The sequence below is a fragment of the Muntiacus reevesi genome, chromosome 1 (assembly GCF_963930625.1).
Source record: "Muntiacus reevesi chromosome 1, mMunRee1.1, whole genome shotgun sequence".
Classification (NCBI taxonomy): domain Eukaryota; kingdom Metazoa; phylum Chordata; class Mammalia; order Artiodactyla; family Cervidae; genus Muntiacus; species Muntiacus reevesi.
In genome coordinates this window covers 74237578-74309666 of record NC_089249.1, presented here as the reverse complement: position 1 = coordinate 74309666, position 72089 = coordinate 74237578, and the positions used below count along the sequence as shown (strand labels likewise).

The 72089-nt window shown below is 38.3% G+C and overlaps 2 protein-coding genes and 1 pseudogene across 2 annotated transcripts; 1 reads left to right on the top strand and 2 right to left on the bottom strand.

Moving 5' to 3' along the window:
- Positions 1–13788: 13788 nt before the first annotated feature.
- LOC136156774 (U6 spliceosomal RNA) lies at positions 13789–13889 on the bottom strand (annotated as a pseudogene).
- Positions 13890–46633: 32744 nt separating this feature from the next.
- Positions 46634–52967, top strand: LOC136161192 (olfactory receptor 10R2). The gene is made up of 2 exons (XM_065925810.1): positions 46634–46660; positions 52020–52967. Exons 1-2 carry the CDS (start codon positions 46634–46636, stop codon positions 52965–52967), a joined length of 975 nt encoding a protein of 324 aa, XP_065781882.1.
- Positions 52968–70891: 17924 nt separating this feature from the next.
- LOC136174100 (olfactory receptor 10K2) lies at positions 70892–71830 on the bottom strand. The gene has a single exon (XM_065943975.1). The coding sequence runs from the start codon at positions 71828–71830 to the stop codon at positions 70892–70894; it is 939 nt and encodes a 312-aa protein (XP_065800047.1).
- Positions 71831–72089: the final 259 nt, after the last annotated feature.

Genomic DNA, 72089 nt, shown 5'->3' with positions numbered 1-72089 from the left:
ATCTCTAATCATTACAGAAAGGCAAATCAAAACCCACGAGATATCACCTTACAACTCTTAGAATGGCTATTATTAAAAAGACAAAATCCAAACTAAAATAAAGCAAGTGTTGATAAGGATGTAGAGGAAAAAATCCATTCTCTGTTGATAAGAATGTAAATCTGTGCAGCCACTATGGAAAGCAGTATGGAAGTTGTTCAAAAATAGAACTACCATAGAATCCAGGAACCCACTTCTTGGTACTTACCTGAAGAAAATGAAAACAGTAATGTGAAAAGATATATTTACACCAACGTTTATTACAGCATTACTTACACAAGCCAAGATATGAAAGTGAAAGTTGATCAGTCATGGCTGACTTATTGCAGCTGCATATACTATACAGTCCATGGAATTATGCAGGCCAGAATACTAGAGTGGGTAGCCATTAGCCATTCCCTTCTCCAGGGGATCTTCCCAACTCAGGGATCGAACCCAGGTCTCCCACATTGTAGGCAGATTCTTTACCAACTGAGTCACTAGGGAAGCCATTGATTTAACTTTCACTGGTGGGTGAATGGATAAAGTCATTGGGGGTATAATACACAGAATAGGGAATATAATCAATAATATTGTAATAACTTCAGATGGTGATGAATGGGAACTAGATTTACTATGATGATCATTTCATAATGTGTAAAAACGTCAAATCACTGAATTCTACACTTTAAAGTAATAAAACTTTATATGTCAACTATACTTCCATAAAACAAAGAATGGAAAATAAAAGATAAAAATCTTTGGAGAGAAAAAGTTGCCTACAAATAGTAATAAATAGAATGATAGTTGTTTCCTCAACAATTGAATTTATTGTTTCATTGAAAGTTTCTCAGTTATGTCCAACTATTTGTGCTCTATGGAATTCTCCAGGCCAGACTATTAGAGTGGGTAGCCTTTCCCTTTTCCAGGGGTTCTTCCCAACCCACGGAAAGAACCTAGGTATCCTCCATTGCATGCAGATTCTTTACCAGCTGAGCCACAAGGGAAGCCGAAGAATACTGAAGTGGGTAGCTTATTCTTTCTCCAGCAGATCTTCCTGTCTCAGGAATCAAACTGGGTTCTCCTGCATTGCAGGCAGATTGTTTACCAACTGAGCTATCAGGGAAGCCCTCAACAATGGATGCAAGAAAACAATAAAATATAACTTGGCTCTTAGAGTTTGAAATCCAGATATTTCTGGACATACATCTGCTATATTCAGATACAAGAATTAGATGAATCTTATTATATAACTCTTAAAAGATATGGGGAGTATGGAATTAACAGATCTATACTAATACATATAGGATGAATAGATAAAAATTTCTTTCTGCATAATACAGAGAACTCTATTGAATACCTTGTGGTAAACCATAATGGAAAAGAATATATACATATGTATAGCTGAGTCACTTTGTTGTAGAGCAGAAATTAAACACAACACTGTAAATCAGCTCTACTGCAAAATCTAGTTTTAAAAAAAGATGGGATGTGTGTGTTCAGCCCATTCATGTGTGTGTGCTAAGTTGCTTTAGTCATGTCTGACTCTGTGTGGCCCTGTGGACTGTAGCCTACCAGACTCCTCTGTTCATGTGATTTTTCAGATGAGAATACTGGAGTAGGTTGCCATTTCCTCCTCCAGGGGATCTCCCAATCCGAGGACTGAACCTGTATCTCCGGGATCTCTTGCACTGGCAGTTGGGTTCCTTACCACAGGAGCCACCTAAAAATAGACAACAGCAAAAAAGCAGTAAATCTATAAAAATAACATCAGAAAAAGTGAAATCCAAAAACATGTGATGTGGATGGAAGGGCCAATAAGGCAAAAATACAATGGGTTTGCCAATCAGTCTATTTCAGAAGCTTGTCTTTCTGTGTCCAAATGACTGGAGAGGCAGGTAAATTTTTGCTGGAAAAATGTTTCTTACAAATCAACTTTAAGATTCTTTACAACTTTAAGAATCCATGAATCCTAAACAAAATTAAGCCAATCAGGTTTCTGAGCCAAAATGATCCACAAACTTATTTCCAGGTTTTGGATAAGATTGGATAGGCGACGACAATTTCATTGGTGAAAAGACAGTAAAGGACTGTTATGGGTGCAAGCAGAAGGCTTGCTCAATAAATGAGCAAATGCATAAGCAAGTAAATCAAAGTATTCTTGTCTTTTTTAGATGCACTGTTAACGTTCATTGTTTGGTTAATATTAAAGCATTAAAAAAAAAAAAAGAAAAAACAGTAATATCATGGCCTACTCGTTTGCTTCAGGTTCCTCTGCCTGGTTTAGCATCCTCAGGTATCGTGACCACCACTCAGACTGTATAAGATTGCACACGGGAGCAGCCCTCAGGCAGCAATTAGATAACAGCTCATTGAACAGCTGACCTGTATTTCGGTGGACGGACGTTTGTTGCCCTCAGGTCTGCAGAAATCTTACCTCTAGATTCAAGGTGTGTGTTTTCTATGCTTTAGGGGTATAATTTTAGGATATGTGTTGTTAAATACAGGAAACTATTATTAGGAACTTGGAGCAATAGGACGCAAAATTTCACCTTTTCATTCCTACCTTCTTATTCTACTTTTCACCAGTAAAGGCAGGGCCTTGTCTTGGAGGCATGAGCCATTTGAAAGGAGTCTTTACAGTATTCATGTGGAATGGCTTGTGGAGAATAGTGGAAAAATAGTGGTAAAACTGGTGAAGTCTGAGCAAATTTGTACTTTAATGATAATGTACAAATGTTAATTTATTAGTTTTGGCAAATTTACCAGAGTTATGTAGGGTGTTAATATTATGGGAAATGGTAGAATTTTCCAAACTATCTCACACCTTTTCTTTAAACCTAAAATTATTATGGAAAAAAAAATTTAAAATCCTACTAAAGTGAGTGAGTGAGTGAGTGAGTGAAGTCGGTCAGTCATGTCCAACTCTTTGTGAACCCATGGACTGCCACCTACCAGGTTCTTACATCCATGGGATTTTCCAAGCAATAGTACTGGAGTGGGTTGCCATTTCCAAATTTATATGAACTGTTAAGAAGGCCTACACAAGTGTGTGCCACATGAACTAAGACTTACTCTGTGGGTCTACATATTATGGTATAAACTAAGAAGAGCAAAAAAGAAATTCCATGGGGTAGAAGTGAAAGAAAAATTTAAATTAGAAATACATGGAAGAGCTGAATTAATATGAATTTAAAAAAAGTATTAAATATTCTATTCAAATATTTTCCCTCAAAAACCTCCATGAGCCTGTTAAGAAGATTCAGCTATCCTGTCTGGAGATTCTCAGAGAAAGGGTACGCAGGCTAATGAGAAGTCAGCCTATGCAATGGCCACTTCACCTTCTGCTGTACTTTGAAGCAGTGCAAAGAATTAGGAAATAGTAACATTTAGCCATAGAATAAAGCTATCATGGACTGGGTAGTTAGGTAAAGAAGCGTAGGGTGCTGTGATGGAGATTTCAGACTCTTTAAATGAATCATTGTAGGCAGCATGTAAATGTGTTCAGCCTGGGCTCAACAATGTCTACAGGATTCAGACATGAGGGAAAAGTTCAGCTTATCTGTGAGCTGGACAAATTTAAAACACAAAAAGCCATAGGGATGTGGATAGAACTGAAAAGCTATTATTTTCAGTTTAAACACTAGGATTGTTCTTTCCAAAATTAAACTAAACTAAACATTGTGCCATTAAATCACAGAATAGAATATTTCCATCATGCAGATAATTTTCTTATATAACACTATTCTAAAATGTAGTTAGCATAACTCAAAACCTTAAGATACATCACAAGTAAGGAAAAAAATATGAATTTTCATTTGGAATTAGCACTTTGAAGGCCTCAGAGCATACTGTATACTACTTTTGAGCATGTGGACTCATTTCAGGTCAGTTTAGCTATGACTATAAGGGCCCAGGACACTCAATGACTGAGGCCACAGAAGCTATTGCCAGGAAACTTGTTCACAGGTATTTTCAAAAAGTAGGTGCTAAATGTACTCACTGGTAAGATCATGGAAGCATCACAAAGGTGCTCTTAGAAATAATTGTTTAAGATTTTGGAGATTCTGAAGATAATCTGACAATATGTAAGGGAGATGATAAGAAAAACCTGGATTAGAACAGAAGGAGACCTTTCTGCACCCTGGTACTGTGGCTACCTGGAGCAACATTGGCTTCATAAATTCACATGAGTGGAATTGTTATCTAAATGGAAATCTCCTTGAAAAAGAATGAGATCTCAGAGAAAATGCCACTGAGTTTTAGAAATAGATTTGGAAGGAAAAGAGTTGAAATATATAAACCTCCTTAAAATCAGCTACAGGAAAGAGTTGGCTGTGTGGGTGGACTTGGAAGATTAAAGAACTGCTAAAAAGGTGAATAAAGTTAGAAACAGTCCAACCGTGTGATCATATCGGACAGCCTGGATGCCTTCTCTCCTTTTTCCTGCACTTTTGAGGAAAGAACAACATGTTCACATTGAAAGATGAGTTTCTGTTGGTTGACTATTGAATGTTTGTAGTTATAATAGGAATTGATGTTACTTTATACCTTCGGTTAACATTTTATTAAATTGGCACTGCTTAATTTAATATCATTAAATTGTAACTAGACTTCTTTGGAGGAAATACAGGAAGGTCATCTGATGATTACAGAGTTTTCAATAGTAGCAAATTGAACACTTCTCTGTATTTATACAAATGTTTTCAAAAATCAGTTCTAGGTGATTTCCCCCCACCATACTTAGGATGATTACATTGTCTAAAGCTACACTTTCTTGTAACATGTTTCCAGTTAATTTTCAGTTATGGCAAGAAGGTTAACAAAATAGGGATCTGTGACTGTAATTGTGGGACAGCCCCAGAGTGCAACAGAGGAGGGGGGATTTCTTCTTACAAGAGACTGGTCACAAACAGTAAGTACTTTTGGTCTAAATTAATGTGTGCATACTAAGTTGCTTCAGTCGTGTCCAACTCTGTGTGACCCTACGGACTGTAGCCTGCCAGGTGCCTCTGCTCGAGGGATTCTCCAGACAAGAATATTGGAGTGGTTTACCATGCCCTCTGCTAGGGGATCTTCCTGATCCAGAGATTGAACCCACATCTCTAGAGTCACCTGCATTGGCAGGTGAGTTCTTTACCACTAAAGCTACCTGGGAAGCCCCTTAGTCAAAACTGGTTAGGCTCAAACGAAATTTTGTGGAGCAAGGAGGAAGTAGTCATATCATACTATGTTTCAAAAAATTAAAACTACAGTTAGGTATTTTTCCTTTAGAATTTATCTTCTGCATGGTTTGAATTTACAGTAAGTCTTTTACGATTTTGTTAATTATTTTGGGGTTGCTATCAGAAATTTCTTTCTGCCTTGCTCAGTTATTTCATTACTGAGACTTGCAGTTTCAGTAACCTCAAAATTGAAAACTGATGCTTGGTTATTTTCACCTATGCAACAGTGTTTCTTGTGTAATAATCAAATTATTTTCCTCTCTAACTTTTTTTTTTGCTTAATTTTATTTATAAATGATTTTAAAATTCTTCAAGGTAGTAAACTTACTTGTTGTATGTTTTTAATCTTTTGACTATATATTTTTTGTGGGGTAGTATGTATTCTTTGCAATATCTATCCTTGTCTATAATCCATATTGGTGTTATGAAACCAAGTAGAATTATAATCATTTTATAGCTTAAAATGTATTTGTAGAGAAAAAGAAATACTGAAAATATGTAACTTAGACATACACTCAGGAAACAAGTAAAAGAACCATAAAATGAATCAAAATATGAGGAAGAAAGGAAATAAGTATAAAGACTGTATCATTAAAATAGAAACTAAAACATGCTATGATAGAAACTACAAACTTAGAAACAGACAGCTTTTCTGAAAAAAATAAAATAAAAAAGTAAACTAGAAGGAATGATAAAAAAAGATACTGCACGAATAAAGAACACTGGGGTTTAATAAGTGGGTGCTAATGGATATAATTAAGAATAAAAATAAGAGAAAACTATATACAACCTCATTTAGGTCATTTGAAATAAAAGTGAGATGGAAAGTTTTATTGAAAATTATAAATGAGTCAAATAAGACTCAGAAGAAAAATAAATTTTAAGGATATCAGTTGCCATAAAAATCGAAACTGATGGTAAACTTGCTCACTAATCCAAAAGACTTTAGGCACTTAATGATGCCCGATTTCAAGTTATACAAAATAATGGAAAACAACTAAAGTCATTGTATGAGGCTAGAATATCACAACATGAAAAATTCAGCAACCCAACAAGAACACTTAAAGACAAAGTAAACAGATAAACTGAACACCCAGTAGCTATCACTCAATTTCACTTAGGAATTGAAGAAAATTTAGATATACCAATAGCATTTTTACCAAGAGTACAAGAGCAACTTAAAATTAGAAAATCCATTTATGTGCTCATCTATATTAACAGATTAAAGAGGCAAAAATGAAACATTTGATCATTTCACTACATGCCAAATAAAACTCTCAATAAAATTAAACATTCATTGATGAAAAAAAAAAATCTTACTTATTTTGGAATTAAAGAAAACTTCCTTTGTATTATTTAGTTTGTCTATAACCAACCTATGATAGTTATTCATAGTAGCAAAAAAATGAAGATTTATCATTACAATTCACGCAGGAGAGTGAGCCAATCTTTACTGTGCTCTTAGCAAAGCCTTCAGGCACATCTTCCTCCTCAGTTTACACTGCAAAATTTTCTCAGGGATATTTAAACAAAAGAGGAGGAGACATGGAAGAGAAAAGAGAGAGAAATGCAAACACACCTTTCAGATTTCCATGATGAGCCTGTGGCAATTTGCCATCCCTTAGTTTATCTGAGGTGTGTTGTTGCAGAGATCAGAGAACCTCGTTCCTTTTATTCATCTTGTATATACATGCATTGCTGTCCATTGTCAGGAGAGTTAAACAGCTGAGGGTGCATCTGAAAAGATTTACTGAAGTCACCTTTGCTTTCCTAGTAGCTCAGCTGATAAAGCAACCGCCTGCAATGCAGGAGACCCGGGTTCAAGCCTGGGTCGAGAAGATTCTCTGGAACACGAACTGGCAACCCACTCCAGTATTCTTGCCTGGAGAATTTCATGGACAGAGGAGCCTGGCCGGCTACAGACCACGGGGTCGCAAAGAGTTGGGCACAATCGAGCGACTAACACACACACGCACCATTGCAATTAGAGAAAAGACAGTGGTCTCTGCTATTGCCTTTGCTATTCAAAGTGGTACTAAAGTGACACATTCCTGTCCAGTGAGTAAATATTAAAAAAAGACATAAAAGACTTTATTTTCATGAGATATGATTTTCTCTACAGGAAAATTAAACAATAGAGACATTATCTTAAAAGGAACATAATTCAGCAATATATCTGAACAAAATATCAACATACTAAATCAGTATAATGCTAAAATAAAATTTTCCATTGAGTCCCATTTATCCAAAATGATATTCAGCAAAAACAGAACAATATCAACAGAAGAATGCTTTATTGGCAGGGAAAACAAGAAGAGCTATTTATGACATATGTATTGGGTTGGCCAAAAAGTTCATGTGAGCTTTTCCAATACAATGCTATGGAAGAATCCAAACAAAATTTTTGACCAATATAACAGAGGCAAAATGAATACGGATGTTACATTTTTGTTAATTTTGTTTCTTTTTATCATTATTTTTTGATTCTACTGTGAATGTATGAAATGTTTCCCCGTTTATTAATATTTAGGTTATGAATTTCAACAATCTCGTTTAGTTTTCAGTGTACATATCTTGCATTTCCTTTGGTAAACTTTTTCTTATAGATTGTATTGCTTTTAAGACTTTCATGAATGAAATTGCTTTCCCAATTTCATTTTTGATTATTTGTTGTTGAGACATATAAATAAAGTTGATTTTATAAATATATATGAAATTGATATATTTATCTTGTGTCTTATCAGGAATTTATTTTACTTTTAATTCGAGAATTTCCACTTAGTTTTTTTTCCCGATATTTTCCATTTCTTTAAAGATACTTTCTAGTTGATGCATCATTATTGTCATACTTTAATTTTTAAAAATGAGCATTGTTAATCAAACATTTTTAATGTTCATTACTTTCCAGCTTTGAGGATTTCTGTTTATGTCAGTTATATCTAACCCTTGAGCAACATCAAAGGCAGTTTGTATTCATTTCCTTTTTCCCTGTGGATAATCACAGTTCCCTCTTTCTTTTTATACCTGTTTTTTTGTTGTTGAAAAAATGGATATTATAGATGACATGTTGATTCTGATCTCCTTATGTTACTGCTGTTGTTGTTTCCTTCTTTGTATGTTGCTTTAGTGACTTGGCTGGTCTAACCTGTCAGTCTGACTCTTCTTCCATAGTATGCAGCCACAGGAGTCTCTGCTAATTTTTTTTTTTTTTTTGTAGTTTTTTTCTTTTTCAGCCTGATTTCTTAGGGATCACTCCTGTGTGAGCATAGTTTAATAGAGTAGTGCTCAAACACTTTGAGTCAATTAAGCTTCTATCCTTTGCCAATAGATCTTTGTTTGAGTTGGGGAGAGTATTCAAATTTCAGAAAGTTTGCAAATCAGCCTTAGTTTTCACTTTCCCATCCACTTCCTGTTTCTCTTACAGCATGTGCACAAACCTCATCTTCGTCCACGGACCTGCAGAAAGCTAGGGCTGCTTCTTTCTGGTTTCCTGTGAGTGTTCATGCAGCTTTGCTCCTGTGTGTATCCTTCCAGACAAGAAGGGATATGTGGCAGATTATCCACAACCACTATGGTTGTCCTTTTTATAAGATCGTCCTCAAATGTTCTGGTTGGTCTGCTGGTCTGCTTCTCTATCCAGTGTTAAACCTTCAGGAAAACTGGGAAGTTCACCTTTTTCATTTGTTTACCTTTGAGTTTGTATTATTTTCAATGATGCCCTTGGGTTTGGCTGTTTTCCCTGCTTCTCTCTAAATCAAATTAGCCACTTCCGCAGGGAAGCTTCTGATTTTCATGGCTTTTCCTTCCCTAGTAGAACAACACTGAAGGTACTCCACATGGAAAGAAGATGGGAGAAGCTCAGGTTAGACTCGCCACTGCGCGTACCCCACTTCTTAATTTGTGATATGCTCTTGCTTCATTTCCAGAGTCTCAATATGGTTGTTTATCGATGTGGTTGTTTTACTGTCTTGAACTTACTTCATTCAGTATGACAGTCTCTATGCCCATCCATGTGTGTCGCTGCAAATGGCATCATTTTTTTTTTCTTCCTTAGTAATATTCCACTGTATATATGTACCACATCTTCTTTATCCATCCCTCTACTGATGGATAGTTAGGTTGCTTCTATGTCCTGGCTACTGTGCATAGTGTTGCAATAAGCACTAAGATGCATGTGTCTTTTTGAATTTAGGTTTTCTCCAGATATATGCCCAAGGATTGCTGGATCGTATGGTAGCTCTATTTTTAGTTTCTTTTAAGGGAACTTCATACTCTTCTCCAGCGTGGCTGTACCAATGTACATTACTACCAACACTGTAGGAGGGTTACCTTTTCTCCACACCTCATCAGTACTTATTTTTTGTAGATTTTTTTTGATGGTGATCATTCTGATTGGCATGAGGTGATACCTCATTTTAGTTTGGATTTGAATTTGTCTAATTAGTGATGTTGGGTATTTTTTCATGAATTTTTGGCCATTTGTATGTCTTCTTTGGAGAAATATTTCTTTAGATATTCTGCCCATCTTTTGATGGGTTGCTTTTATTTTTTTTTAATGTTGAACTGCATGAGATGTTTGTATATTTTGGAGATTAATCCCTTGTCAGTTACTTCATTTGCAACTATTTTCTCACATTCTGTAACTTATCTTTTCATTTTGTTTATGACTGCCTTTACTGTATAAAAGCTTTTGAGTTTAATTAGGTCTCTTTTGCTTCGTTTGTTTTTATTTTCATCATTCTAAGAGGTGACTGAAAAAAGATCTTGCTGTGATTTGTGTCAGAGAGTACCCTGCCTATGTTTTACTCTAAGATTTTATAGTATATGGGCTTACATTTAGGCCTTTAACCCATTTTGAGTTTATTTTTGTTTATGATTTTAAGAAGTGTTCTAACTTCATTCTTTAACATATGACTGTCCAATTTTTTTCATCACCACTTACTGAGGAGATTGCCTTATTTTGCTTACATTAGGTAACCATAGGTAGGTGGGTTTTTCTTTGGGTTTTCCATTGATCTATGTTTCTGTTTTCTGTGCCAGCATCATACTGTTTTGATTATTATAGTTTTGTAGTATAGTCTGAAGAGAGGTAATCCGTTTCCTCCAGCTTTATTTTTCTTTGTCAAGATTGTTTTGCATATTTTGGGTCTTTTGTGTATCCATATTAAATTTTAAGATTTTTTGCTCTAGTTCTGTGAACATTCAGTGCCATTGGTATTTTGATAGAGATTGCACTGAATCTGTAGATTACTTTGGGTAGTATAGTCATTTTGACAATATTAATTTCTCCAATTCAATAACTTTGATGTATTTCTCCATTTGTTATCTTTGATTTATTTTATCTGTATCTTATAGTTTTCTGATTATAGGTCTTTTGCCTCATTAGATAGGCTTATTCCTAGGCATTTTATTCTTTTTGATGAGATGGTTTAAACTGTTTTCTTAATTTCAATTTCTGATCTTTTTATTGTTAGTGTATAGGAATGCAAGAGATCTCCGTGTACGAATTTTGTAACCTGAAACATTTTCAGATCCATTGTTGGGCTCTAGTAGTCTTCTGGCAGCATCTTTAGGATTTTCCATATACAGTGTCATGTCATCTGCTGTGATGGTTTTACTTTTTTTCCAGTTTGGATTCCCTTTTCTTACTTTTTCTTATTTCTGTCACTAGGATTTCCAAAATTATGTTGAATAAAAATGGCAAGAGTGGATATCCTTGCTTTATTCCTGATCTTAGAGGAAATGTTTTCAGTTTTTCATGTTGAGAATGATGTCTGCTGTCAACTTTTCATATATGACCTTTATTATGCTGATGTGTGTTCCCACTATGCCTACTTTCTCTAGAGTTTTAATGTAAATGGGTGATTGAATTTTGTCAAAAGCTTCTTTTGCATCTATTGAGATGATGGAAAGAAAGACTAGAAATCTCTTCAAGAAAATTAGAGATACCAAAGGAACATTTCCTGCAAAGATGGGCTTAATAAAGGACAGAAATGGTATAGACCTAACAGAAGCAGAAGAGATTAAGAAGAGGTGGCAAGAATACACAGAAGAACTCTACAAAAGAGATCTTCATGACCCAAGTAACCCCAATGGTGTGATCACTCACCTTGAGCCAGACGTCCTGGAATGTGAAGTCAAGTGGGCCTTAGGAAGCATCACTACGAACAAAGCTAGTGGAGGTGATGGAATTCCAGTTGAAATTTCAAATCCTAAAAGATGACGCTGTGAAAATGCTGCACTCAATAAGCCAGCAAATTTGGTAAACTCAGCAGTGACCACAGAACTGGAAAATATCAGTTTTTATTCCAATCTCAAAGAAAGGCAATGCCAAAGAATGCTCAAACTACCTTACATTTGCATTCATCTCACACTCTAACAAAGTAATGCTCAAAATTCTCCAAACCAGCCTTCAACAGTATGTGAACTGTGAACTTTCATATGTTCAAGTTGGATGTATAAAAGGCAGAGGAAGCAGAGATCAAACTGCCAACATCCATTGGATCATCAAAAAAGCAAGAGAGTTCCAGAAAAACACCTACTTCTGCTTTCTTGACTATGCCAAAGCCTTTGACTTGTGGATCACAACAAACTGGAAAATTCTTCAAGAGATGGGAATACCAGACCACGTGACTTGCCTCTTGAGAAATATGAATGCAGGTCAAGGAGCAACAGTTAGAACTGGGCATGGAACAATAGACTGGTTCCAAATCGGGAAAGGGGTATGTCAAGGCTGTATATTGTCACCCTGCTTATTTAACTTCTATACAGAGTACATAATGCAAAATGCCGGGCTGAATGAAGCATAAGCTGGAATCAAGATTGCCAGGAGAATGATCAATAACCTCAGATATGCAGATGACACCACCCTTATGGCAGAAAAGCAAAGAAGAACTAAAGAACCTCTTGATGATAGTGAAAGAGGAGAGTGGAAAAAGTAGGCTTAAAACTCAGCATTCAAAAAATGAAGATCATTGCATCTGGTCCCATCACTTCATGGCAAATAGATGGGGAAAGAGTGGAAACAGTGAAAGACTATATTTTGGGGCTCCAAAATTACTGCAGATGGTGGCTGCAGCCATGAAATTAAAAGGTGCTTGTTCCTTAGAAGAAAAGTTATGGCTAACATAGACAGCATATTAAAAAGCAGAGACATTACTTGACCAACAAAGGTCCATCTAGTCAAAGCTATGGTTTTTCCAGTAGTCATGTATGGATGTGAGAGTTGGACTATAAAGAAAGCTGAACACCAAAGAAATGATGCTTTTGAACTGTGGTGTTGGAGAAGATTCTTGAGAGTCCCTTGGACTGCAAGGAGATCAAACCAGTCAATCTTAAAGGATATCAGTCCTGAATATTCATTGGGAGGACTGATACTGAAGCTGAAACTCCAAAACTTTGGCTACTCTATGTGAATATCTGACTCATTGGCAAAGACCCTGATGCTGGGAAAGATTGAGGGCTGGAAGAGAAGGGGACAACAAGAGATGAGATGGTTTGATGGCATCACTGACTCGATGGACTTGAGATTGAGCAAGCTTCAGAAGTTGGTGATGGACAGGGAAGCCTGGCGTGCTGCAGTCCAGGGGGTCACAAAGAGTTGAACATGACAGCAGCTGAAGTGAACTGATTGAGATGATCATATGGTTTTCATTCTTCAGTTTGCTAATATGATGTATCACATTGATTGATTTGCATATGTTGAAAAAATCCTTGGACCCCTGATTAAATCCCATTTGATTAGAGTGTGCAATCCTTTTAACGTGTTGTTGGAGTCAGTCTGTAGTATTTTGTTGAGGATTTTTTCTTCTATGTTTATCTATGATATTGGCATGTCCTTTTCTTTTGCTGATATCTTTGTCTGGTTTTGGTATCAGAGTTATAGTGGCCTCATAGAATGAGCTTGGGAGTGTTCCTTTCTCTGCAATTTTTGGAAAGATTTGAAAAGATAGTGTTAACTCTTTTCTAAATGTTTGATAGAATTCAACTGTGATACTCTCTTATCTTGGAGTTTTGTTTGTTGGGAGTTTACGTTCATAGTTTCAGTTTTAGTACTCATTACTGAATTGTTCATATTTTCTATTTTTTACCAGTTCTGTCTTGGAAGGTTGTACTTTTCAAATAATTCGTTCATTTCTTCTATATTTTCTGGTTTATTGACATGTAGTTGCTTGTAGTAGTCTCTTATGATCTTTTGCATTTCTGTGGTGTCCATTGTCACTTCTTTTTCATTTCTAATTTTATTGATTTGACCTCACTTCCTCCTCTTCCCCACCCCCAATACCCCTTGGTGAGTCTCACTAAAGGTTTATCATCAGTTTTGTTTATCTTCTCAAAGAATCAGCTTTTAAGTTTCATTGATCTTCACTATTGTTTTCTGGAACTCTATTTTGCTCTACTTTCAACTTTCGATTTCTCTCCTTCTACTAATTTTAAGTTTTATTGTTCTTCTTTCTCTAGTTGCTTTAGGTTTAAGGGTAAGTTGCTTGAAATTTTTCTTGTTTCTTGAGGTAAGATTGTATTTCTGTAAGCTTCCCTCTTTAGTTTAAAAATATGAAACTTCATGAATATGCATGTCATTCTTGCACAGGGTTCATGATAGTCTTCTCTGTATTGTTCCAGTTTTGAAGCAAGTAGAAATTTTACAAGCTCATTTTAAACAACTGTTTAGAGTTAACAATTTATTTTTCAAATAATTTTATTCCAAAATGGTTTGCAACATTTCTTGGAGTCTTTATTCAGGCTAATTTTTGGTTTTATTCAGATAATTTGTTTCATAAAGGGTGTTACATGGTACATTCTTTTAGTTTCTAGATGTTCAAATACGGATTACTTTGCCTTCATTGGATAATAAAATTTGCCTAGGATGATGTCAGTACCTCAAAAGCCTGACTATTTCTCAACAACATTGCACTAGAGGTATTTGAAGCGTCTTCTCATCAAGAACCCAGAATTTTTTCTAAAATTTTTAGGGGTTTTGTTTTTTCATTATTTATTTATTTGTTCATGGAATTCAGAAATAATACCAAGATGAAACGGAATGAAGAACTTTTTAAATACTTCTGATAATTAATTTTTGAGTTCCATATGTAGAGTAAGTTGAACTTTTAGGTTAGATTTTGTTTTGTTTTCTCCAAAGAAACTCTGTCTCTGAAATCTTAGTGTCTGGCAAATTTCTCAGCACCAAGTAGGCCGTAACTAATGTCAATTGAATGAATAGATGTAAGCCAAACTATGGAATGATGTTTCAACTGCCTTCAGGTTGTCATAGAAAGCATCAATAAAAGAAACAAAAGTAAAGACTTGACTCAACAATTAATTCTCCTGTGCACACTCTAAGAGACTGGAAAGCAAGCAGGATAAGTGAAAGAGTGGAAAAGTAATGAGTCAGTAGAGAAAGACAGGGAAGACCAAGAAGAAGGGAAAAGGGAGCCAGGAGGCACACAAGAGGAGGAGACCACAGAGGTATAAGGGGTGGGGAAGCTGCAGGAAAGGCCACTGGGCATCATTGATCACCTTTCATCACTTCTCACAGATGAGGACATTGAGAAACCAAGTGTGGACATGATTTCTCTAAGGCCAAAAGACACTAAGTATTCCAACCAGGGCACAAGCTACAGACGTTATCATAAGCCAGGACTGGGTGCAATAGAGGGCTTCCCTGGTGGCTTAGATGGTAAAGCTTCTGCCTGCAACGCAGGAGACCTGGGTTCAATCCCTGGGTCAGGAAGATCCCCCGGAGAAGGAAATGGCAACCCACTCCAGTAATCTTGCCTGGAGAATTCCATGGACAGAAGAGGCTGGTGGGCTATGGTCCATGGGATCACAAAGAATTGGGCACAACTGAGTGACTAACACCTCAGTGCAATAGGGATCAGGAGGTTTCAGACAGGAGCAGAAGAAAATTTGGAAACCAGATAGTGAAAGAAATGGAGAGCAAGTGAGAGATCATGTGGGAGGCCTATGACTGTTAGAATCTATAGGGTTTCTCTGGCAGGGAAGTGGGCAGAGGGAGAGGTTTGTGTGTTGGTGTGCCTAGGGAAGTCAGAAGAGAGGGCGAGAGGGTTGAGAGAGGAACCATGTCTGAGTCCTGAGGGGAGCTTGCCTGTGGAGGCATCCTTCACCTAACAGAGCTTCAGTGCTGCTCCTGTTGTCTCTGTTTGTCAAGGGACTTCTCTGCCATGGGGCAAGAACACTGGGTAAGCTGATCCCAGGTGGAAAGGCACCTGTGGCTGGGCACTGCAGGGTGGAGAGGTTCTGGGGAGGACCTGGGAGAAGGGAGTAATGCACCTATAGGAGGCCCTTGGAATCTGCACACCAGACTAGTTCCAGGCAAAGTAGCCTCGGTGTAATCTCAGTTAAGCTCTCTATTTTGGGGAGAGGATTCTGGCCCAGGGGGAGGGGGTTTGGGAATATGTGTAACCTGTGTAACCATCTCTATAATTCCTCTCTTACGTGGGGCCATGTTCATCCAGTTATATGTTGCTGTTTCTCCTTAGTCGCTTTAGTTTTGTCCAACTCTGTGCGGCCCTATGGACCGTAGCCTGCCAGGCTCTTTTGTTCATGGAATTCTCCAGGCAAGAGTACTTGAGTGGGTTGCCATGCCCTCCTCCAGAGGAATTTCCCAACCCAGGGACTGAAGCCAAGTTTCCAGCATTGCTGGCAGATTTTTTTTACTACTGAGCCAACAGGAAAGCCCCTCCTCCAGTTATGCCTTCTCTCAACTCGCTAGGTTCTAGGATCCCATCATCTGACTGCAGAAGAGCTCCTCTCCTCCCATCTACTCCAGATCTCCAACTTTGCCAACCAAAGCTGGATGCACACCCAGGGCTCAGGCTGGCTGCGAGTTGCAGAATAACTGCTGGGATGGTGTCTTGGGCATCATTCAGTTTCTGTGGCCTTGGTACATGTGATTATATAATGGTCCAGTCTTCCATGTGATGCAAGTTTTGCCTGCCTTGACTCCCTTTACTTATTAGGTTATTTACTTTCCTTCCCTGTAACTTTTTTCTTATTGATTCTCTCTTCCTTGTCTATTCACAGACCCCTTCAAGCTCCAGGTATCATTCAGCTGTTTGATGCACTTCAAGGAGGCCTCAGAACGTTTTTTAAATGGAGCATATCAAAGACCAGACTTTTGAGTTTCCAAGAAAATTCCTGCAGGAGTAAGGAGTTGAGTCCAAAGTGTGTGTAGGGCACTCAGCGGTTACTTAATTATTAAAGAACTCTTGAAAAACCTTCTCAGTGACATTTGCCTTCAGTTTCTGGCATGCCTCCTTGAAACAAGGAAGTCAGACCTGGAATGACAAGATGAACCCAACTCTCCTCTCCTATTCTGAGTGCTTTACTTTTGCATTTAATTCTTCCACTCTTTATCATTCTTTTGAAACACATAATAAAAAAGCTAGAGAATGAGATTTGTGGGTTTGTTTCCAAGGAAAAAGAAAGAAATGACTATTCAAACTGCTAAGAGACCCAAAGCCACTGAGTTATAACCTATCGTTGTGTGTGTGCTCAGTCGCTCAGTGGTGTCCATCTCTTTGGAACCACATGGTTTGTAGCCCAATAAGCTCCTCTGTCCATGGAATTTTCTATGGACTAGAAATACTGGAGTGGGTTGTCATTCCTACTTCAGGGCATCTTCCTGACCCAGGGATCAAAACTGCATCTCTTATCTCTCCTGCATTGGAGAGTCCTTTACCACTAGTGTCACCTGGGAAGTCCATGGCCTAGGGTATCCTTCTAACCTCCACTTCTCATCCTTGTCTCCTCTCTGGTGAAGTCAAAGGCTTGGGTGTCCAACGACCCTAGTCCTGGGCCTGGCTGTCTTCTGATATTCCAAGTCTCAGGATTCTACCCAACAGCTGTGTGGGTGATGTAGATGAGGGGTGAGCAGAGGCAACCTAGTGCTCAGGAAAGTGACATTGTGCCCAGTGCTGACAAGATATCGTACCTCTGAGTAACCCTGGATATGGTGGCTTGGGAGACAGATGTCCTGGGTTGTGGAGTGAAACACAGCAGCCTAGAAGCCCATGACACTGGGCTTCCCAGGTGGCGCTAGTGGCAAAGAACCCACCTGCCAATGTAGGAGACCTTAGAGACTCAGATTTGATCTCTGGGTTGGGAGGATTCCCTGGAGTAGGGAACCACAACCCACTCCAGTATATCTACATGGAGAATCCCATGGATAGAGGAGTCTGGCAGTATACAGCCACTAGAGTCACAAAGAGTCAGACACGACTGAAGCGACTTCACAGCTTTCACGGGTTGAGAAAGAACTGGGACTCAGCTGGGAGGTGATAGTCTTCTCATGGCCCAAGAACTAATGAATAAGGAGTTTAAGTAAAGAAGGGTGGAGCATCAGTTCAGTTCAGTCGCTCAGTCGTGTCCGACTCTTTGTGACCCCAGGGACGGCAGCACGACAGGCTTCCCTGTCCATCACCAACTCCTGGAGCCTGTTAAATCTCATGTCCATCAAGTAGGTGATGTCATCCACTCATCTCATCTTCTGTCATCCCCTTCTACCGCCTTCAATCTTTCCCAGAATCAAGGTCTTTTCAAATGAGTCAGTTCTTCGCATCTGGTGGCCAAAGTATTAGATCTTCGGCTTTGGTATCAGTTCTTCCAATGAACATTGAAGACTGATTTCCTTTAGGATTGACTGATTTGATCTCCTTTCAGTCCAAGGGGCTCTCAAGAGTCTTCTGCAACACCACAGTTCAAAAGCATTGATTATTCCATGCTCAGTTTTCTCTGTAGTGCAACTATCACATCCATACATGATGTGTATCTTGTGTATTGTGAATCTTGATTCTACTACTGGAAAAACCATAGCTTTGACTAGATGAAACTTTGCTGGCAAAGTAATGTCTCTGCTTTTTAATATGCTGTCTAAGTTGGTCATAGTTTTTCTTCTAAGGAGCAAACATCTTTTAATTTCATGGCTGAAGCCACCATCTGCAGTGATTTTGGAGCCCCAAAAATAAAATCTCTCACTGTTTCCACTGTTTCCCCATCTATTTGCCATGAAGTGATGAGACCAGATGCCATGATCTTCATTTTTTGAATGCTGAGTTTTAAGCCTACTTTTTCACTCTCCTCTTTCACTATCATCAAGGAGCTCTTTAGTTCTTATTTGCTTTTCTGCCATAAGGGTGGTGTCATCTGTGTATCTGAGGTTATTGATATTTCTCCCAGGAATCTTGATTCCAGCTCATACTTCATCCAGCCTGGCATTTTGCAGGATGTACTCTGTATAGAAGTTAAATAAGCAGGGTGACAATATACAGCCTTGACATATTCCTTTCTTGATTTGCAACCAGTCTGTTGTTCCATGTCCAGTTCTAACTGTTGCCTCTTGACCTGCATTCAGATTTCTCAGGAGGCAGGTCAGGTGGTCTGGTATTCCCATCTCTTGAATAATTTTCCAGTTTGTTGTGATCCACACAATCAGAGTCTTTGGCATAGTCAATAAGGTGAAGTAGATGCTTTTCTGGAACTCTCTTGCTTTTCTGATGATCCAACAGATGCTGGCAATATGAGGGTGGAGGATTACAGCAGTTAAATTTCAAAAAATGCAAGTGGGGATTGGAAGTACTAGAGAGAAAAGAAAGAAAGACCTAGTGATTTGGTGAAAAAGAGAAGAATGGGGCAGACCAGAGACGTAGACTCAGGAGCAATTGAAATGAAGGCTCTAGAAAAGACATGAAAATCCTAAGGTCCCACCACTGTGAAATGAGAAGCATTAACTGTGGTAGAAGAAAGAGCACTTTATAGATTGATTGACTCACTTGTTTAATTTCCAACTAGGTGGATATTCCTTCCTTCTGATACTAAGCTATGTGACTATAATAATTACTTTAGTCATATTGGTTGTAGTTGACTCATGGTTTAAAAAGCAGAGGTGAATCTTATTTTGTCTCTTCAATGCCCATTTCCCTTTCCATGGTCCTGTTTCAATTCTCAGCACTACTTTCAAAACTAATGAAAATCAATGATCCCACTATCTGTAATATGATGGCCACATATTGAGCATCAGTTTAGTTATTATAGCCAATTAGAGAAATACCGATTTATGATTAAAGCTGATTGAATAGTAAACAACATTTAAATGAAGCCTTGTGTAGTTCACACATACTTTACTGACTTTATGTGAATTAAGTAATGTGGTTTTTATAACAGTTCTGAGGTAGATATGGTCATTCCCATATTATAAGAAGAGACATAGGTCACACAACTAGTAGTATTGGGGAAGTTTTGCTTCCAAATCCAAGCTTTCCGCACTAGGTTACACACTGAACAAATATTACGGGACATCTACCATGTGATAGATGCTATGATGGGTAGTGATATACAGCAGAGACACAAGAATATAATACCCTTACACATAGCACTTGCATGTTAGTAGAGGGCAGGGAAGACAGACAACAAATCAATAAAAAGTATCATATATAAGGTAATGACACATGTTATAATTAAGAACTGAATCAGGAGAAGTGGATCAAGGAGAAAGGCGAGATATTGTTTAAGAGATGGTGAACAGAATGAACCATTCTGAGAGGATGATTTTTGAGAAGAGATCTAAAACAAGAACAAGAACATATTGTGCAGTATCTGGGAGAAGAGTATTCCAAGCAAAGCAACTGAAAATAAAAGGTTAATAGCATTATACTGACTGTGTTCTAAAATCTGTAAGAACTTCAGCAGAACTAGATTGGGGTAAGTGGTGGGGAGTGAAAGGTTATTGATGAGCCACGAAAGATGCCAGGATTCTTGGCCTCCGGAGGAGAGGAATTCAATCTGGGACCAGTGACAAGGCTTGATTGCTCAGAGCTTTTGTGTAATATAGTTTTATTAAAGTATAAAAGAGATAAAGCTTCTGGTATAGACATCAGAAAGGGGCAGAAAGAGTGCCCCCCTGCTAGTCTTTAGCAGGATGTTATAAACCTATCAACAAGCTGTTAATTAGAGAAAGGAGGTGTCCCAAAACTCAGAGTGGCACCAGGCCCCTCAAAATTGGCACTAGCTGAGTCATCCCGGACAATAAAACTATTGACATGAATCTTGAAGAGAGCCAGGTTTCCAAGTAAATATGTAGTTTCATTAACATAGATTAGGAGAACAATGTATGAGTAAAATATACGATTTGCTAAGCCCTTATCAGTTCTGAGTCTTAAGGGGTACCGACTTGAAGAAAGACAGAGTCTAGGGTAAAAACATACATAGCTTAAGACAAACATTTCCATAAGAAAAATGCTTTGGTTAGCTCAAGATTTGAGAAAAGTTAAGTTCAATTGGAGCCAGGTGTCATCATCACAACACAGAATTTTAAGAGAAACCACTTTTTAAATTTGTATAGAGAAGGGGAAATGTAACATTTGTAGTTTGTTTCCTCCTGCCACTTAAGAGAGAGAGAAAAAAGTGTCTGACACTTGCAGCCTATTTCCTCTGTTTGGAGACCCCTGGGTTTTCTGCCTGCTACCCTCTCAGAAACATAATAGGTGATGAGGCATTGAGTTTGAATTGGACCATACAGGTGACTTACAGGCCGTTGCACAGGCATTGAAATTCACTGAGGAATTTTGAATTAGTGTATAGTGCTCGTTAGGTAAAAGAAGAGTTCTAAAATACAGCTGATACGTGGTGTCACCACTGAATGACTGTAAAATTCGGCACAATTGAATCTATACCCAAATTGCATTGACACTGATCTGTTTATTGGGTACAAATTTAGCCTTACTAAATTATGCCTCACCTATTTTCACAAACCAGATTTTCATCATCAGTTACCACATGACATCTAATTTGTTTTTTTACTCCAGTTTTTGCTTCCACTTGCCAACTGTCTGCTGCTCACAAGGTTGCTTCAAGTAGCTTCATAGCTTCCACTGCTCCTGGTACACAATGTGAGATGATATACTCTTACCTGTTTCTCTTAAATGCGTTTAACAAGCCTCAAGTGTCTTTTGGCGGGATACTCCAAAAAGGCATGAGATATGTTTCACTTTTCAGTTCTGAATCTCATTTGATATCCAATTCCAGAAGCTGCTTTACTTATGTTTAATCTCCCAAAGCCTGTTAGAGTTCTGGCTCTTATGCTTCTGAAAGGTTGTTGCTGAACCACGAAAAGACACCAGGATTCTTGGCCTCTGGAGGAGAAGAATTCAATCTGGGGCCAGAGACAAGGCTTGATTGCTCAGAGCTTTTGTGCAATAGAGTTTTATTAAAGTGTAAAAGGGACAGAGAAAGCTTCTGACATAGGCATCAGAAGGGGGCAGAAAGAGTACCCCCTCGCTAGTGTTAGCAATGGAGCTATATACTCTCCAATTAGTTATTACAATGAATCAAAAGAATGTCTGGAGGTTGTAAAGACCTCACTAAACCTATTCCCATAATTTGCATTTTAAGATAACAGGATTCGCCAGAAGGTTTTTTCCAGAGACTGTCCTCAAGCAGGATACATTATCGTTATATAATCCTAAGGAATGTAGACAGAAAAAAAGTTTGTCCTTTCTTCCTCCTTGAGAATTCCAGACCCCTCTCTCCTTGGGGACCCCTGGACTTCTTATCAATCTGCCTAGGAAATGACTGTCTCATTCCCCCCACTTTTCTTTTAGGAGAATTATGTTGCCAAGGGAAAGGGGCATCATTTTCATTCCATAGCTACTTCCTGCTGTTGAGGGGCATGGGCCCCTAAATTGTTGAGCCAACATATTCTCCTAACTATCATATTGAGGGTCTCTGATCCAGGGGCCCCAAGTAATGGTTGGAAGAGGATGTGGCACTTGTAGGAGCTTGGACAACCATTTGTAACTTAAAAGCTTTCAGGCGGTTAGGAAAAAACCCTGTTTTACAGTTACAAATGTAAAGCCAAAATAGTCATTAAAACAAGTTAAAATCAAAATTAAAATTTATATTATGTCCATAGTTACATCAGTCCATCTTAGGATTGTTAGATGTTATCAGTTTAAGAGGCATCACATGTGATTGTTGTTGAAGGTATTTGCAGACTTGGAGGAAGTCTTCTCCTTGAAGTGGAGATGTCCACCATGGAAAGCCTTCCACTGATGAAGAGGGGAGCACTCCGCAGACCCAGCAGTTAGACTGATTGTGCAATGCAATATAGGAGTGAGCCCAGGACAGGAAGGCATTGTCTTGAGGATCAAACGAAAGACTCAGGATTTTTGGAGTCAGCAGAAGTAGGCTCACATAGATTATCAGGCCCATCTGAAAAGTACAAAGTCAGAGCATAGAAAGTAAAGATATAAAATGATGTCACTTAGTTCTGGTCAGGGTGCCACCTCTTAACTCGAGTGTGATGTACCCATGAATCAATTTCTGAAACTCTGACTGCTGTGGGAGAAGAAACAATAACCTGATAAGGGACTTCCCAGAAGGGCTCGAGGGATAGGCCCCCGGATTCCAATGTTTTTATGAGGACCTCGGTTCCTGGCTCAAAGAGAGGCTTGCTTGACTCAGAGGCTGGGTCAGGAGTCATCTCCTGGAGTTCCATTAATGCCTGTAGAAAAGCCGAGCTGAGTTACATAATTAGTTAATTCCAAGGCTTCAGGGTCTATTACAATGTCTGTGCATAAGAAAGGCCTTCCATAAATACATTCAAAGGGGGACAGCCCCTCCTTTTTGGGGACAGTTCGAGCCCTCATTAAAGCTATGGGTAGAACTTTAATCCAATTGTCCTGCGTCTCTTGAGTTAATTTGCACAGATGTCTTTTGATAGTGTCATTAGCCTTTTCAACCTTTCTTGAGGATTGGGGTCTCCAGGAACAGTGTAAGTGATACTCTACTCCTAGAGCTTTAGACACCCCCTGAGTTACAGCAGCTTTAAAGGCGGAGCCATTGTCACTCTGAAGCCTCCGTGGCAGCCCAAACCTGGGGATAATTTCATGGATTAAAATATTTATAACTTCCTTAGCCTGTTCACTATGACAGGGAAAAGCCTCAATCCATCCAGTAAAAGTATCCACCCAAACTTGTAAGCAAGAATATCCATTAGCTTTTGGCATATGAGTAAAATCAATCTCCCAGTCCTCTCCAGGATATTTTCCACTTCGTTGTAATCCAGATTTTGCTAGTTTTCCAGTCTTTGGGTTATTTTTCTGACAAGCCTCACACCTTTTGATAATATTCTTTAAAGTTTTCATTACATTTTTACCTTCAACAAATGAGAAGCCATCTGGTAAGTACTGTCTGCATCCAAATGAAAACTCTAGTGTAAACCCTAAAGAATTTTCCATTGAGCATTTTCAGGAATTATTAATCATCCATCTTCAGACTGTTACCATCCTTTATCAGTAATCTTTACTCCTCTTTTCTCACATCTTTCTAATTCTTCCTCAGCATATTGTGTTTTTCCTGATCCACAGGACCTGTACAGATCAAAGGTGTCTGTAGTGAAGGGGTTTCATAAAATGCCGCTTTTGTGGCTTGACAGTCAGCCAGCTGATTCCTTTGGCCACTTTACTCCCATCCCTGTTGTGTCCTTTGCAATGCATAACAGCAACTTCTTTAGGACAATAGATAGCAGTTAAAAGTCTCTCAATCTCTCTGAAATGTTTAATAGGTTCTCCTGTTGCTGTTTTAAACTGCCTTTCTTTCCATATTGCAGCATGAGCATGTAAAGTCAAATAATCACACTTAGAATCGGGGTAGATATTTACCCGCTGCCCTTTGCTTAACTCTAGAGCTCGGGTCAGAGCCACAAGCTCCATTAACTGAGCAATGGTTCCCTGGGGGAAAGATTTTGCTCCTAAAACCTGTTCAGCAGTCACCACAGCATAACCTGCTTTCCATCCCAAACAAAAGAACTGTAAATATTTCCATGTCAGGATTGTCTAATGGGGCATCCATTAGATCTTCCCGATCTGCATAGTTTAAAGTTAGAAATTGATAACAATCATGATCAGGTATTTAATTTTCCTTCTCAGGAAGGAAAGTGGCAGGATTTAAATTCCACAAACTTTAAGCTTTGTTATGGGTCCTTCTAACAACAATGATATTTAAGAAGTCTACTGTCTGTCACCCAAGTATTAACCTTAGAATTTAAGATTCCAGTCACATCATGAGATGTCAGTGCAGTAAGATTTCGTCCATTATTTATTTTTAAAGCTTCAGGTGTTAATAAAGCCATTGCCCCAATTACTCTTAGATAATGGAGCCACCCGAATGAAATTACATCTAATTCTCTGCTTAGATAAGCAATAGGTTGCTGGTGAGGCCCTCGGGGTTGGGCCAAACTCCCAAGGCCATACCCTTTCTTTCAGTGACAAACAAATTAAATTCTGACCCTATGGGCAAGCTCAAAGTGGAAACTTGCAGGAGAGCAATCTGAAGAACCTTAAAAGCCTTTTGAGTATCTAGAGACCAAACTACTTTGTCGGTTTGGGCCTGCTGAGTCTCAGCTATAAGTTTAAATAAAGGACGGGTAAGTCCCCCATAACCCAGAATCCAAATGTAACAGTAGCCCATGATTCCCCCATATCCCCTCAATGGCCTTAAAGTCAAAGATAGGGGATGATTTAGTATAGGTTTAATCCTCTGGGGGCCTATGGCCCTAGTCCCTTCTGATATGATTAGGCTCAAATATCTAACAGATTGTTGACAAAGCTGAGACTTTTCTCTTGATGCCTTGTAACCGCAGCCTGCCAGAAAGTTTAAGAAATCTTCTGAGGCTTGTGAACAAGCTTCCTGTGTCTCAGCACAGAGCAAAACATCATTTACATATTGTAACACCACGGCTTCAGAGCTATTAAAGTTTTGTAGATCCTGTAACAAACTTTGTCCAAATAAATGAGGACTGTCACAAGATCCCTGGGGCAAAAAAAAAAAAGATCCCTGGGGCAAAACTGTCCAGGTTAACTGAGAAGCTGGCTGTGTGGGGTCTTCAAAGGCAAATTGAAATTGACTTTCCTCCGCCAAAGGCACTGAATAGAAAACATATTTTAAATCAGTTATTTAGAAATATTTGGCTCGTTCAGGAATTTCAGACAATAGAGTATAAGGATTAGGTACCACGGAGTGTAAAGGAACTACAGCCTCATTTATTATTTGTAAATCTTTTACTAGTCTCCATTTACCATTTGATTTTCTTATACCCAAAATAGGAGTGTTGCATGGACTATCACAGGGAGGTAATAGTGCCTGCTCCTTTAAGTTCTCAATGATGGGTTTTAACCCTTCCTTAACCTCAGGTTTCAGTGGATACTGCTTCTCACGTGGAAATAAGTGTGGGTCTTTGAGCTTGACAACTACAGGAATAGCATTTTGTGCTCGACCCACAGATTTTCCATCAGCCCATACTCTAGGATTCACATTTTGTTCAATTAAAGGGAGAGAAAGAGAGGGCTCCGTATTCATGGAAACAGAGGTATGGACCTCGTTCAGTATATCCCTCCCCAAAAGGAGTGAGGGAGACTCTGGCACAATCAGAAACTCATGGGAAAATATCAGAGCCCCAGTTACAACTTATAGAATAACCTTTTGGCTCATCCAGACAGCCCCACTATGGAAGCGGATCCAGAAGAAAGTGGGCCAGGGGCTTCAGTAAGCACTGAGAAAGTTGCCCCAGTATCTAAAAGGAAATTGACGTATTGGCCCCCCACAGTTATTAATACCCGGGGTTTCTCAGGTGTAATTAGGATGGGAGCTTGTTGGGGGACCCTTGAGCACTTTCAGTCCTGATTGTCTTGAGAGTCTGACCCCTAAAACCTACGCCTCTGGGGCAGTCTCTCTTCCAGTGTGGTCCTTTGCAGACCGGATATGGAGCTGGGGGCGGCTTAGATGCCTGAGGGCAATCCTGCTTGAGGTGTGCCTCCTTTCCACAGTAACAGCAAGTCCATCCCTTTTCACCTGGGTCACTCTGGCATTTTTCTCAGGCTGTTTAAAGAATGGTTTTCATAGTTATTGCGAGGGTTTCCGTCTGTTCCTTTGTCCTTTTCTGCCTTTCTTTCTTTTCCTCATATTCCCTACCATAATAGACTGTCTGAGCCAATTGTAGCAGAGTACCTAAAGACTGATTTGGTCCATACGCCCATTTTAATAGCTTACAGCGGATATCTGTAGCTGACTGAGTGAGAAATCTATATTTTAAAATCACTGCTCCCTCTTCACTTTCAGTATCAATCTCAGTGAATCTGTGAAGGGCTTCTCTCAGTCTAGCTAGGAATTTACCAGGAGCTTCCTTCTCTTCCTGTTCTATGTATGCCAATTTGGTATAATTTAAAGGCTTAATGCGTGCTTGCCTGAGTCCTTTAAGAATACATCTGACACAATGACTCTGATCCCATCTTCCTTTAGCTGTGTTATAGTCCCAATCTGGTTCTGTAATTGGGACCGCCTAATTCCCAGTAGGGAGGGCGGCTATCTCATTCTCCCTCTTCCCTACTGATTCATTACCAAGCCATTCATCTCCATAAGCAGCCACTTTTCCCAAAACTCGACTTTTTGAGTCTGGAGTCAGCTTTTGTCCCAAGATACACATCACATCTTTCCAAGTAAGGTCATTAAGCAGAGTAACACCTTTAAAAGCTCTAATATATTTTTCTGGGTCTTCTAAATAGTCTCCCAGATACTCCTTGATTCTTTGTATTTCTTGATAGGAAAAGGACTTATTAACTCTCATAGACTGATTATTTCTCCTGGTACATTCTTCATGAAGAGGCAATCGCTTGTTGGCTGTTCCTCAGTCTCTCTGGTTGCTCTGCACATATGATCCCAGTGATATATTGGAGAAACCTGCTTTATTTTATCTCTTTGTCTCCTGTCCTCCATCTCATCTCTTACTTTGATGATCTGAGTTTCTTTTGAAACCAGAGTAGTCTGAGGTCGTACTGAGACAGGAGTTGTTTGGACCTCTACTTGGGCAGTTTGAATCTCAGTTTGGGTTTTTACTGAGACCAAGACAACCTTTTTTTTGGGGGGGGGGGAGGGGTGTTCTCTGACTTCCAGTTTGCCCAGTTTGGAGTTCCGGGTATGGGGGCAAAGTAGGAGGACAGGAGGGAGCTGAAGGTTTCACACCCAAATCTATAACCTTAGGACATAAGTCTGGCATATTTCGCAGAGAGGAAAAGGGCAACACTTATGCTACTTCTACCCATTTCCCTTGTTTTCTACAGAACCGTTCTAATTGTAAAACAGTATTATGCTTAAGAGACCTTCCAACTGGCCACCACTCACCGTCCTCCAGTGGGTACTGTGGCCATGCAGTATCACATAGGAAGACCAGGTATGTCTTCTTTAAGCCCTGGGGATCAAATCTATCCCAGTTTTTCAGGTTACAGTTCAAAGGAGTGAGGCTGGAATTATTAGCCCCCATCTGTAAGAGAGAGAGAAAAAAAAAAAAAAAAAAAAAAGACTAGCGCTGTTTTTCTATCAGAGGCATCCCTGCCTGCTCTATCTAGATGGGGGTGTAGTCTGTCCCTTACCAGAGCAGGAGCCATACTCATCCCTCCGTGTTCTACCACTGAGACAGGGTGGGGATGTACCAGGGGTAGACCTGATAGCATCCTCGACTGATGGCCAATTCCTCACCGTTAAAACCTTGCTTGCCTCTGATGACACCCGGGGTGCAATCAGAGTAACCTTCTGGAATGCCTCCCAAGCTAAGACCGCTGGGGGAAACATTGGTCACCTGAGTGCCTGTGCACGACCCTGAGAATATTCCTGACCACAATTAAGACCAGTACGAACATAAAACTGAAATGTTCCTTCCAAGTGTCACCACACCAGTATAAGAGCCTCCTCTGGTCCACTAAGAGCCACCATTACCAAAGGAAAAAAAAAAAAAAACCATTGCAAGTTGCAATCTGAGAAACCTTTAACCTCAGAGATGCTCTTGTAGCTAGAGCTCCATCTAACTTCCTTACTTTCGATTCCTAGCAAGGCTAAGTGCTTCCTGACTACCAATCCAAGTTTGAGATCTAAGTAACAGTATCCAGCAACAGCATAGATCACAAGTCCCTTGAAAGTCTATATGACCCAACAGATTACATTAGTACTTCTAATTCCCAAGGAGTTATGAAATGGTCAAAGAGACCAAAAAGTTTGACTGAGAAAGGAGAGTTCTGTCCGCAAGCTTTGCCCATTTCTGGTCGGTCCCCAAAGGAGACGTTGGGTGCCTCTTGGCATTGGCAGGTAGGTATAAACCCCTGAAAGGTTTCTTCCACAAGTTGTATGAGGTCACTGTGGAACCACAGAGCAGGTCTCCTCACTTGCTTCACACAGGGCATGTCATTCATTCACACAAGCACACCATAGAGTTAGTAAAGTACAGCAGAAAATGTGTTCGCTAGGAGAACAAAGAACTAGAGCTCCCAGCATCCTTACCTTGTCCTGAAATCGCGATGAGACCCCAAGATGAAAGGTTGTTGCTGAACCACCAAAAGACGCCAGGATTCTTGGCCTCCAGAGGAGAAGAATTCAATCCAGGGCCAGTGACGAGGCTTGATTGCTCAGAGCTTTTGTGCAATAGAGTTTTATTAAAGTAAAAAAGGGACAGAGAAAGCTTCTGACATAGACATCAGAAGCGGGCAGAAAGAGTATCCCCTTGCTAGTGTTAGCAATGGAGTTATATACTCTCCACTTAGTTATTACAATAACTCAAAGGGATGTCTGGAGGTTGTAAAGACATCACTAGACCTACTCTCATAATTTACATTTTAAGATAACAGGATTTGCCAGAAGATTTTTTCCAGAGCCTGTCCTCAAGCAGGATACACTATCGTTATATAATCCTAAGAAATGTAGAGGGGAAAAACAGTTTGTCCTTTCTTTCTCCTTGAGAATTCCAGATGCTTCCTCCTTGGGGACCCCTGGACTTCTTATCAACCTGCCTAGGAAATAACTCTCTCACTTCTCTTGAGATTTCATAAAGAATCTCTTAATGGCTTTCCCTTTAATTTCATTTGACCAGCCAAATTAGCTATTTACATAATAGTAGCAAATGAAATCCTATACATTTTAGAGGATTCACATAAACTTAAATAGAACTCAACCAGTTAAAAGACCTAAAATGTATTCTCAAACTCGGTCATTATTAAAAGTGCCCCCAAGCACTAGTAGCAGCACCTTTACCTCCACTAAAATATTATATTGTCCCAGAACCCAGATTCTACATTTAAAGAAAAAAAGGAAAATTCCTTTAGGAGAGGTAGTTGCTTTCATTTCATGTCAAGAAGAATCTAGGCTACCAATACTCTTCAGTTGAAGAACAACAATGATTCCCCCAAAATTAAATAAAAGTTTTCCATTACAAAGCAAAAGATGTATAAATATTCAATTTTTACTGATTTTAATAGGTGCTACATATATACACACTTTCTATTAAACACTGTTTCATTTTGTGTGCATGGCTCTTTGTGCAAGCAGATAAAACTAAACAGAGAAGATAATAAGTTATGTAATCACAGATTAAGTACACATTGAATCAAATACAGGAAGCATTGCTTACCTGCAGTAATCATCTACACAGTAAACAGGTGGAAAAGGAGTCTTAGCAATTAATCATTACAGGTGAGCACACACAATAACCAACCACAAATAAAGTTCAGAAATATATTCCAACATGATGAATTACTCAAATATTTTAAAAAAGAGAACTAGCTAAGCAAATTAAGATTTATATCCTAAGAGACATATATTTTAGATGTCTCTGCTAACTGTATTAAATACTAAGGTCTTTTGTTTAATAACTGTAAGAAACCCCACAATATATAAATTTTACTAATGCTTACCTGGTGGCTTGGTGGTGCAGATGGAAAGAATCTTCCTGCCATGTTGGAGACTAGGGTTAGATCCCTGGGTTGGGAAGATCCCATGAAGAGAATGGCAACCCACTCCAGTATTCTTTCCTAGAGAATCCCATGGGCAGAGAAACCTGGCAGGCTATAGTCCATGGGATCACAAAGGGTCAGACACGACTGTACAACTGACACTTGCACTTTTTATTTACCTACTAAGTAAATATATTGCAATGATAGTATAATAGTTCAGGTAATTAAGTTCTTCACAAATTATAAAAATATACATATAATTTCTGGGAAGACATGATATTTAAAAAAAATTAAAAAGATAAAGCCTACAAATTTTGGGGTAAAATGATCAGAATTTTATTTTTAAATATACTCGGCTTAATCTTCATTACTTTAATTCTTACCCTTATTCATATTTTTAGCTTTAACCATTTTTTAGCTCTATTTTTATTTTGGAAGATATATAAATAAAAATAAAAATACTACCATTTTTTAAAAAGAGAAATACACAAATAAATATAATTTTTATAAAGTCCCATTAAATTTTCCACTAAGGCTTGTCTTCCTAGTACTTCATCAGTTTTTTTCAACTTCACATATTCTAGGCTTTGCAATTAGTTGCTTATTTAATGCCTACATATAGAAGAATTGTGAGGGTTTGATATTTGAATGTGTTCATGTTATTATTGAAATGGCTTTAAGTCAGTAAAAATTTTAATGAGTTTTCTCATCCACACACAAAGGCCTCATTGGACTTCAAACTGAGGAAGTGAAGGCACAGACAATATTTCAGTTTTGAATGTTGTGGGAATTCTAAATATTGTGAAACAGGAGGGAAGAGGGCAGGGCATGATCTTTAAAATAGTGACATAACCCAAGGACACGACATAAACTGATGAAAATCAAATAGGACCAAGACTATATATTGTCACTCTACTTGTTTAACTTACATGCAGAACATCATGCAGTATGTTGAACTTGATGAATCACAAGCTGAAGTCAAGATTGTTGGGAGAAATAGCAAACTCAGATATGCAGATGATACCACTGTAGTGGCAGAAAGTGAAGAGGAACTAAACAGCCTCTTTACAAGGGTGAAAGAGGAGAGTGAAAAAGTTGGCTTGGAACTCAACATTCAAAAAGGTAACATAATGGCATCTGGTCCAATCACTTTATGGCAAATAGAAGGGGAAAAAGTGGAAGCAGTGGGCTGCAAGGAGATCAAAAAGGTCAATCCTAAAGGAAATCAACCCAGTATATTCACTAGAAGGGCTGATGCTGAGGCTGAAACTCCAGTACTTTGGCCACCTGATTTGAAGAGCTGACTCATTGGAAAAGATCCTCCTTCTGGGAAAGACTGAAGGCAAAAGGGGAAGGGGACAACAGAGGATGGGATAGTTTGTGTCACCAACTCAATGGACATGGATTTGAGCAAACTCTGGGAGTTAGTGGAGGACAGAGGAGCCTGGGCTGTTGCAGTCTATGAGGTTGTAAAGAGTTGGATATGACTTAGCAACTGAACAAGGTCCAAGATGGCAGATAGTCAACTTTCTCTGTCTTTAGCCTCAATATAAGATCACTGTAACACATCAACATGCTAAATAATACATTAGTTGCCATGAGAGTTTCAAGGTCAACTATAAAGATCAAAAAGTGTGTAGTGGTCCAATTTATAGAAATTCACACCCCTTCCCCAAAATAGCTGGAATACTCCTCCCACTCATTGGGCTATGAAATTACTCGCCCCTATTAAAACTGACAACCCCATACTCTGCGGTTACTTTCACCCTCTGAGATGGCCCACACTCTATGCAGTCTGTTTCTGTCTAAATAAATCCACCTCTTATCTATCATGTTGTTCCTCACTGAATTCTTTCTTCAGTGAGACGCCAAGAACCTGAGTTGTTACTGAGTCTAAGCTCTCTCTGTTTCTGCACACTAGGTCAATAGATTGGAGACAAAGAATACTTTATTCAGAAAGCAGGCTGACTGAGAAGATGGCAGACAAATTTCTCATAAAAAACCATCTCCTTGGGCTCTGGCTGCCAGATTCTTTCATAGAAAAAAATAGGGGAGGGGCTGAAGGAGTAAAGTAAAAAAGTCGTTATCTTGCAAATCTCTCCTAGATTGGCCAATCTCAGGGAGGGGATGTGTTAATCTCTTCTTTCTTGCAGCTGGTCACAGGTGGGCAGAGTCAAGTTACCTCCCTGTGAGTTGAACAAAGGCACTTAGTTTAACAATCAGGCAGAAGGGCAGGGTTCCCTATTATGTTCCCTGGTGGCTCAGAGGTTAAAGCTTCTGCCTGCAATGCCGGATACCAGGGTTCGATCCCTGAGTCGGGAAGATCCCCTGGAGAAGGAAATGGCAACCCATTCCAGTATTCTTACCTGGAGAATCCCATGGACGGAGGAGTCTGGTAGGCTACAGTCCCAAGGGATCGCAAAGAGTCAGACACAACTCTGAGCGACTTCACTTTCACTTTCATAAAAACAAAAGCAATGACAAGCAAAAGTTAAAATCAAAGAAACTGACTGAAGTGTGATAAATGGAGTGATAAATGGCTCTTCCCTGCAACAGAGCTTCATTAAGACCTGAGACCAAGTGTGATCTCAGTTAAAAGATCATGGGTTCAAGTTCCAATCTGAGTTATGCATTTTCATTTGGAATTATCTGAAACACAGAGCAATGCCAAAGAACGGAAGGAGACTAGGGAATATTTGTCATGTGTCTGCAGCAAAATAAGTATGAAAACGGAGAAAAAATATTTAGAAACTTTTATTTCACACTTCAACAGCAATTTCATGTACATTAATATAATTATAAAGCAAGAAAAGTTCTTGTATTTCTTTTTTATTTTGAGTTTGAAGTTACTCACTTCCATTATATTTTCCAAAATCTTTGGTACATAATAAATTTGGGGGGAAATTGATCTTTTACCTCAGAAAGATTGAGAACAAGAGACATAGATTATATAGATTATAAGGAGGTGGGCATGGTCATATAAAAGACTGGAAATAAGGAGTGGAACGTGTAGGACTTTGCATGTCATGTTGCATTATTTACATGTGATCTCATAAGAAATCTCATAAGAAATTGTGTATTTTAAAATATGCTATATATTTTAGAAAAAACAAAAAAAACAAAACTGAAGCATGTGTTAAAATTTACCACTGTGCAAGCAAGTAAATCAGCAATGTGATGAAATCATTAAAAAGTGCAAGTTTAAGAGACTGTGAAGAATTTGATAAATTTCATTTCACGAAATTTCATCCCACAGTTTCATAGAAACATCATGCCCAAGTCCTTTTTTGACACAAGACGTCTGTACGAGGATGATCTGGGATGCCAGTTATACGTTAGATCAGAATTTAAAAAATAAAAATGAAGCAAATGATAGAGATATAACTTTGTCTAAAGTTGAAATAACATGTTTTCACTTCCTCCCCAACAACAAACATGAAAGCATAAAGTTGTGTAAAACAGAGATCTGAAAGGACACTAGTTCTGATTTTAATCATTGCCAGGGGATGTCCCTCCAGTCAAGCTGTAAAAAAAGCTGATGACCCAGTTATTCCATTTCTCTCTCTCTTTTTTTAAGTTAAAGTAAAAAATTATTTATTTATTTTCCAAAAAAAGGGTTTTTATTTTAAATTTGGCTGTGTGTCCATGTCAATCCCAAACTTCCAATCTATTCCTCCCTCCAACCTTTGCCCCCTGGTAATCATAAGTTCATCATCTAAGTCTGTGAGTCTGTTTCTGCTTTGTAAATAAGTTCATGGGTACCATTTTTAATAGATTCTGCATATAAATGATATCATATGATATTTACCTTTCTTTCTTACTTCACTTAGTATCATATGTCCCATCCATGTTGCTACAGATGGCATTTTCATTCTTATTAATGGATGAGCAATATTCCATTGTATATATGTACCACATCTTCTTTATGCTTTCATCTGTTGATGGACATTTAAGTTGCTTCCACGTCTTGGCTACTGTAAACAGTGCTGCAGTGAACGTTGGAGTGTGCACATTCTTCTGAACTATGGTTTTCTTTGTACATATGCCCAAAAGTGGGATTTCTGGGCCATATGAAACTCTATTTTTAGTTGTTTAAGAAACTTTCATACTGTTTTCCATAGTGGCTGTACCACCAACAGTGTAGGAGGGTTCCCTTTTCTCCACACTCTGTCCACCATTTACCCTTTTCAGATATTTTGATGTTGATCATTCTAACTGGTGTGAGGTGATATTTCATTGCAGTTTTGATCTGCACTTCTCTAATAATCAGTGATGCTGAACACCTTTTCATATGCCTCTTGCCCCTCTGCATGTCTTCTTTGGAGAAATGTCTCTTTGGTCTTCCTATTTTAAAATATTAATTTAATTTATTTTTTATATTGTAAATCAGCTAACCCCTTGTCAGTCACATTGCTTGCAAATATTTTCTCCAAATCTGTATGCTGTCTTTTCATTTTTGTTTATAGTTTGCTTTGTTGTGCAAAAGCTTTTGAATTTCATTAGGTCCCATTTGTTTATTTTTGTTTTTATTTCCATTACTCTATGAGATGGCTTGAAAAAAATATTGCTGTGATTTTGTCAAAGAGTGTTTTGCTTATTGTTTTCCTCTTAGAGTTTTAAGAACCCAGTCTTATATTTAGCCTAAATATTATATGTATAGTATGGTATACAAATAAATGTAAGACCCATTCATTCATCTCTTACATTGGGGATATTTTATTTATTTATTTTTTTTGACACTGAGGAGAGTTTTTGGTAATGATGAAATATAATGTTTTCATTTTGGAAAGTTAACTGGGTCTGATGTAGAGAATGAATTTAAGGGGTCAATAAAGAGATATTTTCAGTGATTACTGTGTACACTGAGAAAGGACTGAACTAGAGGAAGGAAAGAAAATTAACCCTGGCTGCACAATGTAATCTAAGAACTTACACAAGGCATCACTGAAACAAAAAAGAAGCCAGTATGTATCAAGACAAACAAGAGTTACTTTCCATGGATTTTACCTTCACACTTTTTGAAACTTGCCTGCAATTTTGTCAATAGCTGCATTATCTGTGATGGAATTAAAGGGATGTCAGTAACTGGGTCTGCTGCTGCTGCTAAGTCGCTTCAGTCGTGTCCGACTCTGTGCGACCCCATAGACGGCAGCCCACCAGGCTCCTCAGTCCCTGGGATTCTCCAGGCAAGAACACTGGAGTGGGTTGCCATTTCCTTCTCCCAAGTGTGTCTCAGGGAATGAATTTTAGAGTCTGAATTAAACTTTCAATTGCAAGCAGCAGTCTTCAAATTAATTGCAAGTTCATGAGAAATTTTCTATCAACCTGAAGCTGAAAACATAATAGTTACCTCTTTAAATTAGTCTGCCTTAAATTATTAAGTGTCTGAAGTAACCTACTCCAGAAATGTGGACCTATATATAGAATGTGCTTACTTTGAAAACATTGTGGGGGGATGTTTAATGTCGAATTTTGGAGGGGAGAGACTCCAAATTACATTATGCTAAAAGTAAACACCTGCAATAAAAGAAACACTCATTGTCTTCATCTTGCTTTTGTTTTAGAAATATAGCTCTCTGACACACTTTACTTATTTAAAAAATAAGGCCATCTGGTATAGTAGCTTTATATTACCAAGACAAACACATAAAAATCAAAACTCAAAAGTCCTTTCTGAGAGTATAAATAGGATCCATGAGTACGTGATATTTCTGTGGTGGTGAAGAAACCATATACTTCTCTTTAGTGACAAGATACTGGGTTAAGCTCAGATAATTTAGCTGTTGCTTATAACTGGGTGCCAAATGTTCTTATAAGATGCAAGAGGATTACAGAAAGGAGATAAGAAGAGACTGTGAGGTCTGAAAGATTTAACCACACTATCAACTATCAACCTGGTTGGCATATACATTCCATCCAGCAATAGCAGAAAGCATATTCTTTTCAAGAGCACAAGGAACACTCACCAAGAAAAACCAAATTCTGGACCATTAAACAAATTTTTGTATATTTACAATGATTGAAAATCATATGAAAAATGTTCTGTGATTACAGTTCAATTAAACAAGTGTTTTGCCAAAAGTTTTAGCTTTTGTTTCAAGTTCAAAGGATTCATTAACAAAAGAAATTACTTATTATACACAAATAAGCAATTTTGATATTTACTGAAGAATTATCTAACTTGCTTTCAATATACGATCGTTAAACAAAAAGAGAAAAAGAAACCGTAAAGAGTTACAGTACATATTACTTATTATTTAAGGATGTTAGTCACTCAGTCCTGTCTGATGCTTTGCGACTCCATGGATAATAGCCTGCCAGACTTTTCTGTTCATGAATTTACAGGATCCCCCCCGCAAGAATACTGGAGTGGGTTCTCATTTTCTTCTCCAGGTTGTTTGCCTGACCCAGGGATCAAATCCAGGTTTCCTGCATTACAGGCAGATTCTTTACTGTCTGATCCATCCGGGAAGTCCGACAGTACATATTAACACATCACCAAATTGGGTAGACGACATCCAGACTCAAACAGCACTGGGAAGTCCCCATGTAATAGCAATCTGGAGCCCCAGTTGGGAAAAAGTCCCAGGTAGTGCATCACTCCTAGGGCTTCCTAGGAGTGATTGGTTTTAAGTTATTTTTATTTTATTTTTTTAACATTGCTGTTTGTTTTGTCTTCGTCAACTACAAATTGGCACTTACCAAGAGCATTGCCAGTTTGTAGAACAACAAAGGCATTTGTCATCTGTCTCTATGGAGATTAAACCCCATGCTAATATAGCTGTTGACCTTCAACAACCCCTGAGGGAGTTCAGGGTGGAGTGAGGCACTCTGCTCCAGGGCATCTCGTGGGATGGGTCTTTAGATAGCTGGATGTTTTTAGTAACAGATTTTATGATCTCTGTCCTTGCATCTCCTCATATCTAGAGAAGCACTAAATCCTTTCATGGTAATATCAGGCCTCATGACTAACAAAAATCCTTTTGTAAAATGAGTGCTTCTTGGTATTGAACTCCCCCTTCACCAAAACCGCATACATTGTCTTTCCCCCATTGCCTCTTTGGAGCAGTCTCTCAGAGCTATGTGAGATGCTGCCTCCCAGGCTGCAGTCCTCATTGTGCTCCAAATAAAACTTAATCACAACCCTCGAGTGGTACATATTTTTTTAGTTAACATCGTGAAAATCTTGAAATGTTGTTAAGCCCCAGGTGTGGTTGGACCAACCCCCTCCTGGGGCTCAACAATTCCAAGACCCATCCCTTGTCTTATCTACGGGGCCACTCTGCTTTCACTCTCAGCGGGCATATAGTCAGGACAGGCAGGCCATAAGCAAGGTCAGACATGCTTTGCTCTCTTGCCTCTGAAGCCTGAACAAGACAATTTCCGTTTAAGTTCCCTAACAACAAGAAAAAAAAAAGAGAGAGAGAGAAAATGATCATATATTTGGCAATAAGAAGCACTTCTAAACAATTCATGGTTCAAAGAAAAATTGAAATAAAGATTGGACAATATTTTGAATTAAGCAAAATGAGAAGACACATATGCAGATTTGTAGCATGCAGCTAACAGTGCATAAAGGAAAATTTATAGCTCAAATATTTATTAGAAAGGAGGAGCATCTAAAAACAATGATTTAAACTGTCACTTTAAGAAAGTAGAAAGAAAGAACATATTAAATCCAGTGAAGTTGAAAAAAGGAAATATTAAAGAAAAGGGTAAAAGTGAATGGATAAAAGTGTGGAAGAGTTATATAAATCAATTAAATCAAAAGATAGTTCAAAAGATAAATAACACAGATAAACATCCAGCCAAATTGATAGGAAGAATATGCAAATTATGAATATCTGGAATGAAAGAGCAGGCATTTCCATTATCCATGAAGATTTTTTAAAAAAGGGTGAGGAAATATTGTGAATAAGTATACCAATAAATATGACAATTGAGGTTAAGTAAGTAAAATCTTTGAAAGAATGAGCAGAAGTTGCAATTTCTTATTTCAGACAAAAGATATTTTAAATTAAAAAAATTGGAATAGGAGATAAAGAAGGTCTTTATATAATAGGTTGGAAAATTCATCAAGAGAATATAACTATTGTAGATAGTTATGTACTTAACATTGAAGCATCTAAATATATCAAACAATTATTAATATATGAAGGCAGAATCACACAGCAACTGATAATAGAAGGAAACTTCAGTACCCCACCTCCAGCAATAAATAGATCATCTAGAATGGAAGAACCCTGATGAACTTGGAGGACACTGTTCTAAGTGAAATAAACCAGCAAAATAAGGACAAATACTGCATGATTTCACTTATATGAGATATCTAAAATACTCAAATTCATAGAAACAGAAAATAAGATTGTGACTATCAGGTGCTAGAGGGTGGGGGAAATGGGAAGATTCTGTTCAATGAGCAGAAAGTTTCAGTTTTGCAAGATCAGAAATTTCTAGGGAGGGATCTGCTGTGTAACATTGTACTTATAGCTAACAAAACGATTGTTGTTTAGTTGCTAAGTCGTGTCTGACTCTTTATGACCCCATGGACTGTAGCCCACCAGGCTCCTCTGTCCATGGGATTTCCCAGGAAGAATATTGGAGCGAGTTTCCATTTCCTTCTTCACAGGCTCTTCCTGACCCAGGGATCAAACCCTCGTCTCTTGCACTGGCAGGCGATTCTTTACCACGAAATTATTCTTTACCAAAAGTTAGATTTTATTGAATGCGGGTTTTTTTTTTTTTTTTTTTTTAATCAGAGTTTTAAAAAAAATGACACATGCATTAAAGGTGTTTCTAAAAGTGCTTATTGTTTTCATCAGAGTAGTGTTATTGAAGGAGAAGGCAATGGCACCCCACTCCAGTACTCTTGCCTGGAGAATCCCATGGGCGGAGGAGCCTGGTAGGCTGCCGTCTATGGGGTCGCATAGAGTCGGACACAACTGAAGCGACTTGGCAGCAGCAGCAGCAGTGTTATTGAAGTGAATGCCTGTTTCCCACACTGCAGTGCGTATAATGTACTATGTAGAGACACAAGTGTAAACAATGTTTCTAAGGATCATAGCTGTGCATATGAATCAGGACTGTGCTATTTCAGTGAGAGATGTGTTCATCTTACTGTGATGCATGCAATAAATTACGTAAACACCCATGTTTTAAGAAAGGGCATGCATAGTTGTGGGTCAGCAATTAAGATACTCTTTCTTTTCCTTTCTGTTTGAGGGTTAATTTGGCTCTAAACTTTTTCAAAGATTACAAAGTCTTCTTTGTTTGATAGGAGTGCTGCTACCCCCACTGCCTTGCTGTTTTCATTTGCGAGAAATATCATCCCCTTCTTTTCAGTCTCTGAGCGTCTTTACTAAGTCTTTACTAAGTTCTCCATCATAACATGTGGATACAATCATGTCAGAATTAAATACTGGAGTCATAGTCATGGAGTGTTTAATTGATTCCGCAATTGAGACATATATGCTCACACTAACTTCCCTGGTGGCTTAGACGGTAAAGCTTCTGCCTGCAATGCAGGAGACCTGGGTTCAATCCCTGGGTCAGGAAAATCCCCCGGAGAAGGAAATGGCAACCCACTCCAGTACTCTTGCCTGGAAAATCCCATGGACGGAGGAGCCTGGTAGGCTGCAGTCCATGGGGTCGCAAAGAGTCGGACATGGCTGAGCAACTTCACTCATCTTACTCACATTATTGATGGGAATTAATGACAGAATTCTCATTAATGGTAGAATGCACATGCTATTTGGTTGAGTTTGTGGAACAAGTAATTATGGGAACTTGAGTTGTCTACTCTTTCCTGCACTAGGAGAAAATCAGTAGTCTAGAGTTATAAGATTTAACCAATATGAACAGAGAATGATGCTCAGGTATATCTGAATTCCAGATAAACTACAAATTACAATTTTTTTACAATTTTGTAGTCTAAGATTGTCCCATGCAATATTTAGGGTATTCTTATACTAAAACTGCGAGTTTTGTTTACTTGAATGTAAAATTAACTTGGTATCCTGTATTTTATATGGCAACCCCATACTGATTCCATAAGAAACAGAATTTGAATGCAATCATTTTTGTGGGGAAAAAGAAAAACCCTGGTTCCCAGCTAGTTCATTGTACAAGTATCACAAACTGAGTTTTAGGTTCATTTGAAATGGTATTATTATGACACTATAAGTGGTGCTTACTTATGATTTTATTCAGTTAGAATTTTATACTGTATAAGCGATGATATCACCACTTTCCAATCTTTATTATCTCTTAATAGCTACCTAATTTGTCAATAACTTATTGTACAATTTATAAAAATGCCATATTAGTAAAAGCCTAGGTTTACATAAATAGAATAAAACATGAAAATAATTATTTTCCTCTTTTCTAGGTAGGAACAGCCTTCTCAACAGTCTGCATTACTCTAGAGGTTTCAGGGAAATACAGATAATATATATATATATATATATATATATATATATATATATATATTAATTTTAAGGGAATCTATTTTTTCCATAAAATTTAAGAAGAAAAACACCTTTGTGTATAGTGAATGAAAAGAAAATTTGACATTTTATATTCAAATTGCATAGAACTTTATAACTGTGGTATAAAATTGTGACATAAAGAACTGAAGCTTTCTGTGGGAGGGATGCAGATCAAAGTAAACAATATAGCCTTGAAGAAAAATAGAAAGAAGCTGGGGATACTAAGTTATATTTTAGTGCTTAATATAAATGGAAAAAGAGATTGAAATAGCTACACTGATTTGGTCTACTGAACACATAATTAATTGAATAGTAGATAAAAGTCCAAAGACTTACATTGGGGGAGTAGTGGTTAATAGCTACTGCCCACATGAGGGGGGAAGCCAGGGCTATACTGGAGGCAAGGTTGCCATATGTAAGAGGGTGGCAAGAAGAGGTAACATATAGTCTACATTCTGCTTCTGAAATGTAGGTTCTTTCTTATAGAAAATACAGTGAATATAACTTTTAAGTCTTTTTCTGGATGCATTGATTGATAATTGATTAATTATCAATTAATCAATTGACTTAAACTTCTTATCAAAGCTGCTTTTATATTATCCTGATTTCCAGTGGAAATTCCCCGCCCCCCCCCAGAGGTGTCCAAATATTGAGTTTCCCTTCTATGTAGATGCTTAGGTGAAAGTTACCCAGTTGTATCCGACTCTTTGTGACCCCAGGAACTATACAGTGGGTTGCTTGTGAGATGGCAGAATAGAAGGAGTGCACTCATCTTCTCCTGTGAGAACTCCAAAATTGCAACTTGCTGGTGAACAACCGTCGATGTAGAATGTTGGATTCCACCAAAGAAGATAATCCATGTACAGGGGCAAAGGAGAAGCCCCAGCAAGATGGGGGTGGGGCACGAAATCACGTTCAGAATCAAACCCTGTACCTGCCAGAGATGCTCGGAGGGCTCAAACAAACCCTTGTGTGAACCAGGAGGCCCCACAGAGACTGAGCCAGTCCTACCTTTGAGTATTTGTGTGTCTCCTGTGGAGGTACGGGTCAGCAGTGGTCTGTTGCATCTGCAGGGGCTCTGGGTGCAGCAGACCTGGGTGTGGCATAAGTCTCTTGGAGGAGGTCACCTTTAACCAACCATAGAGCCGCCAGAGCTTACACAAGATGGGGAAACAGACACTTTGAGGGCACAAGCAGAACCTTGTGCACCAGGACGCAGGAGGAAGGTGCAGTGACCCCGCAAGGACTGACTCAGACAGGCCCATGTGTACCCAGGCATCTCTGGCAGAGGCGTGGGTCAGTGGTGTCATGCTGCAGGGTCGGGGACCCTGAGTGCAGGAGTGCATGCATGGGACCTTTTGAAGGAGGTCACCATTATCTTCATTAGCTCCACCATAGTTTGGCTTCTAGTCAAAAAACAAGGAGGGAACACAGCCCTCCCGTCAACAGAAAACTGGATTATAGAGCATTGGCCCCACACATCAGAACAAGACCCAGTTTTCCCCCCTGTCAGTCTCTCCCATCAGGAAGCTTCCATAAATCTGTTATCCTTAACCATCAAAGAGCAGACAAAATGAAAACCACAATTACAGAAAACTAATCAAACTGATCACATGGGCCACAGCCTTGTATAAGGTGATGAAACTATGAGCCATGCTGTGTAGGGCCACCCAAGACGGACAGGTCATTGTGGAGAGTTCTGACAAAAAGTGGTCCACTGGAGAAGGGAATGGCAACCCACTTCAGTATTCTTGCCTTGAGAACCCCATGAAAAATATGAAAAGGCAAAAATATAGGACACTGAGAGATGAACTCCCCAGGTCAGTAGAGGCCCAATTTGCTACTGAAGATCAGTGGAGAAATAATTCCAGAAAGAATGAGGAGACAGAACCAAAGAAAAACAACAGCCAGCTGTGGATGTGACTGATGATGGAAGTAAAATTTGATGCTGTAAAGAACAATATTGTATAGGAACCTGGAATGTTAGGTCCATGAATCAAGGTAAATTGGAAGTGGTCAAACAGGAGATGGAAAGAGTGAACGCTGACGTTGTAAGAATCAATGGACTAAACTGGACTAGAATGGGTGAATTTAACTCAGATGACCGTTATATCTACTACTGTGGGGAAGAATCCCTTAGAAGAAATGGAGTAGCTCTCATAGTCAAGAAAAGATTCTGAAATGCATTACTTGGATGCAATCTCAAAAATGACAGAATGATCTCTGTTCATTTCCAAGACAAACCATTTAATATTATGATAATCCAAGTCTATGCCCCAACCAGTAATGCTGAAGAAGCTGAAGCTGAACGGTTCTATGAAGACCTACAAGAACTTCTAGAACTAAAACACAAAAAAGATGTCCTTTTCATTATAGGTCACCTGAATGCAAAAGTAGGAAATCAAGAGATACCTGGAGTAACAGCCAAATTTGGTATTGGAGTACAAAATGAAGCAGAGCAAAGGCTAATAGAGTTTTGCCAAGAGAATGCACTGGTCATAGCAAACATCCTCTTCCAACAACACAAGAGAAGACTCTATACATGGATATGACCAGATGGCCAACATCTAAATCAGATTGATTATATTCTTTGCAGCTGAAGATGGAGAAGTTCTATACAGTCAACAAAAACAAGACCAGGAGCTGACTGTGGCTCAGATCATGAACTCCTTATTGCAAAATGCAGACTTAAATTGAAGAAAGTAAGGAAAACCACTAAACCATTCAGGTATGACCTAAATCAAATCCCTATGATTATACAATTGAAGTGAGAAATAGATTCAAGGTATTAGATCTGACAGAGTGCCTGAAGAACTATGGACAGAGATTTGTGACATTGTACAGGAGGTGGTGACCAATATCAACCCAAAGAAAAAGAAATGCAAAAAAATCAAATTGTTTGTCTGAGGAGGACTTACAAATAGCTGAGAAAATAAGAGAAAGGAAAGGCAAAGGAGAAAAGGAAAGATATACCCATTTGAATGCAGAGCTCCAAACAATAGCTAGGAGAGATAAGAAAGCCTTCCTCAGTGATCAGTGAAAAGAAATAGAGGAAAACAATAGAATGGAAAAGACTGGAGATCACTTCAAGAAAATTAGAAATACCAAGGGATTATTTCATGCAAAGATGGGCACAATAAAGGACAGAAATTGTATGGACCTAACAGAAGCAGAAGATATTAAGAAGAGGTGGCAAGAATACACAGAAGAACTAAATGAAAAAGATCTTCATAACCCAGATAATCGCAATGGTGTGATCACTCATCTAGAGCCAGACATCCTGGAAAGGAGTCAACTGGGCCTTAGGACGCATCACTACAAACAAAGCTAGTGGAGGTGATGGAATTCCAGTTGAACTATTTCAAATCCTGAAAGATGATGTTGTGAAAGTGCTGCACTCAATATGCCAGCAAATTTGGTAAACTCAGCAGTGACCACAGGACTGGAATACATCACTTTTCATTCCAATTCCAAAGAAAGGCAATGCCAAATAATGCTCAAACTACTTCACAATTGCACTTATCTCACATGCTAGCAAAGTAATGCTCAAAATTCTCCAAGTCAGGCTTCAACAGTATATGAACTGTGAACTTCCAGACATTCAAGTTGAATTTATAAAAGGTAGAAGAACCATAAATCAAATTGCCAACATCTGCTGGATTATCAAAAAAACAAGAGAGTTCCAGAAAAACATCTAATTCTGCTTTATTGACTACACCAAAGCCTTTTACTTGTGGATCACAACACACTGTGGAAAATTCTTCAAGAGATGGAAATACCAGACCACCTTATCTGCCTCGTGAGAAATCTGTATACAGGTCAAGAAAGAAAAAGTTAAAACTGGACATGGAACAACAGACTGGTTGCAAATCAGGAAAGGGGTGCGTCAAGGTATATTGTCACCCCGCTTATTTAACTTCTATGCAGAGTACATTATGCAAAATGTCAGGCTGGATGAAGCACAAGCTGGAGCCAAGATTGCCAGGAGAAATATCAATAACCTTAGATATGCAGATGACACCATCCTTAAGGCACAAAGTGAAGAAGAACTAAAGAGCCTCTTGATGATAATGAAAGAAGAGATTGAAAAAGTTGGCTTAAAACTCAACATTCAAAAAACTAAGATCATGGCATCTGGTCCCATCACTTCCTGGCAAATAGATGGGTAAGCAATGGAAACAGTGAGAGACTTTATTGTTTTGGACTTCCAAATCACTGCAGATGGTGGCTGCAGCCATGAAATTAAAAGGTGCTTGCTCCTTGGAAGAAAAGCAATGACCAATCTAGATAGCATATTTAAAAGTGGAGACATTACTTTGCCAACAGAAGTCTGTCTAGTCAAAGCTATGGTTTTTCCAGTAGTCATGTATGGACGTGAGAGTTGGAGTATAAAGAAAGCTGAGTGCCGAAGAATTGATGTTTTTGAACTGTGGTGTTGAAGAAGACTCTTGAGACTCCCTTGGACTGCAAGAGATCCACCCTGTCAATCCTAAAGGAAATCTGTCCTGAATATTCATTAGAATATGTGATACTGGAGCTGAAATTCCAATACTTTGGCCACCTGATGTGAAGAACTGACTCATTTGCAAAGACCCTGTTGCTGGGAAAGTTTGAAGGCAGTAGGAGAAGGGGACAACAGAGGATAGATGGTTGGATGGCATCACTGACTCAGTGGCCATGAATCTGAGTAAGCTCCAGGAGTTGGTGATGGACAGGGAAGTCTGGTGTGCTGCAGTCCATGGGGTCACAAAGAGTTGGACCCAACTGAGAGACTGAGCTGAACTGACTGGACTCTACAGTCCATGGTATTCTCCAGTCCAGAACACTGGAGTGGGTAGACTTTCCCTTCTTCAGGGGATCTTCCCAACCCAGGAATCCAACCAGGGTCTCCTGCATTGCAGGTGGATTCTTTACCAACTGAGCTATCAGGGAAGCCCCCAAATATGGATCATTCACTAAATGTTTTTTTGACAGCGACTATTTACACCAAGCATATTTTCTGGTGTCTGTTTATCCTGAGGGTATGATATAAGGGTAGAAACCCTTATCCTCTCCACAGTCGGATAGTTTACTAGATTTTCAGTATTCTGTTGTTGTTGTTCAGTCACTCAGTCTTGTCCAACTCTCCAGGGTCCCAAGGACTGCAGCACGTCAGGCTTCCTTGTTCTTCACTATCTCCTGGAGCTTGCTCAAACTCATTCCAGTTGAGTCAGTGATGCCATCCAATCATCTCATCCTTTGTCATCCCCTTCCCTGCCCCACCCCCTGCCTTCAATCTTTCTCAGAATCAGGGTCTTTTCCAGTGAGTCAGCTCAGCCTCAGATGGCCCAAGTATTGGAGCTTCAGCCTCATCATCAGTCCCTCTAATGAATATTCAGAATTGAATATATTTTGAATTAATGCAGAATTTACTATTAAATGCATAGTGTATTGTCCTTAAACCATTTACTAACTTACTGAGATGCTAACTTCATCACACACACACAAATAGCCAGAGCAATTGCAATTTGGGATATGGAAACTATGGTGGGCCATAGGCAAATCCAAAGAACAAGAAAAGGGAAATGGCTTTTTTTTTCAAGCAAAGGGGTTGGTTGAAAGGAGCTATAATAACTGACTAGGGATTAATATCATATATATATATATATATATGTATATATATAATACAACTCAATACAATATGCCTCATCTTTGAGGAAAAGGCAAGAAGGCAAGATGGGAAAGCTTAGGAAATTTTTCCTTCCAACCAAAGGATGAAAAATAAGTGTGTGAGTGGGAGTTTCAGGTCTTTTCTGCTAACATGTCCAGCAGCCTCCAAATTTCTAATGAACCTCCATACTAAGGAGTCTCAAATAAGAGACTGACACATTCTCCTAGACCATTGCATGGTTCATGTTTTGGCAAGAAAGCCTCAAGGTCCATCTTCCCCGTGGATCACAGTTCCCCACTGAGGGAAGGAAGGACCTGTTTTAGGAGTGAAGTGGTAATTACTCCCTAGGGTGCTGAGTAGTGAAGTTATCAAATGAGGCATATATGCTAGTGCTGACAGTCAGAAAAATGCCTGTTAATAATACTAACCAAGGCTGTAGCTGGGTTAGGGCTATTCAGCTGGAGCACAATGGATATTGTTCTTGGGAGTGTGGTGGTGAGTCTTGTTACTGGTTTAAACAACTTTGAGAGAATAGGAGGAAGATCTGTATGGGAATATGGGAATGGTTGTTTGCAGCAAATTATCTGGATGTTTTCTTAAAGACCTTGATGAAAACAGGACAACTGCATTCCAATGAAGCCCAGGACTCACATTTGAAGAACATGTTTATGTTCTTTCATGTTTATGACTTGGGCTTCCTTATTTCATAAATAGAATACAGAATATAACTCTCCTGGTTCCTAGATAATAGCTCCTTGTGCTTTTTATCTTATGTTCAATTCAGAAATGTGGAGTGATTTTTTAAAAACTATGGTCTTTGTATAAGTGATAGATAAGGATTGGGGAGTAGTTATAGGGGAAGTTGCTGAATGGGTAGACAAGATAATGTTGAGATTGAGAGAAAAGAAAACATTAGCAATATTGCAGAATGTTTATAGGACATATAGGACTTCAGAAAGAAGGAAATAATTAGGGCTTCTTATGTGTAATTCTGGGCTATACTTAAAGTTCATTAATTCTAATAATATTTCAAGTTTCAGAGATTTAGGGATCTTTATTTATTTCTCAAAGAAAATGTTGAAATATGAAAAATATTTGTGTTTTACTTCACATCCAGTGCTTTCTTCATGATATCAATTTTATTCCAACTTCTTTGCTCATTTAATATTTTTACCAGCTGCTTGACAAATATATATAAATCCATGGTGATGATTCATTCATATCTTATTTTGCTTAATCATTGATTCTGTCACATACACTTTGAATTTTTGATATTTTCTAGAAACTCTGATGCTGATGGAGTTAGAGAGATGATTGTCAATATGTGTTGTCAGGCACATGACCTTTGTCACATGAACAGCAACATGGTGTCTGCTTTCTAAGAACTTGATTTTTCCTGAGCAAGTGAGGTCACTATCTACAACTACCTAAAATGTGAGAATATATGTTTAATAAGGGCTGGAATCTTTTTGTTCACTTTTATTCACTTTTTATTCAGATGTATTCCAAATATTTAATAGAGTGACTGTGTACTGTATACTCAAGAAATATTTGTTAAATTGAAAGAAGTGCTATGGGAATGAAACTTGAGAGAAGTGTTTTCCTTTTTCCTGAGAATGCAGAGGATCTGCCCAAATCTAAAAAAGGCATTGATGTGATACAGCATGGCTCACTGCATGCTCAGTGTCCATATGATTAAAAATATTGGGATAAAATCTGGGAGATGGAAGAGACAAATTTGAAATGTAGTGAGAACCGAATTTATCAGTAGTCCTTCCCCCCATTTTTGCCAAGGATTGGAAACATCATTATAAAGTTTTGGATAAGAGGTACTTGGCAAAATATTTAATTTCTCTGCATTCACCATTTCCCAGCTGAACTGTTTCAATACTCACTTTCCCTGTTTATTCTCCTGTTTCTTGCCACTCTGTCCAAGATTTCTCTCCATGTGTAATGCCTTGCTTCCCATACTCACGACCCTATATTCTTGCTGCCCAAATAACTCTTGAAGATATTCAGTTCCAGTTGGTATTCTCAGGTCAAAAGCAGTGGAAGCAAAAATCTATAGGTTCCTGTCTTGAATGATTTTTTTCCCCAAATTTCCCTCATTGGGTCCTACTATGAGAGAGGAAAGGCAAATTATATTGAAAGTAAAGAGTATGATGGATATATGTATATATTTTTTTCATTTTCAGAAACACTGATTCTCTTCAGATTTTTCTTCTGCCTCTAGAGAAAAATCAGGCCTATAAAAAACACCAGATATGGAAAGAAAGGGGTCTGAAAAGGTAAAAAAAAAATAAAACAACTTTGTTTTCCACCAAAGCTATCAGCCCCTTGTATTGTATATTCTATATTCATGGTTTTCCCTGTAAAGTTTTAATTCCCACTTATCATGCAGGTGCACATGTACACACACAACCTAAAACAGAAGATTCGCTCTAAAGAAAGGTCACTCATACATTGTATACTTTCATTCATTTCTCTCATCTATACTGTTGGTATATTAAAACTGCTGGGGTTGACCATTAACTTGATTCTGTAACCTCAGAGATGGGATAGGCATAAAGTTTCAAAATCACTGTCTTTGAACAATTTATTTGTCTGGTGAGGAAAGATCCCAGAAAAATAAACAAAAAAGCCCCCAAACAGCAACAACAAAAATGTCATAGTCAAAGAAAATCACATCACTAGTAGCTTGCTTCTTATGAAGTACATGATATTTTAAGCCCTTTCTACATACTCTCCACATACTTATTTACACATACATTTAATTCTCACATTTGCCATTTTTTCAGATGAAGAAACATCAAATTCTATTTTTGATAGATTCAAACAGAATTATTGAATAAAAATAAATTAATATATCAAGGGCCTTGATACATTTTGATGAACTTCTTTCCATAAAATTAAAGCTTATTTTTAAACATATTAGCATTAACACTTTTACTAATCATATAATCCACATCACTACTGATAATTTGGTGAGTGTAAATGATGTTTCAGTTTAACTTGCATTACAAATGATGTGAAACTAATTTTTATATACTTGATACATGTTATTTCTTTTTCATAAATCATATATTAAATCCATTTTCTACACCAGAAGTTTATTTTCTCCATCAGTTTATAATACATTTTATTAATATTAATATTTTGAAATGATTTTTGTAATTTCTAATTTATCATTTGTTTTCTACTATTTCTGATTCTGAATTTATTGACAACATATATTTTATTTTATCCAGTCAAATTTTTGGTTATTTACTATCTCTGATATACTGCTTTTAGTTTTTAACTTAGTTTTTCAAAATTTTCCATCAAATAATATCTTTTTCCTGATCTTTTAATTTTTTTGCATTTTTTTTCTTGACATAGCCACAATAATTTTTTGAAAATTGTATTAGTTGGGGACTTGTACAATATTTTTTCTATTTATTAAGGAAGTAAAGGGTAAGGGAAAAGAAAATGAAAGGTGGTAGGAGCAATTCTGGTTACTTAAGAATATAGTTATCATGTTTATAAATACAGACAGTGAGTCTTTTGGTATCATTGGTTTGAATCAGCTGGAGAATATATTTTTATTTTTCTTGAATGAAAGTCTGTATCGTGATTGTTCAAAGGGGAGAACATGTTAAATAGTCATAATTCACAATCAAACTCAATCCCTCTGTATTGAATGCAGTAGAACCTCTCTCCCACTCATCTATTGCAAGTATATAGTCTTCTTTACTTTTTTTTTTCTGTATATTTATTGTTATATTAATTGTGGTTTGGAGATAGAATTGAGCATGGTAATTTACTATCATGGTAAATCTTAAGTTGCTAGAAATGTAAACAATTTATGCTTAAAATTACTTAAAACTTTTTTGAAGATCTGTAATATGTTTCAGAAATACTGAAACATCCCAGACAAGGACTCATATAAAAAAAATTAAATGGGTCCTAATTTTCCAAAGGTTTCCATTTAGTAATTAAAATAATATACATATAAAAAAATAAATCACCAATATATCAATTTCCTTTAAAATAATCTTTTAGAACTAGCTTAATATACCATGAAATTCACTCACACATTTTATTTGTACAAATTAATAGAGTTGTGTGGTCATCACCACAATAAAGTTTTAGGACATTTTCATCATCCCAAAAGATAACCTCTTACCTGTTTGCAACCAAATTTCATCCTGTCCCTATCCCAAGGTTACAACTAATCTTTCTGCTGATAAATATTTTCCTTTCCTACACATTTCATATAAATAGAATTTCCAATGTGTAGTCTCTTGTACTTGACTATTATCATTTAGCATAATATTTTTGAACATATTTATGCTGTGGTATGCACCACAGTTCTTGTTTTACTACTGAATATAATAATAGTCAGTTTTATGGGTATATCAGATTTTGTTTGTGCATAAATTTATTTATTCATAAATTGGGATGCAATAAATTGAATAGTTTTCTCTTTTTGGCTATTATCAATAATAATACTAAGAACATTCACTAAAAATATTTATGTGGATAGTATTCACTTCCCTCTGTTATATTCCTGAGAATAAAATTGCTATGTCATTAGCTAAGTTTATATTTACCATTAGAAGAAACTGTGAAACTCTTTTCAAAAGTGACTGCATAATATTATACTTCCATCAGCAAAATGTGAAGGTTTCAGCCTCTCTGTCTCCTTACCAGCACCTCTTCGTGTCTATCACTTTCATTACAGTCATCTTAGTGCACATGAACAGTAATCACACTGTGGTTTTAATTTGCATTTTCCTAACGGCAAGTGATGCTGAGTGTATCTTTATATACCTCTTAGCCACTGATACGCTTGGATGAAATGTGTATTGAAAATAGTTTGCCCATTTTTAAACTGCATCCTTCTCTTATTTTAATTATAAGAGTTATATGTATATTCTGGATGCAAATCTGTTATCAGATACATGCTTTGTGAATGCATTTTTTCCGTATGATGTTCTCTTTATTTTCACAATGGTACCCTTTGAAGTGTATATATCAAGACTCTCAATTCTAACCATTATCTATAGTCTATCTATATGCCAGTACCATGCTTTCTTGACTACTCCATCATTAAGGTAAAGTTTGCAGTCAGAAAGTATAAATCTCCCATCTTTGCCCTTCATTTTCACAATTATTTTGGTTATTCTAGTTCCTTTTCATATTTACTTTGTGATTGCTTTGCCAATTTTTTAGTCTATGATGAATATATGGATCACTGTGCTCATAATTGTCTTATAATAATGTTGAATCTTCTAATGCATGAACATGGTTGTCTTTTCATTTATTTGAATCTTTCATATTTCTCAGCCATGTTTGATGGTTTTCTGTGCATAGATGTTGCTCTTCTTTCTGTTAAATTTGATCCTAGTTGTTTTATGCCATTAAAAAGGATTTATTTTCTTTGCTTCATTTTTGCATTTTGTATGGTGTGTTCCTACTTGTAGGAGGCAGAATTATGCAGTTTCAAAGATGTCCACGTATCAATCCCAGAAACATGCAAATAAGTTTGGTTACATGAAAAAGGAGAATTAAAGCTGGAGATAAAATTAAGTTTGCTAACCCTGTGACCTTTAGCTAGAGAGATTAGTTTATATTATTTGGGCTTGACCACATAAACACAGTGTTCTTAAAAGTGAAAGGCAGAATCAGAGTTGGTAAAAGAGATATAATTTTCCTGGGTTTGAAGAAGGAAGAGGGGGACAATGAACCAGAGGCTGCTAGGAACTAGAAAAGGCAAGATCTTTCCAACATCTCAAGAAAGGAATATAAGCCTGCATACCCTAGATTAGTATATTTATGTACCTGAAGGCATTTACTTCCCTTTTGTTTTCAGGTCTTGGCAGAAAACCTCACCATGGTCACCGAGTTCCTTTTACTGGGGTTTTCAAGTCTTGGTGACGTTCAGCTTGTTCTGTTTGTGGTTTTCCTTTTTCTGTACTTCGTCATTCTCAGTGGCAATGTCACTATTGTTAGTGTTATCCGCCTGGACAAAAGCCTCCACACACCAATGTACTTCTTCCTTGGCATTCTCTCAACATCAGAGACCTGCTATACCTTCGTCATCCTACCCAAGATGCTCATCAATCTTTTTTCTGTGGCCAGGACAATCTCCTTCAACTGTTGTGCCATCCAAATGTTCTTCTTCCTTGGTTTTGCTATTACCAATTGCTTGCTATTGGGAGTTATGGGTTATGATCGTTATGCTGCCATCTGTCACCCTCTACATTACCCTATCCTTATGAGTTGGCAGGTGTGTGGAAAGTTGGGAGCCCTCTGTGGGGTTGGTGGGTTCCTGGCCTCACTAACAGTAGTATATTTAGTTTTCAGCCTTCCTTTCTGTAGTGCCAACAAAGTCAACCATTACTTCTGTGACATCTCACCAGTTATTCGTCTGGCTTGCACAAATACAGATGCTCACGAATTTGTCATATTCATCTGTGGTGTTCTTGTACTCGTGGTCCCATTTTTATTCATTTGTGTTTCTTATATCTGCATTCTGAGGACTATCTTGAAGATTCCCTCTGCTGACGGCAGACGGAAAGCCTTTTCCACCTGTGCGTCTCATCTCACTGTTGTCATTATTCACTACGGCTGTGCTTCCTATATCTACTTGAGACCAACAGCAAACTATGTGTCCAACAAGGACAGGTTGGTAACAGTGACATACACTATTGTCACTCCATTATTAAATCCCATGGTATACAGTCTAAGAAATAAGGATGTTCAAGTTGCTATTAGAAAAGTGTTGGGGAAGAAAGGATCCCTAAAATTATTTGATTGATATATTATTATATTTCAGATTCTATAATAAATATAGCTCTCTGACAAAGAATATATTTCCATATCTTTTTAATTGAGCATTTCTGTTTTTTGAGAATAGTTGGCACATTTTCTTCTCTCAGCTTTTGTAACTCAATTGCAATATAGAAAAGTTCAGATAGAGTTAATTATGTGACACTAATGGCTATTTTTCTTTCAGAATAAGATGTTGCTTTAAGGTTTATTGAGTTTAGAATGTTACTGACTGTAAAAATAATCATATATTTGACCTGATCAGTGTTATGGCCAGAGTGAATAAATTAATCATTCTAGTCCACACATTGCAACAGACAGTAGTTTTGAAAGCAATATCCAAACATGAAATTAGCCTCATGAATACAAGTGGGGGGAGACCTATTTACAATTTAAGGAGTTAGCAGCATATCTAAATCCATTCACAGACCCAATTCGTTGAGAGTCTTTGCTCATGGCCAACCTTACCTAAATCATTTCACTCTATATTACCATTTAATCTTTATACATTATACATTTGAACGTTACAATGTTCCTTTTTATCTGTTTGAGAAATTATTTATATCCTTCTGGCACAGATTTTATGTTTTGTAATTTGAAAATAATGACAGGATAGATTAATTGGCATTCTTGCTTCTACTCATAGATATAATCATCTACTACAGAGTATACAGACATTCATTAGAAAATTAAATACTATATGTCCAGAAGTTGCAGCAATTAAATAGAAAACTCCAGAAGTAGACTTTACAGTTAATGCCTTGATTAACTTTCATAAAATTGGGTGAGTTTTGTGTACAGCAGTCTGACACTAAAGTGATTTTTTAGAGTTTTTATCTATCCTGTTTTATGGGTTTAATTTTCTGTTATCCTCTTCATGTGTGGGCCTCCTGAATGACTTTTAAATTTAACTCATCTTTTTCTTAGTGTTTCTAGAAGAGAGAGAAATTGTTTTTCTTTGGAGTCAAGTGTGCCTTGCTAAGTCGCTTCAGTCCTGTCTCACTCTTTGCAACCCTGTGGACTGTAGCCCTCCATGCTCCTCTGTCCATGGGATTCTCTAGGCAAGAATTCTGGAATAGGTTGCCATGCCCTTCTGCAGGGGATCTTCCCAATCCAAGGACTGAACCTGTGTCTGGTCTTGCAGCTCCTGCATTGCAGGCAGATTCTTTACCATTGAGTCACCAAGGAAGCCCTGGAGACAAGTGTGCTTTTTGCTTATTCTTTACGTCAAGTCAAGAATTGTGCCAAAAATTGTGTCAAGTAAAAAATTGTGTTAAGCAGACAAGGAAGATTTCATTCAAGATTATTTTGGTAATGGAGAAAATACTATAAGTCTGAATTTGGCAACTCTGCCACAACCAACAGGGATAAGGTTTTTAGTGGCTGAGACGAGGTAATGGAAAAGTACTGGAGTACCTTATACCATCTGTGTTTACTACCTGATTTTATCAAAAGGAAAAGTAAACATCTCATAGCTTTATTACAGGATGCAATTTTGTGCTTGTAGCAAGGTACTCACCAATGTTGGATTTCTTTCATCCCATGCAAAAGGGGATATTAAGAACAATGTCCTCCTTAATGATCATATTTCAAATGGATGCTCCCAGGTCCTTGAGAAAGACATTTCTGGGTTGTTAAACCGACTAGAGAATTTTAAAATGTGTATATATCAGAAGAACAGAAAAGTAATTTACAACTGCACATTTTCTAAAGCATATGCTAAGGGAGATCAAGGGTCTAGAGTCAGGAAGAAGCCTCCGTGAAGTTTAATCAAGTTGAAGGCAAAGTTAGGCCTGTCCTGGTCACCTATGCTCTGGGTCCCTCTCTTGTAACACATACTGCTCTATGTACACTTCCCTGTGGGGACAGAGGGTCAACAGAAATTTTGATACTCTGGCTATTGCCAGAAATTAACTATCCCTTGTCTTGACCTAGAGTCCTCATCACCTATGGAGTTGTAGAAGACTATCTTCTTAACTTGCAATGAGTGCAAAATCTCATATTCTTACAGTTCTTTGTACCACCTCTAATGAACTTAAGTAAACAAAATGATAGTATTTGGAAGTTTTGTGGATTGCTCATGTATATGAAGAAAGATTTGATGATCAGAGTTTTTGAAGGAACTAGAACAACTGCAAAATTTTATTCATAGGATCTTATAAACCATCTCTGTAGGGAAGTCATTCAACGATTTTCTGCCCTCTCTTTTTACTCATGTTTTTTGTTCTAGGTTAAAGAAAATGATTTGCCTGAGTGAGGTAACAAGTCCAAACTAGTGGTCAAAACGATAACTTTCTGTAATTCCTTTCTCTGATTGGTGTACATACAGTCAAACAAAATTCCCTAAAAGTGGGATGCTAAACAAATGAAACTAATAGATCTCCATTAAATTTGACTGCAAAAATAGTGTATATATGTATATATATGTAATACAGCATTGTGAGTAAACTATATATTCCAATACAAATCAATTAAAAATAAAATAGCAAAACAAAATGTTATGCTTGACTTTCAAGCATGTACATGTTTGTTTGCATATGAGAAGACATCTTTTTCTTTCTATGATTCCAAAACTATCCATTTTTAATAAAATGAATCAATATGTCCTGAACACTTACTAAGTGTTAGATACTATTTTAGTTATAGGATACATTAGCAAGCAAAAATAAAGAATCTTGCCTTCGTGGCATTTATACTCTATTGCAGAGAAATGAAACATAAACAATAAGTGGGATATATTAGTAAATTATATGTTAGAAGATCATGTGTTCCATGGGGGTAGAGTGAGGCAAGGGAGCAGAGGTGTTGGTGATGATGATTTTAACAGGGTGTACAAGAAGATCTCATTAAGAAGGGTCCATTCAAGCAAATACATGAAAGAAGTGAAGAAGAACATTATGACTGCATAAATTGTTCCTCTTTCTTGTCACCTTTCATCAGTATACACCTTTCACTATACATCAGTGAACAAAAGTATCTCTCAGGGAGTTGGGGGATCCACACCAAAGGATCCAGGGAGAGTTTTTCCCATCTGCGCACTGGATAACAGGCAGATAAACCTTATTATGGGTTGTGAAACTCACAGGTGTCTGTGGATTGGTTTTGGCCCCTCTTTGTTGCAGCTGGGGAGCACCTGCAAAGCACTGACTTGGGCATATAGCCAAGGATCAAAGAGCCTTTGTAGAAGTCCTGGTTTACAGAGGAAAGATGCTAGCACTCTGTTGAAGCAAAAAAGCAAAACAAAACAAAACAAAACCCCACAAAATAGTTGCACTGAATATGTAAGAAGACATTTTTCAGTGCCACCCCTCCTGTAGACAGCACAGCTTGGAACTGAACTAACTGGCAACAACTTTCTTGAGGAAAATGTGAGTGAAATGACTGAGTGCCCAGGTTCCCCAGCTGTGTGGGATGCTCTTGGAGGAAAGGTTTCCTCTCTTAGAGCACCCAGGGTACAGGCAAGACTTTCATGACTAGATGGGGAGAGGGGATCAGGAAAGGCAGATACAAATATGAGAGGGCATTTAAGGGATCTGGTTTCTGTTGACTGTATTCAAGACTCTAGCAGCAAGTCCACATACAAGTTTTTGGAAACCTCACTTGAAGATCTCCACTAACTGGCCCGTAGGTACCCCAAATACACAAGTACCAAGCCCAAATCTCCCCTGACTTTTCAGCCAGCTTCTTTTGAACGATCCTAAAATGGCTGTGAGAGTGAGCCCTCACAGACAGAGAAGGCAAGCAGAAAACAGAGGCTATGGGCAAGGGAGAAAGCACGAAGTTGGGCTATAGCACCACCTTCAGGAAAATGAGAGAGATTTCCAACATCTGATCGGATGTGCTAAAAGATCAAGAGAAGATGCAAAATTAAGAATTCTGCTACATACAACACAATGGATGATACAAACTACAATATTGGATGAACCTTGAAAACACACTAAGTGAAAAAAGCCAGTCATGTAGGACCACATCATATGTGATTCCTTTAATATGACATGTCCATAACAGGCAAATTTATAAACAGAAAATACAGTAGTAATTGCCTAGGGAAGAGAGTTGGGCGGGAAGATGAGGGCATGCAGGCTAAAGGTGTGGATTAATTTCTTAGGCTAATAAAATGCTCTAAAACTGATTGTAGTGATATATTTACATATATCACTATCACTACATATGTGATATATCACTACATATGTGATATAACTATGTGTATAACTAGGTGAACATACTAAAAGCCATTGGATTGTACTTTTTAAATGATTGACTTTTATGGTACATGAATTATATCTCAACAAAGCTGTTAAAAGAAGAATTCTGCCACATGAGGGAGCATGGAGCAGATGTTCCCATGCAAGGTCAGGCAAGTCCTGTGTATAAGTAGGACCAACAAATGTATCTTCCACCTGAAGACAGTTAGTAAGGAATGTGGAGGTGACAACTCCTTCAAGTGCCAAAGCAGCAATGTACAATTTCAAGATATGCAAAGAGTCAAGGAAACATGACTTGATCAAATGATCACAGTAATCCTCTAGTAACTGAGCCCAAAGGTACAGAGATATGTGATTTGTCCAATAAATAATTCAAAATAACCTTTTCGAAGAAACTTAATGAGCTACAAGAAAACACAGAAAGACAATTCAACAAAATCAAGAGGGCAATACAGAAATGAAATGAGAAACTTAAGGGAGATACACATCATTATAAAAGAGAATCATACAGAAATTCTGGTGCTTAGGAATTTAGTGAATGAAATTAAAATGCAATTAAGGACATCAACAGCAGAGCTGATCAAACAGAAGATGAACTCAGTGAGTAAGAGAATAAGAATTTTGAAATAAGTCAATCAGAGAAACAAAAAACGTATGAAAGAGCAAAGAAAGCCTACATGATCTAATGGGCATCAAGAGAACAAATATCAGAATCATTGGATTTCTAGAAAGAGAATATGAGGAAGAGGAAAAAGTTTATTTAAATAAATAATAGTTGAGATCGTCTCAAGTCTTACGAGAGAGTTATATACCCAAGTTCATGAAGCTACATCCCCTTATTATTTCAATTCAAAATGTTGTCTCTAAGACACATTAAATAAACTTCAAAAAAATCAAAGGCACAGAGAGAATCCAAAAAGCAAGAAGAAAATAAAGATTTCAACCTACAAAATAATACCCATTAGTCTATCAGCAGATTTCTCAGAAGAAACTACTGACCAGAAGAGGGCAAGATGGTATGTTCAATGTGCTGAATTAAAAAAAGAAAGAAAGAAAGAAAGCCAGCCAAGAGTACTCTATTTGTCAGGGTTATTCTTCAGAAATAAAGGTGAAATAAAGATTTTACCAAATAAACAGAAGCTGGCGGAGTTCATAAATCATCACTAGATCTCCCTTACAAAAAATGTTGAAATATTGAAAGGAGTTCTTTAAGTTGAAGAAAGGTGATGCCAAAGAATGTTCAAATTACCATACAATTGTACTCATTTCACATACTAGCAAGGTAATACTCAAAATCTTTCAAGCTAGGCTTCAGCAGTACATGAACTGAGAACTTCCAAGTGTACAAACTGGATTTAGAAAAGGCAGAGGAACTAGAGAACAAATTGCCAGAATCCACTGGATCACAGAAAAACCAAGAGAATTAAAAAAAAAAAAAATCTAGTTCTGCTTCATTGAGTATGCTAAAGCCTTTGTGTGAATCACAACAAACTCTGAAAAATTCTTTAAGAGATGGGAATACCAGACCACCTTACCTGTCTCTTGAGAAACCTATATGCAGGAAGAGAAACAGTTAGAACCAGACATGGAACAATGGACTGGTTCTAAATCGGGAAAGGAGTATGTCAAACCTATATATTGTCACCCAGATTATTTAACTTATATTCAGAGTGTATCATACAGAATGCTGGGCTGGATGATTCACAAGCTGGAATCAAGATTGCTGAGAGGAATATCAATAACCTCAGATATGCAGATGATACCACTTTAATGATAGAAAGTGAAGTGTAATTAAAGAGCCTCTTGATGAAAGTGAAAAAACAGAGTGTAAAAGCTGACTCAAAACTCAACATTCAGAAAACAAAGATCATGGCATCTGGTCCCATCACTTCATGGCAAATGGTCCCATCACTTCATGGCAAATAAATGTGGAAAAACTGGAAACAGTGACAGATTTTATTTTCTTGGGGACTCCAAAACCACTGCAAATGGTGACTGCAGCCATGAAATTAAACGATGCTTACTCCTTGGAAGAAAAGCTGTGACAAACCTAGACAGCATATTAAAAAGCAGAGACACCACCTTGCTGACAAATGTCTGTAGAATCAAAGCTATGATATTTCCAGTAGTCATGTACAGATGTAAGAGTTGGACCATAAAGAAGACTGAACATCAAAGAATTGATGCTTTCGAACTGTGGTGCTGGAGAAGACTCTTGAGAGTCCCTTGGACTGACTGCAAGGTAATCAAATCAGTCAATCCTAAAGGAAAGCAAACCTGAATATTCATTGGAAAGACTGATGCTGAAGCTGAAGCTCCAATACTTTGGCCCCCTGATGTGAAGAGCTAACTCATTGGAAAAGACCCTGATATTGGGGAAGGTTCAAGGCAAGAGAAGAAGGGGCAACAGAGGATGAGATGATTGAATGTCATCACTGGCTCAATGAACGTGAGTTTGAGCAAACTTGGTGAAGGACAGGGAAGCCTGGCGTGCTGCAGTTCATTGGGTCGCAAAGATCAGACGTGATTTAGAGACTGAACAAAAGTTGAATTGAAAGTGTGATAATTAGTAAAATGAAAATACATAAAAATATACAGCACAATGGAAAATGTAAATATCATCAGATTTAGAAATTTTGAATTTTGTAATATGATGTGTTAACCATTCAACTGTTATATAAAGGCTAAAGGAGACGAGAATTATAATGAGTATGACTACTATAATTTCATCATGAATATAAAGAAAAAATATAAAGAATATATATGTTCTTTATATAAATATAAAGAAAATATAAAGAAAAAATATTAAAATTTAAAAGGCAAGGAGTAAAAGGATAGAGGTTTTATGCAAGCCGAGTTATGTTGCTATCATGTGAGAAAGGAAATATCACAATTTTAAAAATGGGTAAAAGAGTTAAGTAGGCTGTTTTCAAAGAATACATGCAAATCACTAGCTATATATAGGAAAAAATAAAAGTCAATAGCAGTAGTGATTGAGGAAATGCAAATCAAAACCACAATGACATATCACTTCACATTCTAATAATGCAGACTGGTTCTAAATAGGAAAAGGAGTACATCAAGGATGCTTATTTAACTTATATGCAGAGTACATCATGAGAAACCCTGGGCTGGAAGAAGCACAAGCTGGAGCCAAGATTGCCGGGAGAAATATCAATAACCTCAGATATGCAGAGGGCACCACCCTTATGGCAGAAAGTGAAGAAGAACTAAAGAGCCTCTTGATGAAAGTGAAAGAGGAGAGTGAAAAAGTTGGCTTAAAACTCAACATTCAGAAAATGAAGATCATGGCATCTGGTCCCATCACTTCATGGCAAATAGATGGGGAAACAGTGGAAACAGTGTCAGACTTTATTTTGGGGGCTCCAAAATCACTGCAGATGGTGATTGCAGCCATGAAATTAAAAGACACTTACTCCTTGGAAGGAAAGTTATGGCCAACCTAGACCCTTATTAAAAAGCAGAGACATTACTTTGCCAACAGAGGTCTGTCTAGTCAAAGCTAGGGTTTTTCCAGTAGTCATTTATGGATGTGAGAGTTGGACTATAAAGAAAGCTGAGTGCCGAAGAATTGATGCTTTTGAACTGTGGTGTTGGAGAAGACTCCTCAGAGTACCTTGGACTGCAAGGAGATCCAACCAGTCTATCCTAAGGAAGATCAGTCCTGGGTGTTCATTGGAAGGACTGATGCTGAAGCTGAAACTCCAATACTTTGGCCACCTCATGCAAAGAACTGACTCATTTGAAAAGACCCTGATGCTGGGAAAGATTGCAGGCAGGAAGAGAAGGAGACGACAGAGGATAAGATGATCAGATGGCATCACTGACTCGATGGACATGAGTTTGAGTAAGCTCTTGGAGTTGGTGATGGACAGGGAGGCCTGGTGTACTGCAGTCCATGAGGTCGCAAAGAGTCAGACATGACTGAGCGACTGAACTGAACTAAACTATTATAGTATGTGAATTATCTCAGTTAAAAAAATCTGATTCAGTCGTAAATACAGACTTGAAAAAGATTCATAAATATTTGTAGAATAATTTAAAGATTGATAATAGATTAAATATCTACCTATCTATCATCTATCTGTCACATATCTCTAAGTAATACATTTTTGTGTGTGCATGTGTATATATTCATAATCAGTTTTACTATAAAGAGTGCAAATTCAAAGAAAAAAGTTGAGGAAGAGAGGACATTTCAGGATCTTTGTTACATATTGATACTCTTTTGTATTCTGAGGAGCATATGTTATTTAGATAGTTTGACATTTATTTTTGAATAACTGAATATATTTTAAATAAAAATGTACTAAGTAACCACTAAGAAATTTGCTGTTGGAACAGAGAGCAAAGGGTATTGTTTTTCACTGCACCTAAAAAAATAAAATTAGTTATTAGTTTAATAGAAATGGGGGACATTTTTTAACAAGAAACTTTTTTATTGAAATATATTTAATATGTAAATCTCATAGCCTCTTTTTTAATTTTTTAAAATCTATTTGCTTTAAATTGGAAGACAATTGCTTTATTGTGTTGGTTTTTGCCATACATCAACATGAATCAGTCATAGGTATATGCATGTCCCTTCCATCTTGAACCTCCCTCCCACCCCTATGCCTCATACCCACAGCCTATGCCTCTATGATGTCACAGGGTTCTGGATATGAGCTCCCTGTTCACACAGCAAATTCCCACTAACTATCTAAGTTTACATACAGTAATGTACATATTTTAATACTACTCTGTCAATTCATCCCACCCATTCCTGGGGCATTTCAAAATGAAGAATTGTGTTATGGGTTGGATTATGTCCCTCTGAAATTCACATGGTGAAGTCATAACCACTGGTACCTCAGAATATGACTGTTTGGGAAAAACAAGGTTTTTAAATAGGCAATGAAGCTAAAATTAGGTAATTAGAGTGGACCTTAATCCAGTATGACTGGCATCTCTATAAGAAGAGGAAGTTTAAATACAGAATTACAGAGGAAAGATGACTGAAGACACAGGGAGAAATAGCTAAACACAAGTCAAGGAGAGAGGCCACAGAATAAACCAACCTGATGACATTTTGAATTGGATTTCTAGCTTTCAGACTGTGAAAAAATGAATTCTGTTATTTAACTAGCCAGGTCTGTGATAGTTTGATAGAACAGCCTTAGCTAACTAATGCAGAACATGTGGCATAAATATATTTTGCATATTTAGGAACTTGGTTGGAGGAGCAGGTGTGAGGAGAGAGGAATTTGAGGACAGTTCATGGAGGATCTTAAGGCCAGCACAAAATGCCTATTTTGTTGGTTGTAAATTGTGAACTTTTGAAGCTTTGAGGAAGAGAGGAATTTGATCTGAAATTTTCTTAGGTTGAGAGCTCATGATGATGCTCATGCATCATCAGTTTAGTAGTGGAGAGACCAATAGGAACAGAGATTTTAGGAGCAGTTTAGTGACCCAGGAAGATCAATTACTACCAGATAATTATGACACAACTGTTCATCTTTCTACTTTACTCAATACTGTTCAAAATAATCTCATCTTTATCTACTTTAAATGAAGACATAGATCAATAGAGCAGAAGACACCCATATCCTTATTTTACAATGAATAGTCCATGGCCCAAACTAAGAAAGTAATTTGCTTAGTAATTTTCTAGGTCAAAGAGGTCACATATTAAATGTGTCCTCTTTCCTTGCAAATTCTCACTTTGTATGACCCCAAACAGTGTGGGCAATGAGGAGGAAGCAGGGGTGCTGGTTAGTTTATGAGGTCATCCTCAGAACTGACTTCTATGTCATTGCATGCGAAGGGGGTCATGGTGTCCAGGAGTGCGTGTGACAAGATATGGGAAATAGTCTCCACGATTGTTGGGCAATGTTAGTGCCTTAATCACAGCAGGAGGCAGTGGGGACAGTGGCTGCTGGAGTGAAAATTCAAATGAGCTCTAGGAAAGGGGTAAGAGTGGTTTTTTTGCCATGTATTTACCTGCAGTGTGATAAAATAATTTATGTAATCTCTATTATATACAGTGTTTAAAAATGTGGTAAGAGCTAAAAATCCTTACTTAGCTTATCTCAAAATTTTTAAAGTAACAATTCATACACACTTACAGACATATATATTCCTCTATATATACGTATTCCTGGAGAAGAGCATGGCAACCCACTCCAGTACTCTTGCTTGGACAATCCCATGGACAGAGGAGCCTGGTGGGCTACAGTCCATAGAGTCACAAAGAGTCAGACATGACCGAAGAGACTTAGCATTCATGCATATATGTGCATAAAGGTGACTTGGGGGGATTTATGATTAATATTATGCTTGAAACTTGGGAATATTTATCATATTATCAAACAATTAATATTTGAGTGGCATTAATTTGAATTTAAAGATGAAATAAGGACTACTGGTATGTCTTCAAAGTTGAGGCACCCTCTCCTTGTATACATTATCTCTATATTTATCCAAGTTTTATTCTGTATCCCTCAAAAAAGTTTCTTTGCAGGTTCATTTTAATAGGTCTCAACTAGAAATTATGAAATGTTTCTAGATGCTTTGCAAGGTAAACAATTAAAATTCTCTATTTTGCAAATACTTTCCTTTAATCCTTTCACACAGATCTATGTTGAACTTCTAAAGGAACTCATATATCCCAGAACTAACCCTTTTCTTTCATTTACAAGCTGTTCAGGGATTTACACCTAAATTTTCCTGTGGGCACACACAGAGCTTCTATCACATCTTCCTAATCCCCAAGATCACTCTCTGTAGAGTTCACTTCTACAAATTCCTTCTGAGCTGTTGAACCACTAATTGTTACCAATGATCCCTCTTTCATCACTTGCCAAGCCCAGATAGATACACTTGCTCTGTAGCTGTGTTATCAAATCCCCTGGAATGATTATGATATTATGTTTTGATACAAGTTTTTTTTTTTTTTTTCCTTTCATCTTACTAATAGAGATTCATCAGGGAAAATGAGCAACTTTCTTGGTTGGGGCATAGGTTTAAAAACTGATATCATGCAAAAACTGAAATCAGACTTGTAAAGATTTTCCATAGGGGAAAGTGCAAGATAAATGAAATGGTTGGAAAGTTATCTGAGAAAGTATAGAAGATTTTGAGGGGGTAAGGGTGGAAGAAATACAGGAAATTACTTCACAAGTATTGAAGGAGTTTCAATTAATGCATGAAAGTTGAGTTAGCACAGAAAGGATGAGGGATATTTTGCTGGAAAATGGGGATTTTTAGAACCCTGTTTTTACCACGAGCTGGTCACCTTCTTCCTACAAGTTATATGTGTTTGCGTGCTAAGTTGCTTCAGTTGTGTCCAACTCTGTGTGACCTTATGGACTGCAGCCTAAGAGGCTCTTCTGTCCTTGGGATTCCCCAGGGAAGAACGCCGGAGTGGGTTGCTGTGCCCTTCTCCAGGGGGTCTTCTTGACTCAGGGATGGAACTGGTGTCTCCTCTTCCATCTCCTGAGTTGGCAGGCAGGTTCTTTACCACTAGCGCCACCTGGGAAGCCCTTTTACTGACTGTATTTCTGGTCACTTGGCTTAGTGCCCTGTTGTGCCACACTCACATCTTAATTACAAGCAAGGTAGGAAGAGGATGGCTCTACACATATAAAAGTGTACACGTGTGCTTTCCTAAGGAATTATCTTCTCAAATGAAGGGTGTCTGGGAGAATTGTACATAACTAAGCTAGTTCAAGTAGAATAAATCCTTCATTTTACAATGGCTGGTTTTCTCAAAGTGTGTGAAACTATTAGTAGCTCATTAAACTCATCAGGAAAGGCACAAAGGCAGTCAAGAATTTAGAAAACAATAATACACTGAAATTTGCTCTCAATATTTCTACCCAATCAACCAATCAATTCTCAATCTTTGTGAAAGCTAAGTTTGTTTTATTTTTAAAAAACTTTTTATTTTGTATAGGAGTATAGCCGATTCACAATGTTGTGGTAGTTTTAGGTGGACAGTAAAGGGATTCAACCATACATATACATGTATCCATTCTCCCCCAAAATACCTTCCCATTTAAGTTTTTTTATATCACTGATTAGGGAAACAAAAATCTGTGTGTATTTCACTGACTTATATGGAGTATACATCCTCAAAGCAGGAGAATCATTGTGTTTGCTAGGCACAAACTTATTTATCTTTCTCAATGTAAATGTCTATGTGGTGTTATTTAACTGCTGTCAACTGTAATTCACTCCTCTATGTATAACTTCGGTTGATATCTTTAAAATTGCATTTTACTGAATCATAATTGATTCAACTATTCAATGGTAAAGAGAGTTTTAGAAAATCAGTTCTAACATACAGGGCCAGCCTGATAAGATACAAATCCGGTTAGATGCAACTGTATTATATCATGTGGCTTCCTAGTTGGTGCCAGTTGTAAAGAACCCACTTGCTGATGCAGGAGGCCTAGGAGATGCAGATTTGATCCCTGGGTCTGGAAGATCTTCTGGAAGAGGGCATGGCAACCCACTCCAGTATTCTCGCCTGGAGAATTCAAGGACAGAGGAGTCTGGTGGGCTCCAGTCCATGGGGTTGCAGATAGCTGGACGCAACTGAAGTGACTTAGGACACATGCATGCATATTATAATCTGGCCGAGATCACAGAAATTCCCTAATTCATCCTCAATTTAGGATTTTCCTGCAGTGTATTCAAAAGAGATATATACATAGGATATGTGGGGAAAGAGCAAATTAGCCACGATGGTGTGGTCAGGCTCACTAGCCCCATGGTCTCTTGCTCTTGCCCCTTGTCTTGTAATGTAACACCTTTGTGCTGAGATCACCTAGAGCACTGCACGTGTATGCCAAGAGATACTCGCTTGGTCACGGGCTACTTTGTGTGCTATGCACATACCAGCTCCACCTAAACAGTGGTGGAATTACTGCTGTGTCATGGCTGTGTCCATTGGGTCAGTCACAAGAGGAGAGAATATAGTGTCTACTGCTACAGTTTCTGCATCAGCCAGGAGAGAATTCTGTTATGGCTGCTGTGCCAGCCAGAAGAGAGGATGTTGTGTTAGGTTATGCTATGGCTGTTGCCAGGACAGAATAAATGTGTCTGCAGTTCCTACGGCTCCTCAAGACTTCTTCCAGTCTCTTAGCTTGAGCCTCGCCTACCCTTGGTTCAGCAAACAGCATGCACAGTGAGATACAAAGAGACAATTGGCTTCACGAGCAGTATCAGAATACAACTGGTGTAGCTGGCAGGATACCCAGCATGTAGGGAAGCCTGAGGCTCTGCTGGAAGGAGGAAGCCACTGGCCGTACACAGTATGTGGTCCCTTGTGGCTGTGATCCTCTAGGTGTGGGCTCCATTGGAAGACTGGGAGGCAGTTGACAGGTCACTGGATAATACCGAAAAGGCATTAGAAGTAGTGAGTTCCCATTTCCCAAACAAGGCAGTATGGACTGCTGCTGACACTGTGGGGTGGATCTTTCTGACTGCCCTGAAGGGGAATATGGATAGAGCTCTACATAATGCCATGCCAAGGAGAAATGTGCAGAGATGCTTGGAAGAACTAGAGCAACGTATCCTGGCATACAAAGCTTCCCTGATGGCTCAGATGGTAAAGTGTTTGCCTGCAATGTGGGAGACCTGGGTTCTATCTTGGGTTGGGAAGATCCCCTGGAGAAGGAGATGGCAACCCACTCCAGTATTCTTGCCTGGAAAATCCCATGCATGGAGGAGCCTGGTAGGCTACAGTCCATGGGATCGCAAAGAGTCGGACATGACTGAGCGACTTCTCTCTCTCTTCTCTCTCTATCCTGTCATTAGAGCAAGAACTCCGGGGGCCTGAAGAGTCCAGCATCTCTAGCAGTGAGGTGGTAAGTGACAGTGATGATGAACATTATGAGAACGTGGGTTCCTGCTTGGCAGCAAGGCCTATGGTACAGTGGAAAATGAAGCATGAACAGCCTATAGTCTGGCGGGGGGCATCCTCCAGGGGCCCCCGATGTGACTAAGTTCACGATGAATTGACCATATACTCAGGTGGAATTGGTTGACTTGGGTAAGCAATTTCAGCAAATGCAAGGGAAAACCTTGGCAACTTGGCTTTGCAACTCTCTGGCACAGGGGTGGGCCTGGCACCTGTTGAGGCTTTTGTGGGTCTTTACTGAGAGAAGTAGAAGGATGGAATGCAAGAACATTTTGAAAGTGTTAAGACCCCAAAGAGGGCCTGAGTGGGCAAGGGTACTATCTGGGTTATAGGGATGCAAATATGGGCTGATTTGTGTGGAGATATACTCCAAAGGCTGTGTCCTCTGTAGAACATTGTACTGTAAAGGCTGTGTCCTGTGATGTAGATTTAGGCTGTGTCCTGTGATGCAGGTTTAGAACAATGTACTGTGAAGGCTGTGCCCCGTGATGTTCTACTAACCTCTGATTCTCTTGCAGTTTTAGAACAATATGAAAGCATTTGGTATCTTGTGGGTAGGCTGTGAATGCCACAAAAATCCCCTCCTTGAAGGGGTGGGCCCGGTGCCTATGGGGGTTTTGTGGGTCCTTAATAATAAAAACTCCTCAGGGTTGGAGTTGCCCCTGTGGAGGCTTTTCTGCAATTTGCAGGGATGGAGGGTGGACTGGAGTTGCCCATGGATATAAGGGCACTCCACGTCTGGTGGGTGTCTCTTCTGTCACTGTGAGGGTGGAGACTGTGACATGAGCTCCAGGTGATCCCTGGCGTTGGGTTTTTCTTTGTGTTGGGGATGTGACTGTTTGTTTTAGTCTTTACAGTTGTTGCAGGATGTGGGTTCAGGTGGCGGCATTGTGCACTGGGAGGATTCTGCAGAGGGTGGAACCTGCACTGTGGGATGAGGAATCCTGAAGGGGTGGAGTGTAGGGAAAGAGCAAATTAGCCAAGATGGCCTGTCCAGGCGCTCTCACCCCACAGCCTCTCACTCTTGCCCCACGTTTTGTAATGTAACAGTTGAGATCACTTATAGCACTGCACATGCGCATCGCAAGGTTTACGTAGCAGCTGAGCTCACTTCCAGCACTGCGAATGCGTGGCACGAGGTACTCGCTTGGTCATGGGCCCCTTCGTGCCTTATGCGTGCATGAGCTCCACCTAAGCAATAGCAGAATTACTGCTGCGTCACAGCTGTGTCCGTTGGGTCAGCCACAGGCGGAGAGATTAAACAAACCAATTTATTATTATTGGCTGAATTTATACCTGAAACTTAAGTGCAGATTTCTCTGTAAGCTCAGCTGAAATACATGATCTAGTTTGGAGGCTGAAGGGGCTTTCCTTTCTCACTCAAGCCAATCCCAAATTCGAAGATCTTACCTCTTTCCTGCAAGTTAGGTGTGAATAAAGAGGGGAGCTAAAATTAACCATGGGTCAAGGTTGTGTGACAGAGAGAGGGACTTTGTTCGTGTGTCCATGGAAAGAGGAAGGAGGGGCAAGATGTTTAGTTTTAACCCATGAGCACAGGCTCAAGGCTAAATTAATTTTATGATCGTATAGGGGGTAAAAAAAGAGGAAGAATAAACTGCCAAAAGGAGACTCATTCTAATATACATGACCTCTTCACACACAGTGATCCTTCCCACTTGTGAGTGTTATGCTATCTGACTCAAAATGATGGTATCCAGAAGTCTTGGAAATGGACAAAGCAAAAGGTGGGAGGCTTTCTTGTTCCTCCTCCTTCATCACCGTATTACAGCGGGATAGGGATTAACTACACCATAGGATATAAAGGCCATTTACATCACACTTCTCAGTATGTTTTTTAAATGGATGTTAGTGAGTCTGCAGGTTTTTTTTTTTTTAATCTTGTATTGAAGATGAATACTTGTGCATTCTAAACTCTATTAAGAAAGTCATAGTCTTCACAAAAGGTCATACAAGAGCATTGTTGGAGCATTAAAACAGGAAGCGAGTGATGTGGGATCAGTATTAATTCTACTCACTAACAGGAAAGGCATTTTAATTTTCTGAAAGTCAGTTTTCTGATCTATAAAAAGTAGATTATAATATATACTTCCTAGGTCTGCTCTAACGTTCAAATAAGGTGACATTTTTAAACAGAAGCACATAAGTACATATTAGACAATTAACACATTTTAAACTGATTCACATGAGAGGTTATCAATTTATTTTATTTTCGTGAGACAACTTGGTAGGCTGGAAGTCTGGACTGAGCAGTGGGACTAAAGAAAAGACGACTTGATGGCCAAATTAAATTTGCTTTGGTCTCTGGGGCTTCATAGGTGGCGCTAGTGGTAAAGAACCCACTGGTCAGTTTAGGAGACTTTGATCCCTGGTTTGGGAAGATCTGCTGGAGGAGGAAATGACAACCATGCCAGTATTCTTGTCTGGAGAATCCCATGGACAGAGGAGCCTGGTGTGCTACATTCCATGTCATCACAAAGATTTGGACATGACTGAAGTGACTTGGCATGCGCTATGATCTTCAGGCCCCTCTTTCAGGAAGTTTCAAGCTTCAGAGAAATGCAGTAGGCTTGCATTCTTAGCAGACAAGTTCATCATCCCACATTAAACCAGGGCTTGTGAATAAAACATTCCAGTTTCTACCCTCTTCCTGCAATCTTGGAAAGTATATAACATTGATGAGGAATCTTGTGCAAGAAAATAATAAGAAATGGAATGATTCTGTCAGAAGACCTTTATTTACAAGTCAATCTTGGAAAAAAATATATAAAGCGAGGAGGCAGCTTTCTCTGAGGAGTTCACTTCTGTTAAGAACATATGTAAAATGTTCAACTCAAAATCTGGCCTGAAGTGCACATGAAGAACCCCAAGCTTCATGAGACAGAAGCTGTTTACTCTTTACACAGACTTTTCTATTTAATGAAATGGTTGAACTTAGCCTGCTTTTCTTGCCCAGTCTGTGTGATTTTAGGTCTTCTCTTTAACCAATGTCCTTGTGAATATCTTTAAGGAATTCTAACTAAATTCAGATTTGTACTGGTGCATAAAAAAGTAAATTAAAAACAGCTTTCAATACATTAGAAACATAGAAATGGTTAACTTTTTGCATAATTTTCTTATTTGAACATTAATTGGCTATCACTTATGCACCAAAAATTGTAACTTTACAAACGCCATCTCATTTAAAAATTGTGTCCTAAGCTAAGCCAAGGATATTATGGGGTGTTTGTTCCTTATAAAGACTGAATATTATTTGATGATTTTTTTCTACTCACTCTGCTTTATAAATGCAAATAATGTTTTCCATCTATAGGTTAATATTTATTGGAGAATAGAATAAAAAATTAAGATTTGGAAAAAATGATAAAGTAATAAAAATTGTGATCTGACTATATTAACATCCAGAAAAGGGAGCAATAAAGAGAAGGATCTTTCTGGTTTGCTAAACCAGAGAGCTAATATTGTACAGTATTTTGTGCACTTACAATCTGGCTGAAATTGGGTAATAGTGTTTGCAAGAGTATGGAATTCTGAATTTATATATATTTTCCTACAATAGCCATCCAGTATTTTTCTGTCAATCAAAAGAACTTCAATAGGCAATAATTTATGTGACCATGACAAGATACTATTTTTTTTTTAATTTTTATATTTGGAAATAGCTGAGAAATATCTCTGTTCTTGAACACTGCTCATTGCTTGATCAGTTTTACTCAGGAAATTTTTCCCCACATACTTAAAAATGCAGAATCTAGATTAAAGTCATGATAAACAAATTGTTCTTCCCACAACTCTTTGAAGAGCTGATTTGAACTCTTTATTTCTCAAACTGTAAATCATAGGATTGAACAATGGAGTTAGGATTGTATAGGATACTGATATGAGAACATCCTGGCTTGAGGAATAGTAGGATTTAAGCCTTAAGTAGATAAAGGAGGCACAGCCATAGTGGACAATGACAATAATGAGGTGAGAAGCACAGGTGGAAAAAGCTTTGTACCTGCCTAATGTGGAAGGAAATTGGAGTATGGCAGAGATGATGCGAATATAAGATACCAAAATCAACAACAAGGGGATAACCAGGACCAATGCACAGAGCATGATAATGACAATCTGACTAAAGTGGGTATGGTAAGATGCTACCTTCAGAACAGGAGAGATGTCACAGAAGAAGTGGTGTAGTTGGTTGGAGGAGTGAAAGGGCAGGTGAAATACCAAGGATGTGATGATCTGTGCAACAGTGAAGCCACAGGCACAGGCAGCAGCCACAAGTCCCACACACACCCCATGCCCCATGAGCACTGTGTAGCGCAGAGGGTCACAGATGGCCACGTAGCGATCATAACCCATGGCTGCCAGCAGGAAGGAGTGAGAGCAACCTAGAAAGAGGAAGGAAAACATCTGGATGGCACAGCCCAGGAAGGAGATGGCCTTCTTCTGGGCCAGCAGGTCCACCAGCATCTTGGGTACAATGACGAAGGTGTAACAAGTCTCAAAACAGGAGAGTATAGCTAGGAAGAAGTACATGGGGGTGTGGAGGGCTCTGTCCAGCACAATGGTGGAGATGATGATGGCATTGGTGCCCAGGGTGAACAGGTAGACCAGCAGGAAGACAGCAAAGAGCAGCTGCTGTAGCCCAGCCAGAGAGGAGAAGCCGAGGAAGACAAACTCTGTTACCAAGGTCTCATTGACACACTCCATGGAAGACACATCATCAGGAGACAATCTGAGAGAGAAGACAGTGCCAAGAAAAATCCCTGAAAAATAGAAGAATCCCAAGAAACTGATGATCATAGAACATGTATTCTCAGGTTTTGAGTTTACTCATTATTCTCGTTCCTGGTTTTTGTAAGACATAAAAAAGCATCTAAAATTATTCAAAGCTTGTATCCAACTTTGAGTTTTCCCCAAATTTTTAACATCATAGGAAAATTTTCTTGACATTTCTTTTATACAGATG

Coding starts and splice junctions, on each gene's coding strand:
- LOC136161192 (XM_065925810.1), top strand. CDS start 46,634: ATGGATATTGTTCTTGGGAGTGTGGTG. Junction 46,661..52,019: donor TTGTTCTTGGGAGTGTGGTG/GTGAGTCTTGTT, acceptor TTTTGTTTTCAG/GTCTTGGCAGAAAACCTCAC.
- LOC136174100 (XM_065943975.1), bottom strand. CDS start 71,830: ATGGAGTGTGTCAATGAGACCTTGGTAACAGAGTTTGTCTTCCTCGGC.